At 37.4% G+C, this 72,089-nt stretch overlaps 1 protein-coding gene across 1 annotated transcript; it reads left to right on the top strand.

The window, feature by feature from the left end:
- The first annotated feature begins 20,295 nt into the window (after positions 1-20,295).
- On the top strand, positions 20,296-61,783 carry LOC133635430 (cAMP-dependent protein kinase catalytic subunit beta-like). The gene is made up of 10 exons (XM_062028628.1): positions 20,296-20,485; positions 29,283-29,344; positions 34,629-34,757; positions 40,208-40,306; positions 40,371-40,453; positions 43,276-43,402; positions 49,678-49,773; positions 55,498-55,620; positions 55,689-55,853; positions 58,008-61,783. Exons 1-10 carry the CDS (start codon positions 20,353-20,355, stop codon positions 58,131-58,133), a joined length of 1,143 nt encoding a protein of 380 aa, XP_061884612.1. The 5' UTR covers positions 20,296-20,352; the 3' UTR covers positions 58,134-61,783.
- Positions 61,784-72,089: the final 10,306 nt, after the last annotated feature.

The raw sequence follows: 72,089 nt of genomic DNA, 5'->3' as shown, positions 1-72,089 counted from the left end.
ATATATATATATATATATATATATATATATATATATATATATATATATATATACTGTATGTATCCCTGTCAGTGACGCTTCGTGACAGGCAGAACAATTCAATGTTCATCCACTAGATGGCGGAAGAAGGCCATTCCAACAACAAAAGAAGTCAGGGCAGACTTGCAGGGATTTTTCTTCAGTGAAATAAATGTCTTGCCTAAATAAAGGTTGGGAAACGCTGACAATACTGACTCAAACTTGCATTGATTTGATGCATGCTGTGGACTAAAACTCATTCCTGGGGAAGAAATTGTTCAATAATTAATTGTTTTAAAATGTAAAATAACAAATGTAAAATATTTTCTATAATTTTAGATAAATAATGTTGAAAGAGTAAAGAACAAGTCATAATAGCAAGAGGAACAACAAATAATAAAGATGTCCAGTGGAAGGCTCTAGCACCCCTGCAACCCCGAACAGGACACAAGCGGTAGAAAATGGATCGATGGATGGAAAAACAAATGTGAAGTATTTTAAAAATAAATTAGCAAACATTTGTGCTCACGCTGTGCGCCATGTGGGAGAATAATGACCTCAAGGAAAATTAGCCATTATCTTATCAATGATGGAGCAGGAAAGGGCTAGGAAAAATATTTCATATGAAGCACCTTGTCATTCATTAATTTACATTTTACATGCGCTTCTTCACGCAGAACGGGGCTTCTACCGACTGTTGGACCCCATATCTGCATAACTCTTGATTAAGAGAAAAAATTGTAATCTTAGGAGGGAAAAAAAGTCATAATTTTACATGAATTAAGACAAATTATTTGGAGAATAAACACGTAATAATAAAGGAAAAAACTACACCTCGAGATATTTTTGGAAAACAAACAAAACAAAGCAAGTTAGGTTGGGAAAAAGTTATAGTATTAGGAAAATAAAGTCAAACTATATGTGAATAAAGTTATAATACAAAAGAGAAGAAATGAGAAGAAATTTGAAATATTCGTAAAATAAAAAATAAAAAAACAGGAAAAAAATGGGGGGAAATAAATATAGAATGAAGTCATTATATTAGGGAAAAAGGTGTTTCAACTTGGGCGAGAAGATTTAATTTTGATGTTAGGAATACATTCGTCATATCAAAAGAAGAAAAGTAATGTTAAATGCATAATTTCGAAATAGTAAAATAAATGTACGTCTTTTAACTCTTTTTAAGTAAAGATATCTAATGCAACTAAATACTTATTCATCCAACATTTGTTTACTGTTGTGATGAGAAGAAAAGAGCAGAAATTACTGACAAAAGTAAAGTTTTAACAGCTCTCATTGCCTATAATTGTTGCATATTCCACTTTTACAGTTATATGAACACATAAAACTGATTTAGATGGGAGATTTATTGTTTTCATCATATTTAATATGACTGTACGGCATGTTACTCAAATAAAATGAAAAAAAATCATATTGGAAGACATATTTTCGGTTTAATTGAGCAAAATTCAACAAATCAAACATCACAAAGTTGAGTCTGTTGGTAAATAATGCCGCATTCACAGTCCCTCGTTCGTTATTGAAACTATAAGTTATCATAAGGGAGGGTGTTTATGAACACAATAGTGGTGATATTTTTTTTACAAGATAAACGTTCCACCACTGACGCACAATAGATTTGGAAAAGCACCTGCTATTTTCGACCACACCTGAAAGTACCGCCGCCCGTCCGAGACACTCGCAGGCGGGCATTCCCACACGCCGTGAACGCAGCACGAGGCGACATCAAGCGGAGTGGAAAAAAGTCAGCATCATGTTTTTAAGGCACAATATTAAGAGGGGAGAAAAAAATCAAAGAGTAAAGATAATATACTTATTTATCCATCATTTGTTTACTGTTGTGATGAGAAGAAAAGAACAGAAATTACTGACAAAAGTAAAGTTGTAACAGCTCTCATTGCCTATAATTGTTGCATATTCCACTTTTACAGTTACATGAACATTGCACATAGAACTGATTTAGATGGAAGACTTATTGTTTTCATCATATTTAATATGACTGTACAGCATGTTAGTCAAATAAAATGAAAAAAACCCAACATATTTTCGGTTTAATTTAACATAATTCAACAAATCAAACATCACAAAGTTGAGTCTGTTGGTAAATAATGCCGCATTCACAGTCCCTCGTTCGTTATTGAAACTATAAGTTATCATAAGGGAGGGTGTTTATGAACACAATAGTGGTGATATTTTTTTACAAGATAAACATTCCACCATGTTTAACTCACTGACGCACAATAGATTTGGAAAAGCACCTGCTATTTTCGACCACTCCTGAAAGCACCGCCGCCCGTCCGAGAGGCTAGCAGGCGGGCATTCCCACACGCCGTGAACGCAGCACGGGGCGACATCAAGCCGAGGTGAAAAGTGTCCATCATGTTTCCGTTCCAGCGAAGGCGGACTTGACCTCATTTAAGTCCGAGAGCGGACACACACGCGCGGGTTCTGTTGACGACGAGGACGCGCCGATGGAGCCGCTGGATGCATTTTGTTAGCCAGCGAACCGAGGAGGAGCTGCTAGCTTAGCTCGGCTAGCTGGCTGGCTAAGCACAGCAGCATCATCGCTGCTAGCCAGCTGTGCATCGTCCCGTCCCACATCGTCCCGTCCCGCATCGCCCCGGTCCCGTCCTCCCACCATGGGGAACACAGCCACCGCCAAAAAAGGCAACGAGCAAGAAAGCGGTAAGCAATGTGCAGTTCAATATCGCGATGGTGAGGCTTCAGCAGTTGTTGTATGGCTAAAAACTGTATCGCGATATAAGTGTTTCATATCGCGGTCCTTGCTGGTAATTATTGATATTTTGTGTGACCTGTGGAAAATAAGGACCGGAGAAAAAATAAATGTGGGATGTAAACATTTGTATTCCTTGGAAAATAATCCCTTTAGCTGTCATGGCAGAAAGGAAGTGTGTAACATTATTTTGCCCTGTTATTCTTATTCAACTATGGAAAGGAATGTTTGTTGTGCAGTAAGTATTTTAATATTATTATTATACCGGTCGATATCGATAATTGTTGACATTTTGTATGACCTTCAACACTTAACAATAAGCTCTTAAAAACAAGGAGTATGTAAGAAATGCTTCATAAAGTGTAAGAAAATAGTGCAAAGTGTGAAAATGTAAACATAGAGAAACCTGAGAAGAACTATTTTCTGCAGGTTTAGTGGCAGGAAATAATGGCTGTGTAACATTATTTTGCCCTGTTGTTCGTATTTAACTATGGAAAGGAATGTTTGTTGTGCAGTAAGTATTTTAATATTATTATTATACCGGTCGATATCGATAATTGCTGACATTTTGTATAACTTTCAACACTTAACAATAAGCTCGTAAAAGTAAGGAATATGTAAGAAATGCTTCATAAAGTGTAATAAAATAGTGTGAAAATGTAAACAGAGAGAAACCTGAGAAGAACTGTTTTCTGCAGGTTTAGCGGCAGGAAATAACGGCTGTGTAACATTATTTTGCCCTGTTATTCTTATTTAACTATGGAAAAGAATGTTTGTTGTGCAGTAAGTATTTTAATATTATTATTATACCGGTCGATATCGATAATTGTTGACATTTTGTATGACCTTCAACACTTAACAATAAGCTCTTAAAAATAATGAATATGTCAGAAATGCTTCATAAAGTGTAAGAAAATAGTGCAAAGTGTGAAAATGTAAACATGTAGAAACCTGACAATAACTATTTTCTGCAAGTTTAGTGGCAGGAAATAACGGCTGTGTAACATTATTTTGCCCTGTTATTCTTATTTAACTATGGAAAGGAATGTTTGTTGTGCAGTAAGTATTTTAATATTATTATTATACCGGTCGATATCGATAATTGTTGACATTTTGTATAACTTTCAACACTTAACGATAAGCTCGTAAAAGTAAGGAATATGTAAGAAATGCTTCATAAAGTGTAATAAAATAGTGTGAAAATGTAAACAGAGAGAAACCTGAGAAGAACTATTTTCTGCAGGTTTAGTGGCAGGAAATAACGGCTGTGTAACATTATTTTGCCCTGTTATTCGTATTTAACTATGAAAAGGAATGTTTGTTGTGCATTAAGTATTTTAATATTATTATTATACCGGTCGATATCGATAATTGTTGACATTTTGTATGACCTTCAACACTTAACAATAAGCTCTTAAAAATAAGGAATATGTAAGAAATGCTTCATAAAGTGTAAGAAAATAGTGCAAAGTGTGAAAATGTAAACATAGAGAAACCTGAGAATAACTATTTTCTGCAGGTTTAGTGACAGGAAATAATGGCCGTGTAACATTATTTTGCCCTGTTATTCTTATTTAACTATGAAAATGAATGTTTGTTGTGCAGTAATTATTTCAACATTATTATTATACCGGTCGATATCGATAACTGTTGAAATTTTGTATGACCTATATGAGGCAAAAGAATAATATATTTTATTTTAAATGTAACTTCCTGTGATTATAATCCCTCAGTTATCAAGGCAGAAAGGAAATGTCAACACAAGCATGAAAACACTCCAACAATGTCAACAAAATAGTCAAATCACATTGAACACTGAACTATAAGATCTTTAAAATAAGGAATATGTAAGAAATGCTTCATAAAGTGTAAGAAAATGGTGCAAAGTGTGAACATGTAAACATAGGCTGTGTAACATTATTTTGCCCTGTTATTCTTATTTAACTATGGAAAGGAATTGTTGTTATGCAATAATTATTTAAGTATTATTATCATATTCCGGTCGATATCGATAATTGTTGACATTTTTTATGACCTGTGGATAATATGGAGCAGGAGAATAATATATTTTATTGTAAATGTAACTTCAATCAATCAATCAATCAATGTTTATTTATATAGCCCTAAATCACAAGTGTCTCAAAGGGCTTTACAAGCACAACTTCCTGTGATTATAATCCCTCAGCTATCAAGGTAGAAAGGAAATGCCAACACAAGCATGAAAACACTCCAACAATGTCAACAAAATCGTCAAATCACACTGAACACTAAACTAAAAGATCTTAAAAATAAGGAATATGTAAGAAATGCTTCATAAAGTGTAAGAAAATGGTGCAAAGTGTGAACATTTAAACATAGAGAAACCTGAGAAGAACTATTTTCTGCAGGTTTATTGCCAGGAATTAACGACTGTGTAACATTGTTTTGCCCTTTTATTCTTATTTAACAGTGGTAATTAATTTTTGTTATCCGGTAAATATACAAATATTATTAGTATATCGATATTTGATTGTAAATGTAACCTTCCTCTGATTATAATGCCCTCGCCTATCCAGGCAGAAAGGAAACGTCAACACAAGCATGGAAATATGTCAGAAATGCTCAATAAAGTGTAATAAAATAGTGCAAAGTGTGAAAATGTAAACATAGAGAAACTTGAGAATGACTATTTTCTGCAGGTTTAGTGGCAGGAAGTTACAGCTGTGCATTGGGTGAGCATTGCAAAGAGTCAACTAGACGGCACAACCAAACTTGATAGTTAATACTGTCACCTGATTAGCTGTTAGCGTGTCACTCCCACTGACCATGTAAACAACAGACATTAACGTCTTTCTCCATTACGAAACGTCATTCCCCAATCTAAACTTGTACAGACACATTGTACTGTATACTGTATATAGACTTACAGTGGTGGTCAAAAGTGTACATACACTTGTAAAGAACATCATGTCATGGCTGTCTTGACTTTACAATCATTTCTTATTTTTTTGTGATGTAGTGATTGGAGCACATACTTGTTGCTCACAAAAAACATTCATGAAGTTTGCTTCTTTGATGAATTTATTATGGCTCTACTGAAAATGTGAGGGTGAAAAGTATACATACAGCAATGTTAATATTTGCTTCCTTGGCAAGTTGACCTGCAATAAGGCGCTTTTGGTAGCCATCCACAAGCTTCTGCTTGACCACTTGACCACTAAATTGCTGCAGTTCAGCTAAATGTGTTGCTTTTCTGACATGGACTTGTTTCTTCAGCATTGTCCACACTTTGGGAAGGCCATTCTAAAACCTTCATTCTAGCCTGATTTAGCCATTCCTTTACCACTTTTGAGGTGTGTTTGGGGTCATTGTCCTGTTGGAACACCCAATAAGACCCAACCGGGCTGATGATTTTAGCTTGTCCTGAACAATTTGGAGGTAATCCTCCTTTTTCATTGTCCTATTTAAAGCAGCAGTTCCATTGGCAGCAAAACAGGCCCAGAGCATAATACTACCACCACCATGCTTGACGGTAGGAATGGTGTTCCTGGGATTACAGGCCTCACCTTTTCTCCTCCAAACATATTGCTGGGTATTGTGGCCATACAGCTCCATTTTTGTTTCATCTGACCACAGAACTTTCCTCCAGAAGGTCTTATCTTTGTCCATGTGATGTCAGGTGAAACACCTATTTCACATTTTCAGTAGACCCATAATAAATTCATAAAAGAAGCAAACTTCATGAATGTTTTTTGTGAGCAACAAGTATGTGCTCCAATCACTACATCACAAAAAAATAAGAGTTGTAGAAATGATTGGAAACTCAAGACAGCCATGACATGATGTTCTTTACAAGTGTATGTACACTTTTCACCACCACTGTATATATATATATTTATTTGTTATTATTTTTTTAATTTTATAAATTTTTTAATATCGTTTTTTAACTTTTCGGGCTCCCCATCAAGTTTGGTCCCAGGGACCCGGTCATAAAAATGTTTAGAAATAAGAAACAAGTTATCTATTATTTTCTTTATTATTAATATTATTCAATGTTAAATCTCTAGATCAACTTCAGGTTTGTTGTTATATAGTAAAACATTTTTTTGGTTTCAAGCCCTTTTTGTCAAACAAAACCCTGTTTTCATGGCAAAAACACAAAATATGCAATATTTCCCCCCCAAAAATAATGAATATGTTTGACGGGAAGTAATTGTAGCCTTGGCAGCTTTGTGTTATTTGAGTCAATGTGGCAAGTTTTTCTCGTTATATTTCACCTGTTTGCTCTTTTATCCCACTTTTTTTTTTTTTTTTTGTATATATATTTTAAAAGTGTTTTTAGAATGTGCTGCGGGCCACAAATGGCCCCTGGGCAGCACTTTGGACACCCCTGCTACGAGCAGGCTATTGCATTCACTATGCACTTTACAATAAATGATGCTGTAATAAAACACAACTTTGCCCCAATGCCACTAATAGATTGCAGACGTTTTATTTCATACCATTGTTGCTAATTGCAAAATAACTCAAGCAAAATAACAAAGAACAACACAACATAGACGGGAAGTGAAAGATATGGCTCACATCATGATCCGATACTGCTACTACCCTCAGGGGAACTGCACTATTTTACAAAGTTGCCTATTATTCACAATCCTTATGAGAGACAAAACACATATGGGTTTTCATTTTTTTTGCATCCTAATTCGTAATAATCGACTTGTTCTATGTGGCTAGCAATGGTGCTAGAGGGAGTAATCCATTTGGCCTTTAAATCACTCGGAAAAAAACCCATCCAAAAACCATCAACAATATTCCATTTATATCTCGTATTAGCAATATTGTTATTCGAAGCGCTTACGTAGACAAACAATTTATAGCTGATCACAGAGAGCTACTGTAATTAGCTTATGCCGCTATATTGACATACTGAGCTGCTGCGTCACCTCTGAGTTGGTGAAAGTTAATTCTAGATGATAAATCATGGTTGTGGACATCAATCAACTTTAATATCCAAGTTATACCCGGATATGGCGATTTTTTAAAATTTTTATTCCTTCATGAGGATTATAAATAATTCTTCCGAGCGAGAGCAGACATTGTACTGTAAGTGGGTTGTTTTTTTTATGTTCGTTAGTGATGTGCGGATTGATACTAAAATATGAATACTGACGAAACCAGATTTTTATGCACTAATATCGATTCTCAAGTTAAAAAAAGGATACTTTTGATACTTTATTTATTTGTTACAAGGTATATCATTAAAAGGAATACATTGTAAAGTAGCCCAATCATTAAGCTCTTGTCAAAATGAAACCATTGGTGGGTTAGGTAAGTACGTAATGCTCAAGCGCTGTTCTCAGTCATTCTGTTTGTCATTTGTTTATTTAGGAAAATGACTGGCAATTAAAATGTGTCGCTCATTATTATAAAACAGCAAGTTTGTGTGTGTAGGTTATTTGAAAACACTATATACAGAATAATACAACATTCAGTGCAGGATAACGCCATCAATGTTGTGGACTGTGACTTTTATCGTTGGAAGTTGATTCCCCAAGAGTAGCAACACTTGAAATACACTACTTTTGAAGTTTGACCAGACACCTTAGGGAAATGCATTCATTCATTTTCCTTTATTAAACCAGGTAAACCAAATATGTGTTATATGTGTTTATGTTGCACCAAGAAAAATTCCTAGTTTGTGAACCCGTTCTCAAACAATGGCAATAAAACTATTCTGATTCTGATTCTGATAAAAACTCATTAAGAATCTCTTTTGCAAGAGTGACTTAGCCAGGGGCCAGGTTGAATAAATACATAAAACAACAACAAAAAACAGTCACACACTATAGTTAAAAGAACAAATGATTTAAAACCTAAACATAAAAACAGGCAAAAACAGTGCCCGATAGAAACAGCTTCTCGATCCTTTAAAATGTCTTGAAATTCCCCCAAAGCGATCAGTTCAGGTGGCCCCAGATCCTTTTGTAATTCATTCCATGACCATGGAAATCTGACAGCGTTTTTACAGAGACCTGTGTTGGCTCCAGGAACGTCCTGTGACCGCAAAGTATCTGTATCAGATCGGTATCTCTCGATACCGACCTGAATTTGACTCTGTATCGCATCGGAAAAAGCATCAGCGGTATCGCACATCTCTAATGTCTCTCATGAAGTCTGCTATGATCAGTAGTAGTTTTGGAAGGAAATAATGAACCTTGTGATGCTAGTGTCTATGAAATACATCGCTGTATGCTTAACATGAGCAACATTTGTAAATTACATGTTATTATGAATGTTACTAGATACTACATATATACTTACAGCATGTATATAAAACCTTGATGGAGGCTTTTGGATGTTTTTAGAGCACTTTATAGGCGGAATAGATACTATCCCCCATTGATTCCATTGTTAGCTGACTTTTATTTACATTTATCTGTATGTGTGCTTGTCTCACATACGAATTGTGAAAGCAAAATCCCCCCCCCAAAAAAACACAAAAAAAAACCAAGTGCAGTTCCCCTTTGATATCGCTACTAGCAATATTTGGACCCATCCGCCCACCTTATATCTGATGTATTTTCTAAGATAAACTCCCCATACTCGACCACGCCTGTGCTCTATGGTACACACACACACACACACACACACACACACACACACACACACACACACATACATTCTTGTGATTGTTACCTTCTTGAGACCTGAGAAAAATGCCTCCCTCTTTAGGACCAGCCTTTCTAGATATATAAAGATTTGTATTTACAACATTAATAATATATACAAACTATGCAAATATAAAAAAGCTTGTTGTGAAAAATTAGTTGGAATTTCACACGAAAAACTTAGAATTTTGGCAGTATTATATAATAAAAGTCGTAATTTTACTCAACGCAAGTCTTTTACAAGAACAACTGAACATTTGTGCACTATTATAATAACGTTTGGAATTTTACTCAATAACAGTTGCAGTTTTACAAGAAAAACTAAAAATGTTGCCAATTTTATGAAAAGAGTCGTAATTTTACTCGACAAAAGTCACAATTTTATAAGAAAACTTAAAAATGTTGGCAATATTACAATAATAATCAGAACTTTACTATGCAAAATTATGACAAAAGTCATACTTTTACTCAAAAAATTACACTTTTTTACAAGGACAACAACAAAAAAAAGCAAAATTGTGATAAAAGTCAGAATGTTAAATGACAAATGTCACCATTTTGCATTAAAAAGTAATCATTTTACATAAAAAAGTAATAATTTTACGATAAAATATTGCAATATTACAGAAACAGAAAGAATATGAGAAATGATTCCAAATGTTATAAGAAAAAAGTCGACACATGAGAAAAAGACTGCTTTTTTTTTTTTTTTTGTAATTGGTTTTTAATCTTCATTTTTTACTTCAAGTTATTACAGTATGTCTGTATACATATATTGTATTTGTTTTGTATTTATTTTAGCCAAAGGAGGCGCATTTCAATTTCTTACACACACTTGTTATTTCATATGTTGGCCAGAGGGGGAGCACTTTTAAAAGCAACACAGTCAATGTGAAAAATCCCTCCTTTTTGGGACCACCCTCATTTTGACCAGCAGGGGTGCAAATGAGACATTGTCTATTAGATGGAAATTGTGATGTATCATGTTGTATGCTTGCATGTTCGAAATAAACTCAAACTCAAACTCAATGTTATTGATTTATGTCATCACTTGTTCACACCTCCTCATATGGAAGATAATTTTCCTTCTTCATGTCTCAAGAAGGGTAGGAATACAAGAACACACACATACACACAGTACTTATCTTGACCTCCTTTCTAACTGGCAGTTCTCCACGCGGCCTTAAAGGTGGTCTTATTGAGAACCAGTAGTTCCTGTCCAGCAGCAAGGAATGTAGTGTTGACAGTCTGCATGGTACTGTAATGCAAACAGCAAAGCCCATAAGAAGCATGTTTACATTTAGATTCAGGCCAACAGGGCAGGAGACTTGACACTCTATACCAGGGGTCGGCAACCTTTACCACTCAAAGAGCCATTTTGGCAAGTTTCACAAATTAAAGAAAATAATGGGAGCCACAAAAAAAAATAAAAAAATTTAAATGAAAATCATCGCATACAAAGCTTAAATTGCTTTGTGCTATGTTAACCAGGGGTCTCAGACACACGCACCGGCACGCACCTTAATATGGAAATTTGATGTTAGCGCGGCCCGCCAGTTTTGAATGAATGGCGCTTGATAGCGTCATACTTGCCGGGAGACTCCCGAAATTCAGGGCGTGATGGCACTGCTTTTGGCGCCCTCTACAGTCTGCCCAAACAGTGTACCTGCTCAACCACATGTAGAATGCAGCTTGTGCTTGCTCACGTAAGTGACAGCAAGGCGTACTACTTCAACAGCCACACAGCTTACACTGACGGTAGCCGTACAAAAACAACTTTAACACTGTTACGTTACAAATATGCGCCACACTTTGAACCCACACCAAAAAAGAATGACAAACACATTTCTGGAGAACATCTGCACTGTAACACAACATAAACACAACACAACAAATACCCAGAATCCCATGCAGCCCTAACTCTTCCGCTCAACCGACGCACGGAGGGGGGGAGGGTTGATGTGTGGGGGGGTTTGGTGGTAGCGGGGGTGTATAATCTAGACCGGAAGAGTTAGGGCTGCATGGGATTCTGGGTATTGGTTGTGTTGTGTTACACTACCGTCAGTGTAAGCTGTGTGGCTGATGAGTAAGTATGCTTTGCTGTCTCCTACGCGTTCAAGTAGAAGCTACATACAACATGTGGCCGGGCTGGCACGCTGTTTTAAATGCTATAGAGGACAATTACTGTAGTGCATTTACAGCACGCCCTTTATTTAGTAATTAGAGTGAAAATATGATTATAATTGCCCTTGGAGTTTTCATAGAGAAGCACTGAGATCCACAAGTCTCCTGGGAAAATCGGGGGGTCGGCAAGTATGCAGCTGAGCCGCATCAGAGTGGTCAAAGAGCCGCATGCGGCTCCGGAGCCGCGGGTTGCCGACCCCTGCTCTATACGCATTAATAAAGTGTCGTGTTACAAATTTGCATGAAAATAAAGTTCAACAGTTTTTCTTAGAGTGTGGTTTAGCATCCAACAAGTGCATCATGCGCTTGTACCGTCAGAGAATATGGTAACGTGTAGATAGTTTATCTCTGCATACCGGTGGGTGTTATAAAACTGTTTTTGACATAATCTTAGCCTCTTATCGGGCAAGGGACCATATTTGGTAGCTTAAGTGGGTGTTGTCAACAGTCCTGTGTGCTTCACTGTAGACCCACAAGCTTTATCGGACCAAAAATATGAAAAAGTAATCTGTCTGGAGCCGTGAAAAAATTAAAAGCCTTAAGTGTTATAATGAAGGCAACACATGATGTAAGTGTCTATATTAGCCTACTATCAAAATGACTTTAAAAGTCTTATATAAATGTTATGATAAAGGCAACACATAATGTCAGTGTCTATATTAGCCTACTATCAAAATGACTTTAAAAGTCTTATATAAGTGTTATTATAATGAAGACAACACATGATGTAAGTGTCTATATTAGCCTACTATCAAAATGACTTAAAGTCTTATATAAATGTTATGATAAAGGCAACACATAATGTCAGTGTCTATATTAGCCTACTATCAAAATGACTTTAAAAGTCTTATTTAAGTGTTATAATGAAGGCAACACATGATGTAAGTGTCTATATTAGCTATATTAGCCTACTATCAAAATGACTTTAAAAGTCTTATATAAGTGTTATAATGAAGACAACACATGATGTAAGTGTCTATATTAGCTATGTTAGCCTACTATCAAAATGACTTTAAAAGTATTTTATAAGTGTTATAATAAAGACAACACACTATGTAAGTGTCTATATTAGCTATATTAGCCTACTATCAAAATAACTTTAAACATCTTATATAAGTGTTGTAATGAAGACAACACTTGATGTAAGTGTCTATATTAGCTATATTAGCCTACTATCAAAATGACTTTAAAAGTATTTTATAAGTGTTATAATAAAGACAACACACTATGTAAGTGTCTATATTAGCTATGTTAGCCTACTATCAAAATGACTTTAAAAGTATTTTATAAGTGTTATAATAAAGACAACACACTATGTAAGTGTCTATATTAGCTATATTAGCCTACTATCAAAATAACTTTAAACATCTAATATAAGTGTTGTAATGAAGACAACACTTGATGTAAGTGTCTATATTAGCCTACTATCAAAATTACTTTAAAAGTCTTATTTAAGTGTTATAATGAAGGCAACACATGATGTAAGTGTCTATATTAGCTATATTGGCCTACTATCAAAATGACTTTAAAAGTCTTATATAAGTGTTATAATGAAGACAACACATGATGTAAGTGTCTATATTAGCCTACTATCAAAATGACTTTAAAAGTCTTATATAAGTGTTATAATGAAGACAACACATGATGTAAGTGTCTATATTAGCTATGTTAGCCTACTATCAAAATGACTTTAAAAGTATTTTATAAGTGTTATAATAAAGACAACACACTATGTAAGTGTCTATATTAGCTATATTAGCCTACTATCAAAATAACTTTAAACATCTTATATAAGTGTTGTAATGAAGACAACACTTGATGTAAGTGTCTATACTAGCCTACTATCAAAATGACTTTAAAAGTCTTATATAAGTGTTATAATGAAGACAACACATGCTGTAAGTGTTTATATTATTTATATTAGCCTACTATCAAAATAACTTTAAACGTCTTATATAAGTGTTATAATGAAGGCAACACATGATGTAAGTGTATACATCAGTTATATTAGCCTACTATTAAAATGACTTTACAAGTTTTATATACGTGTTATAATGAAGACAACACATGATGTAAGTGTCCATATTAGCTATATTAGTTTATAACGTTTGCTGTGGTCTGGAACAAAATGATAACGTTTGCTGTGGTCTGGAACAACATGGCACACAAACAACTATGATAAATGCAGCCAATATTACATACAGACAATATGTCATGAGACATGCAAATATAAATGAAATAACCAGAGAACATAAGTCAAGGAAGTTCATTAAGCTCAAATATACCTACAAACAAGGCATAGTGATGCAATATGTACATACAGCATGTTAGCATCGATTAGCCTGCAGCCACGCACTGACCAAATATGCCTGATTAGTACGTCACACAATAACATCAACAAAGTTCACCTTTGTGCATTCACCTACAGTATAAAACATTTGGTGGACAAAATGAGACAAAGAAGGAGTGGCATAGAACACGTCTTTCTCGGTCTGGTCGGAGAAAGTTGTATGTGTAAACAAACTACGGTGAGTTCAAGGACCACCAAAATTAGTAGCTCAAAACGGCGCTGGCCAAAGTGAAGCATAAACACAAACATTAAACAGCGGGCTTTCTAACAATTAGGGAGGTTTGTGTCATGTTTGTATTGTTTCACTTTCACAAATTCCTCAGTAAATTCACCAAAACGTCACCGGGGAGTTTTCGAGTCTGTTTAGCTGATTGGAGAGCAAGTTTCTGCAGCTAGTGGGTCCTTGACCATGACTTCTGTTTTGTTTGATCAGCCGTTTTACTGCCGTGTTACAGACACCGTTTGGAAACAATTATAAATAAACATTTACAGAATATTTATGTGTAAATAACTAATTTTACAACGTATATATCTGCGGAATATGGTCCAGTGCGGCTATTTTATTGGAAACCATTTTTTTTTCCCAAAAATTTTGTGGGTGTGGCTTATACACCAGTGCACTGTATAGAACGGAAAATACGCTAATTGTGAAAATCATATATCGGCAATAATTTGTGGGACACAATATTTATGGGTCCAGGCCTAGGTTTATGAACAGTAAAAATAGTAACTGGTCTGTGTTTATTTAGGGCTTTACTATACCTGCTTTGCATTCTACGTCACATTCACCCACTCACAGACACATTTAGCATGCAGTCATGACTAGAGTGTGTTGAAAGACAAGACTTTCAGAAAAAAGTATAGGTGAACCTGAAATATCAGTTGCATGTGGACACTTTTTGACTTTTGGGGACAAAAAAATAGCTTTTTATCTTTTAAAAAAGCCCAACCACCTCTCAAGCCTCTCCTCGCAATGGTTCAGTGACAGCTTCATTTGTACTTTTGATAAGATTTTTTTCTGCCATTTAGCCCAAAAAAAGTCCCGGAATTTTAAGGGGTGGTTAAAGGCCTACTGAAATTATTTTTTTTTATTTAAACGGGAATAGCAGATCCATTCTATGTGTCATACTTGATCCTTTCGCGATATTGCCATATTTTTGCTGAAAGGATTTAATAGAGAAAATCGACGATAAAGTTGGCAACTTTTGCTCGCTGATAAAAAAAAGCCTTGCCTGTAGCGGAAGTAGCGTGACGTCACAGGAGCTAGTATTCCTCACAATTCCCCGTTGTTTACAATGGAGCGAGAGAGATTCGGACCGAGAAAGTGATGATTACCCCATTAATTTGAGCCAGGATGAAAGATTCGTAGATGAGGAACGTTACAGTGAAGGACTTGAGAGGCAGTGCAGGACGTATCTTTTTTCGCTTTGACCGTAACTTAGGTACAAGCTGGCTCATTGGATTCCACACTCTCTCCTTTTTCTATTGTGGATCACAGATTTGTATTTTAAACCACCTGGGATACTATATCCTCTTGAAAATGAGAGTCGAGAACGCCAAATGGACATTCAGTGCCTTTTATCTCCACGACAATACATCGGCGAAATGCTTAAGCTACGAGCTAACGTGATAGCATCGTGCTTTAACTGCATATAGAAACAAAAAAATAAACCCCTGACTGGAAGGATAGATAGAAAATCAACAATACTATTAAACCGTGGACATGTAAATACACGGTTAATGCTTTCCAGGCTGGCGAAGGTTAACAATGCTGTGCTAACGACGCCATTGAAGCTAACTTAGCAACTTAGCAACGGGACCTCACAGAGCTATGCTAAAAACATTAGCTCTCCACCTACGCCAGCCAGCCCTCATCTACTCATCAACACCCGTGCTCACCTGCGTTCCAGCGATCGGCAGAAGGACGAAGGACTTCACCCGATGCGTTTGGCGGCCCGGAGACGTAGGAAGTCAAGGTGAGGTCGGCGGCTAGCGCGGCTAGCGCGGCTAGCGCTCCAACAAAGTCCTCCTGGTTGTGTTGCTGTAGTCCGCTGCTAATACACCGATCCCACCTACAACTGTCTTCTTTGCAGCCTTCATTGTTCATTAAACAAATTGCAAAAGATGTCCAGAATACTGTGGAATTATGAAATGAAAACAGAGCTTTTTGTATAGGATTCTACGGGTACCATAACTTCCGTTACTCGGACTTCGTCACGCGCATACGTCATCATACCGCGACGTTTCAGCCGGATATTTCCCGGGAAGTTTTAAAAGTCACTTTATAAGTTAGCCCGGCTGTATTGGCATGTGTTGCAATGTTAAGATTTCATCATTGATGTATAAACTATCAGACTGCGTGGTCGGTAGTAGTGGCTTTCAGTAGGCCTTTAAGCTGACAGCTGACTTCGCGACGCTTATCCTGTACTTTTTTTCCGTTTCTGTTATTAATGTTCACTTATTGTCACTTTAAACCAGCGTCTTCAATTTGGCCCGCAAGACGTCATGAGTTTAAAAGGTATCCGGCCGCAGGGAGATTCAAATTCATTTTATATGCTGCCATTCACTTGCAAGCAACCTTTCCTAGTCATGGTGCAAAAAAAATAATCGAATCAACACTAAATGCCAACAGACATGGTCTCACATAACAAATTGTTTTGTGGACATTAAATAAAACATGCACCATAAAAAATCAGAATTACACCCACTTAAATCAATTACAACACATGATGGGAAAAATGCTAAACATTCTCCACACTTTTCCATGTTTAGAGCATTTAGCTGCTTGATATTTCTGATTAATGACAAAACTTTAAGGAGGTCGTCATGGAAGTAAACAAGGTAGGAGTCCAACTTTCACATACTCTTAATATCCAGTTACATTAATTATTAATTAGTAGGGGTGTAACAGTATGTGTATTTGTATTGAACCGTTTCGGTACGGGGGTTCTGGTTCGGTTCGGAGGTGTACCGAACGAGTTTCCACACGGACATATTAAGTAGCGTAACGCACGTTGTGTAAACAATGCACACCGAGGCACAACACATGGCATGCTAACAGCTAACGGGCTAGGATAGACTGACCATACGTCCTCTTTTCACCGGACATGTCCTCTTTTGAGGAGCTGTCAGGGCGGAGTTTCTTAAATGCCTCAAATGTCCGGCATTTTGAGTTAGGGTTGCGTGTATTTTCAATGTACGTTCAGGGTTAAGAAGGGGTTAAAAACAAAACAAACAGCAGCATTGGTGAGGGAGGGGCAGAAAGAGAGAGAGTTATGATAAACGCGCATGCGTCGCCAGGTTCTGCTTTTTATCCATAGATTTATCGCATTTAATTTTTTATTATCTATAGCAGGGGTGTCAAAAGTATGCCCCGGAGGCCATTTGCGGCCCACAGCTAATGTTTTAAAGGCCCACGGCACATTCTAAAAATACTATTAAAATAAACAAAAGCATAACAAAAGTGAAATAAAAAAGCTTAAAGGTTAAATGTAATTTAGGAAAATTTGCAATGTTGACTAATAAAACAAAGCTGTTTTTTTTTTCTTTCAAACTGTCATTGCTCAAAACATAATATTGAATCAAAATCAATGTTATTATGAATTATTGACCTATCCAAGGTTCCCATTACTTCACATCAAATATTACACTAAGAAAAATATTTTTGGTGGAAGATTTTGCAAATTTGGTAAATAAATAACCCCAAAATGTATATTTTGTTGTTTTCTTACTGTACCGAAAATGAACCGAACCGTGACCTCTAAACCGAGGTACGTACCGAACCCAAATTTGTGTGTACCGTTACACCCCTATTAATTATATATCCATATATATTAAAGTTAAAGCACCAATGATTGTCACACACACACTAGGTGTGGCGAAATTATTCTCTGCATTTGACCCATCAACCTTGATCACCCCCTGGGAGGTGAGGGGAGCAGTGGGCAGCAGCGGTGGCCAAGCAGCGAGATAATGGCTCCCATTTTATATATACTGTATATATATTAGGGCTGCAACAACTAATCGATTAAACCGATTAAAATCGATTATAAAAATATTTGCCGATTAATTTAGTCATCGATTCGTTGGATCTATGCTATGCGCATGCGCAGAGGCTTTTAAAAAAAATATTTTTTATTTTTTATTTTTTTTAAATAAACTTTTATTTATTTATTTTTATTTATAAACTGCAACATGTACAAACAGCTGAGAAACAATAATCAAAATAAGTATGGTGCCAGTATGCTGTTTTTTTTCAATAAAATACTGGAAAAGATAGAAATGTAGTTTGTCTCTTTTATCCGATTATTAATTGATTAATCGAAGTAATAATCGACAGATTAATCGATTATCAAATTAATCGTTAGTTGCAGCCCTAATATATATATATATATATATATATATATATATATATATATATATATATATATATATATATATATATATATATATAGATATATGTCTATATATATGTCTTAATTAGATTATCCAAAAAATAGTGCTCGATACCGTGGTAGAGCGTAATATGTATGTGTGGGAAAAAAATCACAAGACTATTTCATCTCCTGAGAGATGAAATAGTCTTGTGATTTTTTTCCCACACATACATATATGTCTATATATATATATATATATATATATATATATATATATATATATATAGATAGATATATATATATATATATATATATATATATATATATAGATATATATATATATCTATATATATATATCTATATATATATATATATCTATATATATATAGACATATTTATATATATATACATATCTAGTTTCGTTGTACTTGTGCAATGACAATAAAGTTTTATCCTATCCTATCCTATATACTGTACATATATACACACATATATATACTATATACATTTACATTAGGGGTGTAATAGTACACACAAATTTTGGTTCGGTACGTACCTCGGTTTAGAGGTCACGGTTCGGTTCAATATACATTTTGGGGTTATTTATTTACCAAATTTGCAAAATCTTCCACCAAAAATATTTTTCTTAGTGTAATATTTGATGTGAAGTAATGGGAACCTTGGATAGGTTAATAATTCATAATAACATTGATTTTGATTTAATATTATGTTTTGAGCAATGACAGTTTGAAAGAAAATAAAACAGCTTTGTTTTATTAGTCAACATTGCAACTTTTTCTAATTCACATTTAACCTTTAAGCTTTTTTATTTCACTTTTATTATGTTTTTGTTTATTTTAATAGTATTTTTAGAATGTGCCGTGGGCCTTTAAAACATTAGCTGTGGGCCGCAAATGGCCTCTGGGGCACACTTTTGACACCCCTGCTATAGATAATAAAACATTAAATGTGATAAATCTATGGATAAAAAGCAGAGCCTGGCGACGCATGCGCGTTTATCATAACTCTCTCTCTCTCTCTCTGTCTCTGTCCCTCCCTCACCAATGCTGCTGTTTGTTTTGTTTTGAACCCCTTCTTAACCCTGAACGTACATTGAAAACACACGCAACCCTAACTCAAAATGCCGGACATTTGAGGCATTTAAGAAACTCCGCCCTGACAGCTCCGCAAAAGAGGACATGCCCGGTGAAAAGAAGACGTATGGTCAGTCTATCGTAGCCCGTTAGCTGCTAGCATGCCGTGTGTTGTGCCTCGGTGTGCATTGTTTACACAACGTGCGTTACGCTACTTAATATGTCCGTGTGGAAACTCGTTCGGTACACCTCCGAACCGAACCGGAACCCCCGTACCGAAACAGTTCAATACAAATACACGTACCGTTACACCCCTAATTTACATACATACGTATATATGTATGTATATATATATGTATATGTGTATATATAAGAATATGTTACTTTACATGCAGTCAGCTTTCGGCCCTCTACCACATTTTTGTAGCCTATTGCGGCCCCCAGGGCAAAAAAAGTTTGGAGACCCCCTGCTTAAACCATTGATGTCATCACCACATTTTTCTCTTCGCCCTTATTGGTACCTCTCTGTGGTAGCATCACAAAAAAAACACAGCACGTTATTTTGCTTACTGAACTGCAGTTTTTTGATTTTTTAAAATGTTTCCCCAAATGTTGGTCCTCACCTAAATTGCACAGCCTCAGGACATTTCTACAACAAATGCCTTCACATGGTGTGATCATTTTACAATGCAAGGTGTGTTCTATCACAACATGCAAGTGCAGAGGAGGCGTGCAGAAGGACAAAACATGGCCACTGAGACTGAAGTGCTCGGAACAGGAAGCTTAAGTTGCTGTGGTTAGCCGAGCGTTGCAGAGCACTTGACAGGCGAACAGGAAACTGCTCTTTCTCACCGCGTCTGGGAACTGTGACTTTGCTCGCCGGCCTTTTCTCTGTAAAACATTGGGGAAACGATCAAAGCTGGGAATGGCCCAGGGAAGAGATCAGTCATTCGCCAGCCGCCTTTTCCACAGGTGTCGTAAAACTAGCCAGGAGCTGAGAGGACAGGAGAACGAGGCGCCTCGCGTCTCGGACTTCACCGTGGCGTGGGATCGGCTCAGTAAGTCAGCGCTTTTCAACCTTTTTAGAGCCGAGGCACATTTTTTGCGTTGAAAAAATGCGGAGGCACACCATTAGCAGAAATCATTAAAAAACGAAACTCAGTTGTCAGTAAAAAGTCGTTGTCGCAATTGTTGGATTTGACTTTAAAGCATAAGCAAGCGTGCATCACTATAGCTCTTGTCTCAAAGTAGGTGTACTGTCACCACCTGTCACATCACACCCTGACTTATTTGGACTTGTTTCCTGTGTGTAGTGTTTTACTTCTTGTCTTGTGCTCTTATTTTGGTGGCTTTTTCTCTTTTTTTGGTATTTTCCTGTAGCAGTTTTCATGTCTTCCTTTGAGCGATATTTCCCGCATCTACTTTGTTTTAGCAATCAAGAATATTTCAGTTGATTTTATTCTTCTTTGTGTGGATGTTGTTGATTGTCATGTCATGTTCGGATGTACTTTATGGACGCCGTCTTTGCTCCACAGTAAGTCTTTGCTGTCGTCCAGCATTCTGTTTTAGTTTACTTTGTAGCCAGTTCAGTTTTAGTTTCATTCTGCATAGCCTTCCCTTAGCTTCAATGCCTTTTCTTAGGGGCACTCACCTTTTGTTTATTTTTGGTTTGAGCATTCGATACCTTTTTACCTGCACACTGCCTCCCGCTGTTTCAGACATCTACAAAGCTATTAGCTACCTGCTGCCACCTACTGATATGGAAGAGTATTACACGGTTACTCTGCCGAGCTCTAGACAGCACTTAAATCAAGCACTTAGGCATGGAGACTGTTTCTACAAACATTTGTGAAAGAATGGGCCGCTCTCAGTGATTTCCAGCGTGGAACTGTCACAGGATGCCACCTGTGCAACAAATCCAGTCGTGAAATTTCCTCGCTCCTAAATATTCCAAAGTCAACTTTATTATAAGAAAAGTGAAGAGTTTGGGAACAACAGCAACTCAGCCACCAAGTGGTAGGCCAGGTAAACTGACAGAGAGGTCAGCATAGTGCAAAGACTTTCTGCACAGTCAGTTGCTACAGAGCTCCAAACTTCATGTAACCTTCCAATTAGCCCACATACAGTACGCAGAGAGCTTCATGGAATGGGTTTCCATGGCCGAGCACCAGCATCTAAGCCATACATCACCAAGTCCAATGCAAAGCGTGGGATGCAGTGGTGTAACGCACGTCACCACTGGACTCTAGAGCAGTGGAGACGCCTTCTCTGGACTGATGAATCACACTTGTCCATCTGATGGACCAGTCTGGGTTTGGAGGTTGCCAGGACAACGCTACATTTCAGACTGCATTGTGCCGAGTGTGAAATTTGGTGGAGGAGGAATTATGGTGTGGGGTTGTTTTTCAGGGGTTGGGCTTGGCCCCTTAGTTCCAGTGAAAGGAACTTTGAATGCTCCAGGATACCAAAACATTTTGGACAATTCCATGCTCCCAACCTTGTGGGAACAGTTTGGAGCAGGCCCCTTCCTCTTCCAACATGACTGTGCACCAGTGCACAAAGCAAGGGGATGAACTTGACTGGCCTGCACAGAGTCCTGGCCTGAACCCGATAGAACACCTTTGGGATGAATTAGAACGGAGACTGAGAGCCAGGCCTTCTCCACCAACATCAGTGTGTGACCTCACCAATGCGCTTTTGGAAGAATGGTGGAAAATTGCTATAAACACACTCCGCAACCTTGTGGACAGCCTTCCCAGAAGAGTTGAAGCTGTAATAGCTGCAAAAGGTCATATTGAACCCTGTGTGTTAGGAATGGGATGGCACTTCAAGGTCATATGTGAGTCAAGGCGGGTGGCCAAATACTTTTGGCAATATAGTGTATATTATGCTGTATTTTTAATTGTACAATGTACTTTCTTGAGACTTTTAGTGACTTTTTCTTTATTAAAAACGACTAGCAACACATCTAGCATCTTTTTCTGGTGTTATTATAAAACATACTCGTTTTTAGGGACTCTACTTCTCGATGTACCCGACGAAACGCGAGCATGACGTCACACTTGCTTGCCACTGCTGCTCCAGTTGGACTTTCTCCCCTTAAAAGCCGCCACTGTCATTTTGAATATTTGCACATTTTGTAGACGGCTGTCCGCGGGTATATCTGGGATATAATTAAAAGTTACGTCCACATCACAGACATGCTGACAACGCTACCAGACAACCCCGTGGGTCTTGTTTACTCCATCACAGCATCCGTTTTCGGTGGTCAGTTTTTTTTGCATGACTAGTAGGGGTGTAACGGTACGTGTATTTGTATTTGTACCGTTTCGGTACGGGGGTTTCGGTTCGGTTCAATAAAAAGATTCCAATGATCATTAAATAGTAATTAAAATCAATCAGTTCTATCAAGTACAAACCTAATACTTATGTTTTGAATAAAATAACTGCTGTAAATAAAAATGTAGTATTGTACATGCAAATAAATCAAGTAAAAAATTGAGATGACTACATAGTTTTACTAAGTGGATAAACGCAGGCTTTTCCCTGAAGTATCCTGGCCACTCCATGTTAGCGTGTACTAAAGTCATTGCACATGTAATATATTCATAACTTGATGATTAAATGCGGTAAATTGCACAAGTGTTTTTTAGCTTACGAGCTGTTTGGATGTGGAGAGTGACTGCTTTTGTGATGGCTGTGTGCATTGTTCTCCTTGTATCACCATACTGTAGATCAGGGGTCACCAACGTGGTGCCCGCGGGCACCAGGTAGCCCGTAAAAACCAGATGAGTAGCCCGCAGGCCTGTTCTAAAAATAGCTCAAATAGCAGCAATTACCAGTGAGCTGCCTCTATTTTTTAAATTGTATTTATTTACTAGCAAGCTGGTCTCGCTTTGCCTGACATTTTTAAATCTAAGAGAGACAAAACTCAAATAGAATTTGAAAATCCAAGAAAATATTTTAAAGACTTGGTCTTCACTTGTTTAAATAAATTCATACATTTTTTTACTTTGCTTGTTATAACTTTTAGAAAGACAATTTTAGAGGAAAAATGCAACCTTAAAAATGATTTTAGGATTTTTAAACACATATACCTTTTTACCTTTTAAATTCCTTCCTCTTCTTTCCTGACAATTTAAATCAATGTTCAAGTAATTAATTTTTTTTTATTGTAAAGAATAATAAATCAATTTTAATTTAATTCTTCATTTTAGCTTCTGTTTTTTCGACGAAGAATATTTGTGAAATATTATACATAAAAATTTCTGGCAAATCTAGAAAATCTGTAGAATTAAATTTGAATCTTATTTCAAAGTCTTTTGAATTTCTTTTAAAATTTTTGTTCTGGAAAATCTAGAAGAAATAATGATTTGTCTTGGTTAGAAATATAGCTTGGTCCAATTTGTTATATATTCTATAAAGTGTAGATTGGATTTTAACCTATTTAAAACATGTCATCAAAATTCTAAAATTAATCTTAATCAGGAAAAATTACTAAGGATGTTCCATAAATTATTTTTTTTAATTTTTTCCAAAAGATTCAAATTAGCTAGTTCTCTTCTTTTTTTCGGTTGAATTTTGAATTTTAAAGAGTCGAAATTGATGATAAACTATGTTTCAAAATTTAATTGTCATTTTTTTTCATGTTTTCTCCTCTTTTAAACCGTTCAATTAAGTGTAAATATCATTAATTATTAATAATAACATAGAGTTAAAGGTAAATTGAGCAAATTGGCTATTTCCGGCAATTTATTGAAGTGTGTATCAAACTGGTAGCCCTTCGCATTAATCACTACCCAAGAAGTAGCTCTTGCTTTCAAAAAGGTTGGTGACCCCTGCTGTAGATGCTACCTTGTGCAAACCATTTCGCCACAGGACGCTACCTCTCAGGCGGAGTTTGTTGTTGCGTTCTTGTTCGCCTCGCAAAGACTTGCATTTCCCCCCCACTCGCCTCAGTGCTGTTTCACATGCTGGAGTAAAGTCGTTGTGATGCTGCCTTTTTGAAAGAAACTTTGCAGCGAGCAGTCACTTGTTCCACACCTGGGGCCCCAATTTTAAAGCACTGACAAGACTTTTTTTTTTTTTTTTTGGAACAAACGTCTCGTTATCATGAGCATTAGCCCTGTTTTGCTAGGATTGTGGAACTCCGCGAGGGAAGTAAGGGACGGGCGAGGGCTACGGAAGCTCATGAGGGCAAAAATATTCCAGGGCAAGAGGAGAAAAACATAGTTTATTTATTTTTATTTATTGATACAATCAATATATCGCTCAGGCCTACTACACATATGTGTGTATATATATATATATATATATATATATATATATATATATATATATATATATATATATATATATATATATATATATATATATATATATACACATACATATATACAGTCGTGGTCAACAGTGTACATATACTTGTGGCCAATATATTATGGCCAATAAGCTCAATTTTTGTTTCATCTGACCACAGAAATTTCCTCCAGAAGGTCTTATCTTTGTCCATGTGATGTCAGATGAAATCCCAAGAACACCATGCCTACCGTCAAGCATGGTGGTGGTAGTATTATGCTCTGGGCCTGTTTTGCTGCCAATGGAACTGCTGCTTTAAATGGGACAATGAAAAAGGAGGATTAGCTCCAAATTCTTCAGGACAAGCTAAAACCATCAGCCCGGAGGTTGGGTCTTGTTAGGTGTTCCAACAGGACAATGACCCCAAACACACCTCAAAAGTGGTAAAGGAATGGCTAAATCAGGCTAGAATGAAGGTTTTAGAATGGCCTTCCCAAAGTCCTGACTTAAAGGTGTGGACAATGCTGAAGAAACAAGTCCATGTCAGAAAAGCAACACATTTAGCTGAACTGCAGCAATTTAGTGGTCAAGTGGTCAAGCAGAAGCTTGTGGATGGCTACCAAAAGCGCCTTATTGCAGGTCAACTTGCCAAGGAAGCAAATATTAACATTGCTGTATGTATACTTTTCACCCTCACATTTTCAGTAGACCCGTAATAAATTCATTAAAGAAGCAAACTTCATAAATGTTTTTTGTGACCAACAAGTATGTGCTCCAATCACTACATCACAAAAAAATAAGAAATGATTGTAAAGTCAAGACAGCCATGACATCATGTTCTTTACACGTGTATGTACACTTTTGACCACCACTGTATAAGTGTTTTATGTGTGTCTTTTCCCTGCTGTTGTTTGTAAGTTTCTTTCTGGTACAAGCGGATCAGAACCTGACCTAATCCAAGCGAACTATTAAGTCCGTCTGGGCGGACAAATTCACCTGAAACAATAAAGCTTTTATTGTTCTCACGTAATACTAAACACTTTTGACTGTTTTTAGAGTTCCCAGAGGCTTTGGAGGAAAATAGTCCTCCATGGTCAGGCGGTAGGGAGTGTATCATGTGTGTGCGTGTGTGTGTGTGTGTGTGTGTGTGTGTGTGTGTTACGTTGAATCCACTTCCATCACAAAGTGTAACATCTCATAAATGTCTTCTGCTCTTCTTTTCTTCCTCATCACTTCCACCCATCTGGCTCAATGTTCCTGAAAACCCTTGGCGATCTTGTAGAGACTTTTGGTACGCTCACTTTTCTCTGAGACATCTTCAGTCACAGAAGGGAACAATCTTTAGATGGGATCTATTGTGTCCTACTCTACGTACTACCGTACTACAGTACTGTATATGGTCCTGGGTACCTCTGTGACTCTGGACTTCTCATGTCTGCTGTGACCTTCCACAATTTGTTCCATCCAATGCTTGCACTTTGATCCCTGCTACGTTCTGCACTTTGCCCTGCTTGCCTATGTAGCTTGAACGTGTGACGTGGAAACGCTTTGCATTGTGGGTCTCGCTGGACTCGGAATAGCTTATTTACTCGGTTGAATGCAAGATTCTATGCTTAAGTTTTTTTTGTCTTCAAACAAGTTGAAAACATGGCTCGAACGTGCAGCACCATGGACTGCCACAGTCATGGTCATTATCGCTTCACGGAAAAAAGCATTTGGTAAGATTTTTCTCATTTCCAGCGTGAAAGCAAAGCCAAGGAAGTGGTGCTATTAAGCTAATAAAGAAACGGCGAATAGCAGCCGTGAGACCATCAAACATGACTTTTAACGTCATCACCTGGTACATGTTGGTGTGTTCACTGCATTTTCGCACCGATGAGTTTGAATCAAAGCATGTTTTGTAGCATTTATTGATAGCCAAGGTAGCTGCGAGTTACGAACAACGTACAGAGTTTGGGGAAAAAAGCAATACCCATGTTCATAGATCAATAACTGAGGAAACTAGATATTTCCCACATGAATACAGAGTGTATTTCAGACTTTAAATATATTAAGTTTGAAACAAATTTGTCCAGGAGACACAGTCCTGTTGACTTGCCTGAAAGGACGACGGTCTTCTCTTTCTGATGTTAAATTCCGAGGTCTTGCACACACCCAAAGTCGGTTTGTCCGTCAGCCTTTCCCAACTTGGCATCCTTAAATGTTTGACCTGTATAAAAACTGACTCTGACAGGATTCGTCCGGCAGCTTTCTTCAATCTCGTCTATTGGACGTGCTCTTTTGGATCAATTCCAACAATTTTAAATTGTACTTGTGTTTTAAGGTGGCTAGCTTCGGAACAGGGTCCAGTTTGTTTCGGTACAGTTTTTTCTTTCATACCATTCATTTTATCATCTCCGGGTTGGGGAGGAGACCCTGCCCCAAGTGGAGGAGTTCAAGTACCTCGGAGTCTTGTTCACGAGTGAGGGAAGAGTGGATGTGAGATCGACTTCGGATCGGTGCGGCGTCTTCAGTAATGCGGACGCTGTATCGATTCGTTGTGGTGAAGAAGGAGCTGAGCCGAAAGACAAAGCTCTCAATTTACCGGTCGATCTACGTTCCCATCCTCACCTATGGTCATGAGCTTTGGGTTATGACCGAAAGGACAAGATCACGGGTACAAGCGGCCCAAATGAGTTTCCTTCGCCGGGTGGCGGGTCTCTCCCTTAGAGACTTGCTACCATTTTTTCATCATTCCATATATAAACTGTCCTGTGGACCCCCTGTCAAAAGCTTCTTTTAGCTTATTTGGGGGACCCTTTCACTTACCAATATCTTTAAATGATATTCACTACTATTGCAATTGTTGTATGGTATTGTGAATAAACTTGAAACTTGAAACTTGAAGATAGGGTGAGAAGCTCTGTCATCCGGGGGGAGCTCAAAGTAAAACCACTGCTCCTCCACATGGAGAGGAGCCAGATGAGGTGGTTCGGGCATCTGGTCGGGATGCCACCCGACCGGTAGGAGGCCACGGGGAAGACCCAGGACACGTTGGGAAGACTATGTCTCCCGGCTGGCCTGGGAACGCCTCGGGATCCTCCGGGAAGAGCTGAACCAAGTGGCTAAGGAGAGGGAAGTCTGGGCTTCCCTGCTTAGGCTGCTGCCCCCGTGACCCGACCTCGGATAAGCGGAAGAAGATGGATGGATGGATGGCATTCATTTTAATCCAGTTTGTTGCTCTCTCTCATAATACCGCTGGTTGAGTACAGCCTTGTAAACAAATACCTTGTCCAACAACAATGGCTAGCTAGCCCCCACAATGCATTGCAAAATCACTTGCCCTTTCGATTCCTAGTGTGGGGCTACGATAGCCATTTTTGTTGGCCAAAGCTTGAGTTCATATGGCTCTACCGTACCAACGGTAATGTGAGAGAGAGCGACAAAATGGGTCGTACAAAATTCAAACGCCAAGGGACCGTAACCGAGAAAAGCTTGCTCCCTGCAAAAATAAGAAAAATTTAAAGACTTGATTTATATGAGCATGTCCAATAGGCAAGAGATTTGAGGAAGCTGCTGCCTTTGTCCAAGCCAAACTTGTCTATATTTCGTCAACGCAGTCAGTTTTTATACCGGTGAAGAATTTCAGAATGCAAAGTCTGGTAAGGCTCATTGTCCTCCGTTCAAATTGATTGCGATCTACGGCTTTTTGTTCCATACGTGTCTGAGATGGAGTGAGTATGTTAACACAAACCGTTATTCATTTTAAATACTTTGATCATTGCGCTACTTCTCCGAACAATGCTTATTTATTTTTGTGCGTACACATGACTCAAAGTAAATAGATAGCATGATTTTTTTTCCAAAATACTGTACGTTGTTTGTAGCCTGCAGCTAACGCTAACAGCCTACTAAATGCTATGTGTGAAACTGAATAAAACATGCTTTGGTTCAAACTTACCACTTTGAAAATGCCGTGGACATAAAAATATGACCCAGGTGATGACGTTAAAAGTCATGGTTGATGGTCTCGCAGCTGCTATCCAGGCTATTCTCTTTATCAGCTCACTAACCCGACTTCTTTGGCTTTGCTTACTCGCTGAAAATGAGAAAAATTTTCCCAAATCCTTTTTTGCCCACCGAATCAATCATTGTGGCAGTTAATGATGTCACAATCGTTTCCAACTTTTGGAAGAAAAGCACATAATATTGCTTTCAGCTACAGAAATAAGCTATTCAGAGGCCTGCAAGGACCCACAATGCATTGCGTTTACTACATCACACTTTCAAGCCCTATTATTACAGTATGATGACCATGTGTCAGGATTTCCTCACCCCACACTCCTAGTAGTTCTTTTAAACAGTTTCGCAGTTTTGTAAAGCCTCCCAAAAAATGCATCACTTTATCAACAATTTCCCATTAATGAATTTGCTGTTCCTGTTTAGGTGTGTGTTGTTGTTTTTTGTGCTCTTTTTCCTTCCTTACTCAGTCCTTGAAATGTGCCTGACCCTGAAAATAACAGAAATAACATTTTGGGTGTCTCACACATGTCTTGTTTTTTTGTTTTTGTTTTGTAGTGAAAGAGTTCTTAGCTAAAGCCAAAGAAGATTTTTTAAGAAAATGGGAGTGTCCACCACAGGTAACGTTAATTTAAACTATACCATTTTTTTGTTAGCTTGTAGATACTTTGCAGCTAGCTACTTCCTGTTCAGCAAATGTCACCGTTGAATAAATGAATGTGGGTCGATAGCTAGTACAAGCTTGTGTCCTATGTGAGCTAAGAAGACTAAGCTAAAGTTCCACAGAATAGGAGCATTTCATCACATGCACCACACTTCCACTGACAAAATTCTTGCAAATGTCCCGTTGAATAAATGAATGTGAGTCTATTGCATGTACAGTAAAAGCATGTGTCCTATGTGAGTTAAGACTAAGCTAAAGTTCCACAGAATAGGAGCATTTCATCAAATGCACCACACTTCCACTGACAAAATTCTTGCAAATGTCCCATTGAATAAATGAATGTGAGTCTATAGCAGACCTGGGCAAATGAAGGCCCGGGGGCCACATGCGGCCCGTTGAGCTTTTCAATCTGGCCCGCCGGACATTCCCAAAAAATGTTATTAGATCTTTACGATCGAAACTGTAGCTGCCATTATGATGTGCAGTGATGTTTTCAAATGACCGTAAGTCTTGAACTATACAAAATATTTCAATGGTTGGAATCTGTGCTTTTGCATGATATACTAGTTATTATGGTAATCCAAGTCACAGCAGCTCAGACGAGGTACCAAGCACCGTGTGTGGGGAGTGTTTCCACAGAGTGTTTCCAGAGCGGCCAGCCTGACATGCGGGTGTCAGAGAATCAGAATCAGACTAGTCTTTATTAGGGATGTCCGGATACAACTTTTTCGCTTCCGATACGATACCGATATTGTAGCCTTGAGTATTGGCCGACACCGATATCAATACGATACAATATAGGCACGAATCATACATATATTTATTCCTTATTTTGTTGTGTGGAATGTTAGAAAAGGCTTGAAAAAGTGATGTTACTGTTACTGATGTTGTAGTGTTAAAACTGAAAACAATAGTCAGCAAGAGTAGGTATAGGAAAACTGACCCATTTATTATTAACCAATTGGTTACATAAATTTTAACCTTCAACATAAGAGTATTACCTCAAAAAATCCAATAAAAACAAAATGTTATATTTAAAGTGCAAAATAACCACTAATACCAACATAATTATACAATTGAATACAATCAATTAAAAATAAATTAGAAGACCCTGAAAAATAACCTAAATAAATCCAATTTAAAAAAAAAAAAAAAAAAACGATTTAAAGTGCAAACAATTCAAGTTCACTTCAGTTCTTTTTTTTACTGTCAGCATATGTTGTGTTGTGTGCGGCAATACACTTTTTAACCTCTTCGTGCATCTGGGGTTGTAGTTTTGTCTACAACAGGGGTCACCAACCTTTTTGAAAGCAAGAGCTACTTCTTGGGTAGTGATTCATGCGAAGGGCTACCAGTTTGATACACACTTCAATAAATTGCCAAAAATAGCCAATTTGCTCAATTTACCTTTAACTCTATGTTATTATTAATAATTAATGATATTTACATTTAATTGAACGGTTTAAAAGAGGAGAAAACACGAAAAAAATGACAATTAAATTTTGAAACATAGTTTATCTTCAATTTCGACTCTTTAAAATTCAAAATTCAAACGAAAAAAAGAAGACAAAAACTAGCTGATTTGAATCTTTTTGAAAAAATAAAAAAATAATTTATGGAACATCATTAGTAATTTTTCCTGATTAAGATTAATTTTAGAATTTTGATGACATGTTTTAAATAGGTTAAAATCTAATCTGCACTTATAACAAATTGGACCAAGCTATATTTCTAACAAAGACAAATCATTATTTCTTCTAGATTTTCCAGAACAACATTTTTAAAAGAAATTCAAAATACTTTGAAATAAGATTTAAATTAGATTCTACAGATTTTCTAGATTTGCCAGAATATTTTTTTTGAATTTTAATCATAATAAGTTTGAAAAAAATATTTTACAAATATTCTTCGTCGAAAAAACAGAAGCTAAAATGAAGAATTAAATTAAAATGTATTTATTATTCTTTACAATAAAAATAAAAAAATTACTTGAACATTGATTTAAATTGTCAGGAAAGAAGAGGAAGGAATTTGAAAGGTAAAAAGGTATATGTGTTTAAAAATCCTAAAATCATTTTTAAGGTTGTATTTTATCTCTAAAATTGTCTTTATGAAAGTTATAAGAAGCAAAGTAAAAAAATTAATGAATTTATTTAAACAAGTGGTCCAATTTGTTATCCAAGTCTTTAAAATATTTTCTTGGATTTTCAAATTCTATTTGAGTTTTGTCTCTCTTAGAATTAAAAAAGTCGGGCAAAGCGAGACCAGCTTGCTAGTAAATAAAAAAAATAAAAAAAATAGAGGCAGCTCACAGGTAAGTGCTGCTATTTGAGCTATTTTTAGAACAGGCCAGCGGGCTACTCATCTGGTCCTTACGGGCTACCTGGTGCCCGCGGGCACCGCGTTGGTGACCCCTGGTCTACAATGTAGTGGCGGCTAGGAATAATGTAGCGAGGTTGGAGGTGCTCCATTAAGTGTTTAAACCCGACATTACTCACCACCGACAGGGGCTGGTCATCAAGCACAATAAACTGGGCTATATTTTCTGTTATGGCCATTGCCTTTTTGCTGTCCCGTGGTAGTTTGTCACGTCTTGCAAAGCTTTCGGCCAGCGTGGCTTGCTGAAGCGAGCCAGAGGTTTGTTGCTTCGCCTTGCTGCTCTCGCCAAAATCCTCATGTTCTTTTTTGTGGTGTTCTTTCACTTGCGCCTGACAAATGTTGCATTTAGCGGCAACGTCTTTGTCCGAGTTTACGTTCAAATACTTCCACACAGCCGACATCGCTACACTTTGCTGCAAGCACACGCGTCGTCGTTGTTGTGATGACGCGGGCTCAGGCTGTGCATGCTGGATCAGAGACGCTCTTCTTCCGCGGCCGGCACCGACGTTAATTAAGGGGCATTGCCGCCACCTACTGTGTTGGAGTGTGATCAAACCAGAGTCACCTATTATAGACGTGCTGCAGCGGTAAATGGACAGCTTATATCGGAGCGCTTATATCGAAGTTTTTAGATTCAGTCCGATAAAATCCGATATTCACTTTTTTGGCTAATATGGGACTCATTTCCGATATCAATATCGGATCGGGACATCCCTAGTTTTTATTGCTATTGTTTGAGAACGGGTTCACAAACTAGGAATTTTTCTTGGTGCAACATAAAACACATATAACACGGAGTAGGTAATAAAAAAGAGCTGTAACAAGGGACAGATGCGGAAGGAGATTTTTACAACAAAGTTCTAAAGCTTAGTGATGTATCAGATATATCAGATTGTAGGTGGGGGTTTTTTTTTTTACCCTTTGCGTTCATATTTCACTGTGTTTGTTGCGTTTCGCTTGATGGTAAAATATGTCGATGGAGAGGGGGTGTGACATTCATATGTTGTCTATATTCAGTGTTTTATTGGTCGTAGTTAATATTGTAAATCCCACATTCTTTATTTTCATTTACATTCTGGGTGTCTCATTCAGTAACATTTTTTTAAATTCTATTACGTTTTTTAAATGCCTACTGAAATGAATTTGTTTTATTTAAACGGGGATAGCAGATCTATTCTATGTGTCATACTTGATCATTTCGCGATATTGCCATATTTTTGCTGAAAGGATTTAGTATAGAACAACGACGATAAAGATCGCAACTTTTGGTATCTGATAAAAAAAGGCTTGCCCCTACCGGAAGTAGCGTGACGTAGTCAGTTGAACATATACGCAAAGTTCCCTATTGTTTACAATGATGGCCGCATGAAGTGAGAGAGATTCGGACCGAGAAAGCGACAATTTCCCCATTAATTGGAGCGAGGATGAAATATTTTTAAATGAGGAAAGTGCAAGTGAAGGACTAGTGGGGAGTGGAAGATGTTGTGAGAGCCGGGGGTGACCTGATATTCAGCTGGGAATGACTACAACAGTAAATAAACACAAGACATATATATACTCTATTAGCCACAACACAACCAGGCTTATATTTAATATGCCACAAATTAATCCCGCACAAAAACACCTAGGTGTTTGTTATGCTAGCTCCTAGCTCCTAGCTACTAGCTACTAGCTTGAGCTAGTTATAGCTCGAGCGGGTAATATGGACAGGATCCCGTATATATAACCCGCCAATACAATTCAAACACCTGCATAACACACACACTCACTCAGCCCAAAGAACCGTTCACCTAACCCAAGGTTCATAAAGCTTATATATTTAATCAAAGTTACGTACATGACACGCACGTACGGGCAAGCAATCAAATGTTTGGAAGCGCGCGGGTGGGACCTGATATTCAGCTGGGAATGACTACAACAATAAATAAACACAAGACATATATATACTCTATTAGCCACAACACAACCAGGCTTATATTTAATTTGCCACAAATTAATCCTAATGCTAGCTCCTAGCTCCTAGCTACTAGCTCGAGCTAGTTATAGCAAGCGATCAAATGTTTGGAAGCGCAGCTGTGTACTCACGTTATCGCAACTGTGTATCCAAATCAAAGTCCTCCTGGTAAGAGTCTCTGTTGTCCGAGTTCTTCCATCTTGACTGCATCTTTCGGGAATGTAAACAAAGAAGCGCCGGCTGTGTACTGTTGTTGCTGACTTCCCTCGCAAAATAGACACTTCGCACCGACAACTTTCTTCTTTGCTTGCTCAGCTTCTTTCTCCATAATGCAATGAACAAATTGCAACAGATTCACCAACACAGATGTCCAGAATACTGTGGAATAATGAGATGAAAACAGAGCTATTTCGTATTGACTTCAATGGTGTCCGAATACTTCCGTTTCAATGATTGACGTCACGCGCATACGTCAACCCTCAGAGGCGTTTCGAACCGGAAGTTTAGCGGGAAATCTAAAATTGCACTTTATAAGTTAACCCAGCCGTATTGGCATGTGTTGCAATGTTAAGATTTCATCATTGATTTATAAACTATCAGACTGCGTGGTCGCTAGTAGTGGCTTTCAGTAGGCCTTTAAGGCGGTCTGTCATAACGTTTTTAGCATTCAATCAGACATTATTGTGAGGTTTTGTATTAGTGTTCCTAAAAATCAGATATACCGGCCCCCAGACACATTTTTTCTCTAAATTTGGCCCCCCGAGTCAAAATAATTGCCCAGGCCTGGTCTATAGCATGTAAAAGCTTGTGTCCTATGTGAGCTAAGAAGACTAAGCCAAAGTTCCACAGAATAGGAGCATTTCATCCCATGCACCACACTTCCATTGACAACATGCTTGCTTCTTAGAGCACGACGTGCCTGGACGACTTCGACAGGTTCAAGACTCTGGGGACCGGCTCATTTGGCCGAGTGTTGCTGGTCAAGCATAAAGGAACAAACCAGTTCCACGCCATGAAAGTCTTGGACAAACAAAAAGTAAGTGGAAAGATCTTTGAAATAAATGTTGGCTGTGTGCGTCCCATGAAAGGAAATAGAATCCTTCCTGTCATGCAGGAGAGGTGCTCAACATTGTGATCTTAGAGGAGTCACGTACAAACTGTCCGTCTTGAAATGTTTGCCTTATAATAATTATAGCACTCAAGTTATGGTTTCTTACCAGTGCATTTTTTCTTACCAGTGCATTTTTTCCGAGTCAAAACTATCATTTTTAAACAGCCTGTGGACATTTTCAACAGTTTTAACAAATTCATTTCTGAGCACAATTTAAAGGAATAAAGCATAATTACAATGAAAAGTAAATTAAATGCACTAAAAATCTAATTAGACTTCATGTGAAGTACAAACCCCGTTTCCATATGAGTTGGGAAATGGTGTTAGATGTAAATATAAACGGAATACAATGATTTGCAAATCCTTTTCAAGCCATATTCAGTTGAATATGCTACAAAGACAACATATTTCATGTTCAAACTCATAAACTTTATTTTTTTTTGCAAATAATAATTAACTTAGAATTTCATGGCTGCAACACGTGACAAAGTAGTTGGGAAAGGGCATGTTCACCACTGTGTTACATGGCCTTTCCTTTTAACAACACTCAGTTTTGGTTTGGGAAGTGAGGAGACACATTTTTGAAGTGGAATTCTTTCCCATTCTTGCTTGATGTACAGCTTAAGTTGTTCAACAGTCCGGGGGTCTCCCTTCTGCTATTTTAGGTGCCACACATTTTCAATGTCTGGACTACAGGCAGGCCAGTCTAGTACCCGCACTCTTTTACTATGAAGCCACGTTGATGTAACACGTGGCTTGGCATTGTCTTGCTGAAATAAGCAGGGGCATCCATGGTAACGTTGCTTGGATGGCAACATATGTTGCTCCAAAAGCTGTATGTACCTTTCAGCATTAATGGTGCCTTCACAGATGTGTAAGTTACCCATGTCTTGACCACTAATACACCCCCATACCATCACACATGCTGCCTTTTACACTTTGCGCCTAGAACAATCCGGATGGTTCTTTTCCTCTTTGGTCCGGAGGACACGACGTCCACAGTTTCCAAAAACAATTTGAAATGTGGACTCGTCAGACCACAGAACACTTTTCCACTTTGTATCAGTCCATCTTAGATGAGCTCAGGCCCAGCCAAGCCGACGGCGTTTCTGGGTGTTGTTGATAAACGCTTTTCGCCTTGCATAGGAGAGTTTTAACTTGCACTTACAGATGTAGCGACCAACTGTAGTTACTGACAGTGGCTTTCTGAAGTGTTCCATGTGGTGATATCCTTTACACACTGATGTGGCTTGTTGATGCAGTACAGCCTGAGGGATGGAAGGTCACGGGCTTAGCTGCTTACCTGCAGTGATTTCTCCACATTCTCTGAACCCTTTGATGATATTACGGAGCGTAGATGGTGAAATCCCTCAATTCCTTGCAATAGCTGCTTGAGAAAGGTTGTTCTTAAACTGTTCAACAATTTGCTCAGGCATTTGTTGACAAAGTGGTGACCCTCGCCCCATCCTTGTTTGTGAATGACTGAGCATTTCATGGAATCTACTTTTATCGCCAATCATGGCACCCACCTGTTCCCAATTAGCCTGTTCACCTGTGGGATGTTCCAAATAAGTGTTTGATGAGCATTCTTCAACTTTATCAGTATTTATTGCCACCTTTCACAACTTCTTTGTCACGTGTTGCTGCCATCAAATTATAAAGTTAATGATTATTTGCAAAAAAAAAAATGTTTATGAGTTTGAACATGAAATATGTTGTCTTTGTAGCATATTCAACTGAATATGGCTTGGAAAGGATTTGCAAATCATTGTATTCTGTTTATATTTACATCTAACACCATTTCCCAACTCATATGGAAACGGGGTTTGTACAAAAAAACACACAAGTCGTCAGCTTTTTATTAATTATTGTAATGTAGTTTTCTGCAAGCTTTTGCAACCTACCATGAATGGGTTAGTGGTTGGGGTTCAACGATTTGTCGACGAATATCGACAATAACATTTGTCGCCAACAAATGAATTTGTCGACAATAGTCATGGCGTCAACACTGTGGTTTTCCGGAGGTCAGCGCGCCCGCTCGAACAACATCAGGGGGGAAAATAGGGCTGGGCGACATGGCTGAAAAGTGTAACACGATATTACAGTTTTATGTCAATGACTATTGATATTTTTTATGACCTATGAAAAATAAGGCGCAGAAGAAAAATATATTAAAAAATGTTATTTCCACTGATTATAATCATTTCAGCTATCCCTGCAGAATGGAAAGGAAATGTCGACACAAGCTTAGTTATACACATGTGCACACATCAAATCTAAACTTGATGTATATCGCACTTGTCCTGCACAGGCAAGTGGCAAACACAAAGTGCTGTAGAAAACAAAACAAAACAACAATAGAAGAAGTGACATGGCGTGGCACTGGAGAATAACTAAAAGTTACGCCATTTTATATATATATATATATGTCTTGATTAGACTATCCAAAAAATAGTGCTCAATACCGTGGTAGAGCGCAATATATGGATGTGTGGATAAAAAAATCACAAGACTACTTAATCTCTACAGGCCTGTTTCATGAGGGGGTTCCCTCAATCATCAGGAGATGATTGATGAAATCTCCTGATGATTGAGGGAACCACCTCATGAAACAGGCCTGTAGAGATGAAGTAGTCTTGTGATTTTTTCCCCACACATACATATATATATATATATATATATATATATATATATATATATATATATATATATATATATATATCCATCCATCCATTTTCTACCGCTTAATCCCTTCGGGGTCGCGGGGGGCGCTGGAGCCTATCTCAGCTACAATCGGGCGGAAGGCGGGGTACACCCTGGACAAGTCGCCACCTCATCGCAGGGCCAACACAGATAGACAGACAACATTCACACTCACATTCACACACTAGGGCAAATTTAGTGTTGCCAATCAACCTATCTCCAGGTGCATGTCTTTGGAGGTGGGAGGAAGCCGGAGTACCCGGAGGGAACCCACGCAGTCACGGGGAGAACATGCAAACTCCACACAGAAAGATCCCGAGCCCGGGATTGAACCCCAGACTACTCAGCACCTTCGTATTGTGAGGCAGACGCACTAACCCCTCTGCCACCGTGATGCCATATATGTATATATATATATATATATATATATATATATATATATATATATATATATATATATATATATATATATATATATATATATATATATATATATATATATATATATATGTGTATATATATATATATATATATATATATATATATATATATATATATATATATATGTGTATATATATATATATATATATATATATATATATATATATATATATATGTGTATATATATATATATATATATATATATATATATATATATATATATATATATATATATATATATATATATATATATATATATGTGTATATATATATATATATATATATATGTGTATATATATATATATATATATATATATATATATATATATATATATATATATATATATATATATATATATATATATACACACACTGTATTTTTCGGAATATATACACACCGTATTTTTCGGAGTATAAGTCCCTCCGAAGTATAAGTTGCACCGGCCGAAAATGCATAATAAAGAAGGAAAAAAAACATATATAAGTCACACTGGAGTATAAGTCGCATTTTTTGGGGAAATGTATTTGATAAAAGCCAACACCAAGAATAGACATTTGAAAGGCAATTTAAAATGTCTAAAGAATAGTGAACAACAAGCTGAATAAGTGTACGTTATATGAGGCATAAATAACCAACTGAGAATGTGCCTGGTATGTTAACATAACATATTATGGTAAGAGTCATTCAAATAACTATAACATATATTAGGATTTCTGTCCTGTATATATATATATATATATATATATATATATATATATATATATATATATATATATATATATATATATATATATATATATATATATATATATATATATATATATATATATGATTGATACCTAATCGCTAAATCCCATGAAATCGTATACGTCTAGTCTCTTACGTGAATGAGATAAATAATATTATTTGATATTTTACGGTAATGTGTTATTCATTTCACACATAAGTCGCTCCTGAGTATAAGTCGCACCCCCGGCCAAACTATGAAAAAAACTGCGACTTATAGTCCGAAAAATACGGTGTATATATATATATATATATATATATATATATATATATATATATATATATATATATATATATATATATATATATATATATATATATATATATATATATATATATATATATATATATGTATATACACATATATATATATATATATATATATATATATATATATACCGTAATTTCTGGACTATAAGCCGCACCTGACTATAAGCCGCACCAGCTAAATTTAGGGGAAAATACAGATTGCTCCATATATAAGCCGCACCCGACTATAAGCCGCAGGGTTTTGATGTGTAATTAGCGTAGCATATAGGGGTTCCTGCTACCACGGAGGGGATTGTTGGGACAGAAATGACTGTTTGGACGCGAAGCGTCCCATTTATTAACAATAAATCTTTCAATCATTCAATCAAACTTCCACATCTTTGACATGGCGAACAGCATTCGTGCAGAGTAGAAATAATACAACGGTGCAAAGTCATACAAAGTGCTCGCCTGTACGTTATCAAAATAACCGGTATATGAAAAGTCAGTCTTTAATCATTGTGTCATCGTCTTCCTCCTGTGTACTAAAACCACCGAAATCCTCTTCGTCGGTGTCGGAGAAGAACAGGCCGTATATAAGCCGCACCCTTGTATAAGCCGCAGGGACCAGAACGAGGGGAAAAAGTAGCGGCTTATAGTCCGGAAATTACGGTATATATATATATATATATATATATATATATATATATATATATATACACATACATATATTGCGCTCTACCACGGTATCGAGCACTATTTTTTTGGATAATCTAATTAAGACATATATATATATATATATATATATATATATATATATATATATATATATATATATATATATATATATATATATATATATATATATATATATATATATATATATATATACATGTACATATACATATACACACACATACAGTATATATACAGTATATATATATATATATATATATATATACATATACACACAAATTATTTTAACCCAATGTGGTGGCCCCCGAGTCTAAAAGTTTGGGGACCCCTGCACTCTGCCATGGAGTGGTGGGAAGGTGCCTAACTTGGACTTTTGCTGGCAAAGTAAAAGGTGACAATTAGAGGATAGACCGCTAGTATGGCAAAAAGACGTAAGCGAGGACGGTGGTTGACTTGCTGAAAGTGTGTGATCAATGAAGAGATGATGACACTTCCACAGGTGGTGAAGTTGAAGCAGATCGAACACACGCTGAATGAAAAGAGAATACTGCAGGCCGTCTCCTTCCCCTTCCTGGTCAGGTTGGAGTACTCCTTCAAGGTGAGTTACTTCCTGGGCCTGCACAGCTGAGCGCCCACACTTGAACAGCACCTTCCTTGCACAGGACAACTCCAACCTCTACATGGTCATGGAGTACGTGCCTGGCGGAGAGATGTTCTCGCACCTCAGACGCATTGGAAGGTTCAGGTACGCACGCCGTAACATTGGAGGGACACTCTGACCTTTTTTCAGGGCCCATACCGATTACCAGTAGTCAAGGATGCCGATGACCTTTATTTGAAGTCAATATTCATTTGCTTTAAAAGTCATTGAAACACGAGGAACCCTGAAATATCCTCCACGTTTAAATCAACACAATCCTTTTCCTTTTTTACCTAGATTATAGTTTTTCATTTCATCCTGGATGTTACAGAATGTATGAGAATGTGTGAGCTGCTGCCTGCGCTCCTTGACTTATACACTATATTGCCAAAAGTATTTGGCCACCTTCCTCGACTCACATATGAACTTGAAGTGCCATCCCATTCCTATATGACCTTTTGCAGCTATTACAGCTTCAACTCTTCTGGGAAGGCTGTCCACAAGGTTGCGGAGTGTGTTTATAGCCATTTTCCACCATTCTTCCAAAAGCGCATTGGTGAGGTCACACACTGATGTTGGTGGAGAAGGCCTGGCTCTCAGTCTCCGTTCTAATTCATCCCAAAGGTGTTCTATCGCAGTGGTCCCCAACCACCGGGCCGCACAAGAAATAAAAAAAATATACAAAAAATTGTATTTATTTTTTTATTTTTATTAAATCAATATAAAAAACACAATATATACATTGTATATCAATATAAATCAATAAAGTCATCAGGAATACGGGATACAGTCCGTAAGCACACATGATTGTATTTCTTTATGACAAATATGGGACAAATTTTCAAGCGTTGACCGGTCCGAAGCTACAAAAAGGTTGGGGACCACTGTTCTATCGGGTTCCGGTCAGGACTCTGTGCAGGCCAGTCAAGTTCATCCACACCAGACTCTGTCATCCATGTCTTTATGGACCTTGCTTTGTGCACTGGTGCACAGTCATGTTGGTAGAGTAAGAGGCCCGCTCCAAACTGATCTGTGGCCTAGTGGTTAGCGTATCCGCCCTGAGATCGGTAGGTTGTGAGTTCGAACCCCGGCCAAGTCATACCAAAGACTATAAAAATGGGACCCACTACCTCCCTGCTTGGCACTCAGCAACAAAGGTTGGAATTGGGGGTTAAATCACCAAAAATGATTCCTGGGCGTGGCCACCGCTGCTGCTCACTGCCTGCTCCCCTCACCTCCCAGGGGGTGAACAAGGGGCTGGGTCAAATGCAGAGGACAAATTTCACCACATCTACTGTGTGTGTGACAATCATTGGTACTTTAACATTAACTTAACTTTAAACCCACAAGGTTGGGAGTGAGGAATTGTCCAAAATGTTTTGGTATCCTGGAGCATTCAAAGTTCCTTTCACTGGAACTAAGAGGCCGAGCCCAACTCCTGGAGCGGGCCCCTTCCTCTTCCAACATGACTGTGCACCAGTGCACAAAGCAAGGTCCATAAAGACATGGATGACAGAGTCTGGTGTGGATGAACTTGACTGGCCTGCACAGAGTCCTGACCTGAACCCGATAGAACACTTTTGGGATGAATTTGAACGGAGACTGAGAGCCAGGCCTTCTCCACCAACATCAGTGTGTGACCTCACCAATGCACTTTCGGAAGAATGGTCCAACAATTGCTATAAACACTCCACAACCTTGTGGACAGCCTTCCCAGAAGAGTTGAAGCTGTAATAGCTGCAAAAGGTCATATTGAACCCTATGGATTAGGAATGGGATGGCACTTCAACTTCATATGTGAGTCAAGGCAGGTGGCCAAATACTTTTGGCATAATAGTGTATAATAATCTCATATTTGTCAGTACTTCACACAAAGTTTGGATATTTAGCAGAGATAGTGGAACTTTTCTCAAGCAGGGCAAACAGGCTGGTGCTTGAGCAGTGTTTAGAACTATTTGACTCATGATTTTTTTTTTTAAATAGGAAATACTGGTGTCTTATGTGTATATATTGAATTTGCTGATTTAGTTCTGACCGAAAACGATATACAGTACAGGCCAAAAGTTTGGACACACCTTCTCATTCAATGCATTTTCTTTATCTCCATGACTATTTACATTGTAGTTTCTTAGACTTAGACTTCCTTTTATTGTCATTCAAATTTGAATGACAATAAACAACAAGGAATACAATTTGAAAACATCATTATACAACTAGACATGCTGAGGAGTATGCAAAATACCAGGGAGATGAGAGAGTGAACCAGGTTGCAAATTTTAAAACCAGTCTACTGAGGCAACAAGATTTCTTCAAGACAGCAAGCGAAAAGTGCGATGCAGCAGTCAAAGCTAGCTAAATGGTGAGTGAGATGGTTGCTAGGGCGAGAAAGCTATTCAAAGAAGGTGAATTTGTTAAAAAGTGCATGTTAGATTTTTTTTTAAGAAATCTTTTCTTGCGGCCCAGCCTCACCCAGTTTCTGCATCTAGTGGCCCCCAGGTAAATTGAGTTTGAGACCCTTGATCTACAATGTAAAATAGTCATGAAAATAAAGAAAACCCATTGAATGAGAAGGTGTGTCCAAACTTTTGGCCTGTTACTTTACGTCAAACTGCCAAATACCTGCGCCGCTATTCGGTTGATCTGTACTCCAGGATCCAAAACGTTTCTTTTTGCGGCCATTGAAGACCTCTGAATTTGTAAGAATAACTCAGTGGAAAGAAAAGAACAAATCCTGCAGATGGTCACTGAGTCCAAGTCTTGCATGGTTCCACCTGGAGAGGCTCTGTTCAGTTTGTTTTCTGCACTTGTGTCTTCACATTCTGGCGCAGTTGGAAAATGTTCAAAGGAGAACAGTTCAAGCAGAAATCCGTGTCAACAATGAAGTTGAATACGTCATTTCCACCCTCTCCCCCCCTTCCTTCTTTCAGCGAACACCACGCACGATTTTATGCAGCTCAGATCGTGCTCACCTTCGAGTACCTCCACTCTTTGGACCTCATCTACAGAGACCTGAAGCCTGAAAACCTGCTCATAGACCAGCGTGGCTACATTCAGGTACAGCTCCTGCATTCATGAAGATAAACAGCCAACAGGATACAGTAGCTGTCCGCTATACGCGAGGATTAGGTACAGTAGCAAGAACAAAGAAGTCATTGAGACCAGGGACAATCAAGTACTTTTCACGTGAAATCCAACGGTGCCATGTTACGGTACTTGGGTTGAGCATGACATCATGTCCAGTTCTAGACTCTAACTAGAGATGTAACGATCAATGTTAATATTGAAAACCGCGGTAAAACGGCCGACAGTTAGTATTAACTTTTTCAAACTGAAATGAAGGAAAAACCAAGATCGCGAACTGAACGTTAAAAAACTCATGGACGTGTCTTCGTTTTTTCAACTTTGTTGTTAGTTTTGAAGGCAAAATACCTCCGTGCTGCGCTTCAAACGGCCTTGTTGTGACCATTTTTGGCCTTCTTCCTCTCAACTCTGCTCCTGCTTGTATGCGCCGTGTGTGCGCATGTTGACCTACTAAACACGCGCCTCGGCTCTGCTCGTCACCGCCGCTAATGTCATGGCTGTCTTGAGTTTCCAATCATTTCTACAACTCTTATTTGTTTGTGATGTAGTGATTGGATCACATACTTGTTGCTCATAAAAAACATTCATGAAGTTTGCTTCTTTTGTGAATTTATTATGAGTCTACTGAAAATGTGAGCAAATGTGCTGGGTCAAAAGTATACATACAGCAACATACATGATCAATGTTGGTGAGGTAGAAAAGATACAATCAAATCAAATGAGCTTCTTGGCCTCTTAACTTCATGTGAGTGTTTATGATTGTTGACTTCTCTGAGCACATTTAAATAGGGCTCATGTGATGCAGTCATTAGACTCGCTTACAAACGCCATAATGGGAAAGTCAAATTAACTCAACACAGATCTGAAAAAAGGAATCATTGACTTGAACAAGTCAGGAAAGTCACTTGGAGCCATTTCAAAGCAGCTTAAAGGCCTACTGAAATGACTTTTTTTAAATTTAAAGGGGAATAGCAGATCCATTCTATGTGTCATACTTGATCATTTCGCGATATTGCCATATTTTTGCTGAAAGGATTTAGTAGAGAAAATCGACGATAAAGTTCGCAACTTTTGCTCGCTAATAAAAAAAAGCCTTGCCTGTAGCGGAAGTAGCGTGACGTCACAGGAGCTAGTATTCCTCACAATTCCCCGTTGTTTACAATGGAGCGAGAGAGATTCGGACCGAGAAAGTGATGATTACCCCATTAATTTGAGCGAGGATGGAAGATTCGTAGATGAGGAACGTTACAGTGAAGGACTTGAGAGACAGTGATGGACGTATCTTTTTTCGCTCTGACCGTAACTTAGGTACAAGCTGGCTCATTGGATTCCACACTCTCCTTTTTCTATTGTAGATCACAGATTTGTATTTTAAACCACCTGGGATACTATATCCTCTTGAAAATGAGAGTCGAGAACGCAAAATGGACATTCAGTGCCTTTTATCTCCACGACAATACATCGGCGAAATGCTTTAGCTACGAGCTAACGTGATAGCATCTTGCTTTAACTGCATATAGAAACAAAAGAAATAAACCCCTGACGGGAAGTATAGATAGAAAATCTACAATACTATTAAACCGTGGACATGTAAATACACGGTTAATGCTTTCCAGGCTGGCGAAGGTTAACAATGCTGTGCTAACGACGCCATTGAAGCTAACTTAGCAACCGGACTGCACAGAGCTATGCTAAAAACATTAGCTCTCCACCTACGCCAGCCAGCCCTCATTTGCTCATCAACACCCGTGCTCACCTGCGTTCCAGCGATCGGCAGAAGGACGAAGGACTTCACCCGATGCGTTTGGCGGCCCGGAGACGTAGGAAGTCAAGGTGAAGTCGGCGGCTAGCGCGGCTAGCGCGGCTAGCGCGGCTAGCGCGGCTAGCGCTCCAACAAAGTCCTCCTGGTTGTGTTGCTGTAGTCCGCTGCTAATACACTGATCCCACCTACAACTGTCTTCTTTGCAGCCTTCGTTGTTCATTAAAAAAATTGCAAAAGATGTCCAGAATACTGTGGAATTATGAAATGAAAACAGAGCTTTTTGTATAGGATTCTACGGGGTACCATAACTTCAGTTACTCGGACTTAGTCACGCGCATACGTCATCATACCGCGATGTTTCAGCCGGATATTTATTTTATTATTATAATGTCACTTTATAAGTTAACCCGGCCGTATTGGCATGTGTTGCAATGTTAAGATTTCATCATTGATATATAAACTATCAGACTGCGTGGTCGCTAGTAGTGGCTTTCAGTAGGCCTTTAAGGTCCCAAGAGCAACTGTGCAGACAATTGTTCGTAAGTGTAAAGTGCATGGCACAGTTTTGTCACTGCCACAATCAGGAAAAAAACGCAAGCTATCATCTGCTGCTGAGAAAAAATTGAGAGTCAACCGAGAACCACCAAAAAGCAGGTCTGCAATGAATTGGAAGCTGCTGGAACACTGATTGATTGATTGAAACTTTTATTAGTAGATTGCACAGTTCAGTACATATTCCGCACAATTGACCACTAAATGGTAACACCCTAATCCGTTTTTCAACTTGTTTAAGTCGGGATCCACGTAATCAATTCATGGTAGGTGTCAGTGTCCACAGTCAAGCATGTTTTGCATCGCCATGGACTGAGAGGCTACCATGCAAGAAGGAAGCCCTTGCTCCAGAAGCCACACCTTAAGGCTCATCGAAAGTTTGCTGCTGATCACATGGACAAAGATAAGACCTTCTGGAGGAAAGTTCTGTGGTCAGATGAAACAAAAATGGAGCTGTTTGGCCACAATACCCAGCAATACCGTCAAGCATGGTGGTGGTAGTATTATGCTCTGGGCCTGTTTTGCTGCCAATGGAACTGCTGCTTTAAATGGGACAATGAAAAAGGAGGATTAGCTCCAAATTCTTCAGGACAAGCTAAAACCATCAGCCCGGAGGTTGGGTCTTGTTGGGTGTTCCAACAGGACAATGACCCCAAACACATGTGAAAAGTGGTAAAGGAATGGCTAAATCAGGCTAGAATGAAGATTTTAGAATGACCTTCCTAAAGTGTGGACAATGCTGAAGAAACAAGTCCATGTCAGAAAAGCAACACATTTAGCTGAACTGCAGCAATTTAGTGGTCAAGTGGTCAAGCAGAAGCTTGTGGATGGCTACCAAAAGTGCCTTATTGCAGGTCAACTTGCCAAGGAAGCAAATATTAACATTGCTGTATGTATACTTTTCACCCTCACATTTTCAGTAGAGCCATAATAAATTAATCAAAGAAGCAAACTTAATGAATGTTTTTTGTGAGCAACAAGTATGTGCTCCAATCACTACATCACTAACAAATAAGAGTTGTAGAAATGATTGGAAACTCAAGACAGCCATGACATCATGTTCTTTACAAGTGTATGTACACTTTTGACCACCACTGTATATATATATATATATTTAATAATATAATTGGATATTAAAACGTTGAACCTGGACCTTTTTTTATAATCACAAAGTTGAGTGAGCAAGTTGTGTTATTTGTGGCCACGTGTGTTGACATTTTGTGTTGGTTGCATCTTGTTTTCGCATCATGACTAGTGGAGGTTGTTTGGATTGGGTCATATAAGTAATTGCTCTGCTGTGTTGCCTTCACATAAAGTTCATGGTATTTGACCTGATTTACTGACGTTGTCCACAAGATGGTGCCAGATTTGCAGCAATCAGATTGTCAGACATTTGGACCCCCCCGGCTTACCACTTTGAAACCTTCCAATGGAAAATGTTATACAATTTTTTTTTTTTCAAAACAATGAACTATGATCATCAACATTATAACAAATGAAGACTGGAAATATTTAACTTTGTATGCAGTGAGGTAATAATACATATTACTTTCACATTTGAAGTTGAATTGCTGACCTGATTGGACTTTTATACCATGATCAAATGTTTCCACTTTCACCTTTTTAGCCTATTATTTGTGCACTGTTGACGAGCGATTAACCCAAGATTTGGCCACCGGAAAAAGACTGATCAGCGTATATATTGGAGATATAGCCGCAGACAGTCATCTACAAAAAGTGCAAATATTAAGAGGATAATGGCGGCTTTTAAGGAGACAAAGTCCAACTGGACAAGTCCGCTATTCGTTGCGGACATGGAGCGGCAGAAGTCAAGAGTCTCTAACACCAATACTGTCTATAATAACACCAGAAAAAATAGATTTGTTGCTAGTCGTTTTTAAAAAAGAAAAGGTCACTAATAGGATTGAAAACGTTTCTAGAAACTTCAGAAATTCTGAAGAAAGTACAACAAGACCCACTTTTATTCTCTGGCTTTTAACACGACGTGAGTTGTGTGGTCCTCTGTGTTTTTTAAAGTTGGCTTTCTATTTATTGTTTTAATTGGTTTTACCCTTTAAAGGCCTACTGAAAGCCACTACTAGCGACCACGCAGTCTGATAGTTTATATATCAATGATGAAATCTTAACATTGCAACACATGCCAATACGGCCGGGTTAACTTATAAAGTGACATTTTTAATTTCCCGGGAAACTTCCGCTTGAAAACGTCTATGTATGATGACGTATGCGCGTGACGTCAATGGTTGAAACGGAAGTATTCTGACCCATTGGATCCAATACAAAAAGCTCTGTTTTCATCTCAAAATTCCACAGTATTCTGGACATCTGTGTTGGTGAATCTTTTGCAATTTGTTTAATGAACAATGAAGACTGCAAAGAAGAAAGCTGTAGGTGGGATCGGTGTATTAGCGGCTGGCTGCAGCAACACAACCAGAAGGACTTTGATTTGGATAGCAGACGTGCTATCCGACGCTAGCCGCCGACCGCATCGGTGATCGAGTGAAGTCCTTCGTCGCACCGCCGATCGCTGGAACGCAGGTGAGCACGGGTGTTGATGAGCAGATGAGGGCTGGCGAAGGTGGATAGCTAATGTTTTTAGCATAGCTCTGTGAGGTCATTGTTAAGCTTCGCCAGGCTGGAAAGCATTAACCGTGTTGTTACAGGTCCATGGTTTAATAGTATTGTTGATTTTCTGTCTATCCTTCCAGTCAGGGGCTTATTTCTTTTGTTTCTATATGCAGTTAAGCCCGATGCTATCACGTTAGCTCAGTAGCTAAAGTGTTTCGCCGATGTATTGTCGTGGAGATAAAAGGCACTGAATGTCCATTTGGCGTTCTCGACTCTCATTTTCAAGAGGATATAGTATCCCAGGTGGTTTAAAATACAAATCCGTGATCCACAATAGAAAAAGGAGAAAGTGTGGAATCCAATGAGCCAGCTTGTACCTAAGTTACGGTCAGAGCGAAAAAAGATACGTCCTGCACTGCATTCTAGTCCTTCACTCTAACGTTCCTCATCCACAAATCTTTCATCCTCGCTCAAATTAATGGGGTAATCGTCGCTTTCTTGGTCCGAATCGCTCTCGCTGCTGGTGTAAACAATGGGGAAATGTGAGGAGCCTTTCAACCCGTGACGTCACGCTACTTCCGCTACAGGCAAGGCTTTTTTTTATCAGCGACCAAAAGTTGCGAACTTTATCGTCGATGTTCTCTACTAAATCCTTTCAGCAAAAATATGGCAATATCGCGAAATGATCAAGTATGACACATAGAATGGATCTGCTATCCCCGTTTAAATAAAAAAAATTCATTTCAGTAGGCCTTTAAAATCGTTTTTAATCATATTTATTTTTATTTTGGTTTTATATTTATTTTATTTGTTTTGTTTTTTGTTTTTATTCAGTCATAGGATAATATTTGAATATTTTTATTAATATTGTTGTGCAGCACTTTGGAAACGTTGTTGTTTAAATATGCTATACAAATAAAGTGGATTGGATTGGATTGAACAAGCAGCAACAATTGAAAAATAGAGAAAAACGAAAAAATATATGTTAATACTCATGAACAATAACAGATTTGTTTTAAATGTGTATTTTATTTAGCCTGTTTAAAGATTATAGATGCATCATCAGAGAATATGCAAACGGTATGATGTCATAATGACCGTGCCACGCCCCCACCGCCACAGGTATGTTGGCAATCTGGGGGAAACCTTAAAATGATTACCAATTTAAGGTGACTTTCTGCGGAAAAAACGCTTACTTTTTTGGAAAGAACAAGCAAGAAAAGGTGTGTTTTCCCCCCAAAATGATACATTTTGGACCAAAGATGTGCTTATAGTGTAAATGCTGACTTGTGCATATGAATATGAAGTCCCCAACTGTGGTTCATTAGCATCATGCATGTCACAGGTCACAGACTTCGGCTTTGCTAAAAGGGTAAAAGGCAGGACCTGGACATTGTGTGGGACTCCTGAGTACCTGGCTCCAGAGATCATCCTCAGCAAGGTACGTCCTACTCACTCTGTATACCAGCTCCACTGCAGCCGACGCTCCAAAATGTTAGCATTTACCTGAAAATGAAACTGAAACTACGGCCGGTGTAATGAAAAATGATCCTTGGTTGAAAACATGACCAGAGTTTTCCCTTTTTGTTCACAAAATATAAACGTAGGTGTACCTGTGAGTAGATTTAAGGTTTGAAGAAGAGGATTTGTGTGATTCATCAGGCTTTATAGTGCAAAATATTCCAGGACACTGAGCATAAACAGCCTTCACAGTAAACAACTTTGGGCCTTGTTTACCAAAGGTTTGCGCATCCTAACACAGGTGCAACCAAGCTGATCTACTAAACTTGTGAGCAGAGGATTGCATCTGTTAAGAGAGCAGAATAAGGTGTGCAAACCAATTTGCGTCTGTCTTCATTAGTATGCAAAATATATGCAGTTCATCAAAAGGGCCACAATACTGGGAGGAGAAGATGCGAATATAATTATGTAGCACGCGCAATGTGATTTATCAACACTCATCAGCGTGTTGCGAGCACCATTGAGCGTTTTATTTTGCACGTGCAAACTGGCAGTTCCACACGCGGCTGCAGACGACAATCCTCCGTTCTACGCGTGTCAGGTTCAAACACTGATGACATCTAATAATCAGACAAGAAGCAAGGAATCATGCAGAGACAGAGCTCGAGGAGACACGTGTTTTGGGCTGTATTCTAGTTACAGAACCAAACTACGTTCTAAAAGTCAAGCCCGCGCGCCTCCTCTATTTATTTGGAAGGGCCCTATTACATCACTGAAGCTGTCGCTGAGGGTAGGGTGTAATCTCGACAACTCCAGTTAGACACAGTGTATGATTATAGAATAAATAAAAATTAGTTGACGCTGGTCATATCGCCTTGTCTCTGCTCTGTCTGCGTCACGGCGGTGTTAGGCCTTGGCAGCCAGCAGGCCAAGTCTGGACACAACACTGATAAAGTCGGCTGGCAATCTTTTGGACTGCCAGCTTTGCACGGATACAACAATACCACTTCAGCACAATTGACAATAATTTATAGCAATGGCCCTTAAGCATAAAGTTAGTGTGATAATACAAACCCCGTTTCCATATGAGTTGGGAAATGGTGTTAGATGTAAATATAAACGGAATACAATGATTTGCAAATCCTTTTCAAGCCATATTCAGTTGAATATGCTACAAAGACAACATATTTCATGTTCAAACTCATAAACTTTATTTTTTTTTTGCAAATAATAATTAACTTAGAATTTCATGGCTGCAACACGTGCCAAAGTAGTTGGGAAAGGGCATGTTCACCACTGTGTTACATGGCCTTTCCTTTTAACAACACTCAGTAAACGTTTGGGAACTTAGGAAACTAATTTTTGAAGTGGAATTCTTTCCCATTCTTGCTTGATGTACAGCTTAAGTTGTTCAACAGTCCGGGGGTCTCCCTTCTCATATTTTAGGCTTCATAATGCGCCACACATTTTCAATGGGAGACAGGTCTGGACTACAGGCAGGCCTGTCTAGTACCCGCACTCTTTTACTATGAAGCCACGTTGATGTAACACGTGGCTTGGCATTGTCTTGCTGAAATAAGCAGGGGCGTCCATGGTAACGTTGCTTGGATGGCAACATATGTTGCTCCAAATGCTGTATGTACCTTTCAGCATTAATGGCGCCTTCACAGATGTGTAAGTTACCCATGTCTTGGCCACTAATACACCCCCATACCATCACACATGCTGCCTTTTACACTTTGCGCCTAGAACAATCCGGATGGTTCTTTTCCTCTTTGGTCCGGAAGACACAATGTCCACAGTTTCCAAAAGCAATTTGAAATGTGGACTCGTCAGACCACAGAACACTTTTCCACTTTGTATCAGTCCATCTTAGATGAGCTCAGGCCTAGCGAAGCCGACGGCGTTTCTGGGTGTTGTTGATAAACGGTTTTCGCCTTGCATAGGAGAGTTTTAACTTGCACTTACAGATGTAGCGACCAACTGTAGTTACTCACAGTGGCTTTCTGAAGTGTTCCTGAGCCCATGTGGTGATATCCTTTACACACTGATGTGGCTTGTTGATGCAGTACAGCCTGAGGGATGGAAGGTCACGGGCTTAGCTGCTTACCTGCAGTGATTTCTCCACATTCTCTGAACCCTTTGATGATATTATGGAGTGTAGATGGTGAAATCCCTAAATTCCTTGCAATAGCTGCTTGAGAAAGGTTTTTCTTAAACTGTTCAACAATTTGCTCAGGCATTTGTTGACAAAGTGGTGACCCTCGCCCCATCCTTGTTTGTGAATGACTGAGCATTTCATGGAATCTACTTTTATAGCCAATCATGGCACCCACCTGTTCCCAATTAGCCTGTTCACCTGTGGGATGTTCCAAATAAGTGTTTGATGAGAAGTCCTCAACTTTATCAGTATTTATTGCCACCTTTCCCAACTTCTTTGTCACGTGTTGCTGCCATCAAATTATAAAGTTAATGATTATTTGCACAAAAAACTAAAGTTTATCAGTTTGAACATGAAATATGTTGTCTTTGTAGCATATTCAACTGAATATGGCTTGAAAAAGATTTGCAAATCATTGTATTCCGTTTATATTTACATCTAACACCATTTCCCAACTCATATGGAAACGGGGTTTGTACATACATAATTATTCTAACAACGTGTGCGTGTGTCAACATTTTGGATGCTCAGAAATAAAAAAATATTATACATATCATCTATTCAGCAATTTCCTTTTATATTTTTATAGCTGCTGGTTGACTTACTGGGGCTGATTAAAATGAATTCACTGCTGATGTTTTTTTTTAAATGTTTTTTTTAATTTTATTTTTGTAATAAAATGTCTTAGTATAATACATCTCCTTCATTAGGCCTATTTAACTGACGGCCCGCGGGCCACATCCAGCCCGCCAAAGCTTTTCATTTGGCCCGCCGAGCATCGGCTTGATGTAACCATTATAACTAGGTTTGCATTACTCCCGCCACCCCACGGGGGGCAACAGCGAGGTATATGTAACACAACGACGCAGCAGTGGGGTGGGTAGAAGAAGTAAAAAAATCTTAAATAAATTGCAAAAATCTGACTTTTAATAAGGACTGGACAACAAAGTATGAATGTTCTGCCCCGAGCAAGTGCTCCAGTCATTGTTTCCTGGCGGACCCTTTAAGTGACGGACACATTGTTCCAGTTTAGCAGCAGTAATGATCCAAATCCACACGTGTAAGCATCATCACGAAACTGGGTCAAATCGTTTGTAAGTAAATATTGTGCATAACAATATTTAGTTAGTTTTGTATTGAAACTGCTGACTTTGTGATGTCTTTTGTATCCCTGGTCATGTTAGCCATCAAAGCTTCTTTAATACATTTGACCAGTAGAGGGCGATAACGCTACACCGTCGGTTTAATCGTGATAAGTCACATTCATTGTGTGCAATGTTTGATGTGTGTAATGTACATTTGTAGTTTATTGTGTGAATGTATTAACACTAAACATTCTATTTATGTTGATGTAAAATACACAATGGACGTTTTACTTTTGTAATGTTTAACACATGTTTGTATTTTCAGTCTTAAATGAAGGAAGATGTGTAAAGAAATAAAACAGGAAGGAAAGGAATTCAAAACATCACTCCTCAACAAAAGTTCCATGAGCTTCTGTTTCTTCATGCTGTTAACTATCTGTCTCGCTGCACACGCTGGAAATGAGTAGCGAGGGCAGAATAATACATTTACTGACAGTGCAGAGTGAGTTTTTGCAATGAAGTAAACGCAGTGTCAAAAAAACATAACCTGCGGAGGCACTTTTTGACAAAACATCTACATCTTGATGTCCGGCCCCGGAGCCATTGGGCTCTTGAAACCGCGGCCCTCTTCATGACGTAGTTAAATAGCCCTGTCCTACACGAAAAGACATCTTTCATTCTGCATTTTCCTGCGTTTGAGTCACGAATGTGCTGGTGATCACGCCTCGGTAGGTTGTGAGTTCAAACCCCGGCCGAGTCATACCAAAGACTATAAAAATGGGAGCCATTACCTCCCTGCTTGGCACTCAGCATCAAGGGTTGGAATGGGGGGTTAAATCACCAAAAATGATTCCCGGGCGCAGCCACCGCTGCTGCCCACTGCCCACTGCTCCCCTCACCTCCCAGGGGGTGATCAAGGGTGATGGGTCAAATGCAGAGAATAATTTCGCCACACCTAGTGTGTGTGTGACAATCATTGGTACTTAAAAGTCGGAATTTTTTTCTGTCAAAAAATCGAGATTCTTTTCTGTCAACAAGTCAGGATTTTTTCTGTCAACAAATCAAGATTTTTTCTGTCAACAAGTGGGGATTTTTTTCTGTCAACAAATCGGGATTTTTTTCCGTCAACAAATCGGGATTTTTTTCTGTCAACAAGTAGGGATTTTTTCTGTCAAAAAATCGGGATTTTTTTCTGTCGAAAAAGTCTGGATTTTTTCCGTCAAAAAGTCGGGATTTTTTTCTGTCAACAAATCGGGATTTTTTTTCTGTGAAAAAGTCGGGATTTTTTCTGTCAACAAGTCAGGATTTTTTCTGTCAACAAGTCGGGATTTTTTCTGTCAACAAGTCAGGATTTTTTCTGTCAAAAAGTCGGGATTTTTTCTGTCAACAAATCGGGATTTTTTTCTGTCAACAAATCGGGATTTTTTTCTGTCAACAAATCGGGATTTTTTCTGTCAAAAAGTCAGGATTTTTTCTGTCAAAAAGTCAGGATTTTTTCTGTCAACAAGTCGGGATTTTTTCTGTCAACAAGTCGGGATTTTTTCTGTCAACAAGTCGGGATTTTTTCTGTCAACAAATCGGGATTTTTTCTGTCAACAAGTCTGGATTTTTTTGTCAACATATCGGGATTTTTTCTGTCAACAAGTTGGGATTTTTTTTGTCAACAAATCGGGATTTTTTTCTGTCAACAAATCGGGATTTTTTTCTGTCAACAAGTCGGGATTTTTTTCTGTCTACAAATCGGGATTTTTTCTGTCTACAAATCGGGATTTCTTCTGTCAGCAAATCGGGATTTTTTTCTGTCAACAAATCGGGATTTTTTTCTGTCAAAAAATCAGGATTTTTTCTGTCAAAAAATTGGGATTTAATCTGTCAAAAAAATCTGGATTTTTCCTGTTAAAGAAAATCGGGATTTTTCTGTCAAAAAATCGGGATTTTTCCTGTGATCAGCACGTTGATACTTCATGGGACCTTTGAATCCTAGTCTGGTCAGACGCTGCTGCTCACTGCTCCCCTCACCTCCCAGGGGGTGATCAAGGGTGATGGGTCAAATGCAGAGACTAATTTCGCCACACCTGGTGTGTGTGTGTGACAATCATTGGTACTTAACTTTAACTTAAAATAATTAAGCGTGTATTTGTCCGTGTTGTCTAGATTGCGATTCGGAAAAGTTGTGACAGCTTATAGGCGTCTCCTGCTTGTTTGAAAACGTAGCAAAACACCACAGGTAGGAGGATGATAACATGAATGTGCAGAAAATGAGTGTCGCCGTGGTACGCACGCAAAATCCTCATTTAAATAAGGCGGTCTGCACCACTTTACAATTGCACACGCAGTCTTAGTAGATCACACGCTGTTTTTATTTTTGCTCATGCTGTGTAGGGCGTGGTGTTTGGATCTTAGTAAATGAGGCCCCCCTATGTTTTGTGAGTACTCAGAGACTTGCTTCCTCTTCCAGGGCTACAACAAAGCTGTGGACTGGTGGGCACTCGGAGTCCTCATCTATGAGATGGCTGCTGGTTACCCTCCGTTCTTTGCTGATCAGCCCATACAGATCTACGAGAAGATCGTTTCTGGCAAGGTACCGCCGTGCTGACACTGAACTCCTTCGACCTTCCCGTGGAAAATGAGCTGGTGTTTTGTGTGTAGGTACGATTCCCCTCCCACTTCACCTCCGACCTGAAGGATCTGCTGAGAAACCTCCTACAGGTGGACTTGACCAAGAGGTTTGGGAATCTAAAAAATGGCGTAAACGACATCAAAAATCACAAGTGGTTCTCCACAACGGACTGGATAGCCATCTATGAGAGGAAGGTAAGACCGTCTTCTTGATATTTTCCGGACTATAGAGTGCACCGGTATATAAGCCGCACCCACTACATTTTGGGAAAACATTTTTTTTTTTACATATATTAGCCACATAAATCGCAGAGAAATACGTTGTGAAATTAGTTCTTTACACAGAACTATTCTGTAAACATTTATTTACTTAATTGTTTCCAAACGCTGTCTGTAACACGGCAGTAAAACGGTTGATCAAACAAAACAGAAGTCATGGAGTAATGGTGTCATTATCTAATGCTAATGACACTAGCTTGATTACATTACGATAACACGTATATTATATACAGAAAAAATCCCGACTTTTTGACAGAAAAAAATCCGGATTTGTTGACAGATTAAATCCCAATTTATTTTTATATTGTTTTTATATTTATTTATTTTGTTTTCATTCAGTCATTGGTGGAGCTAAGGATAGTATTTGAATCTTGTTTTTAATATTTTTGTGCAGCACTTTGGAAACATTTTTGTTGTTTAAATGTGCCATATAAAAAAGTTGTTTGCAAGATCACCGTTCAGTTACAAATCGTTTTGCCCTGTACACGTCTAACCAGACTAGAATTCAAAGGTCCCATGAAGTATCAATGTGCTGATCACAGAAAAAATCTCAACTTTTTGACAGAAAAAATCCTGATTTTTTTGACAGAAAAAATCCTGATTTTTTTGACAGAAAAAATCCTGATTTTTTGACAGAAAAAAATCCCGATTTTTTGACAGAATAAAATCCAGATTTGTTAACAGAAAAAAATCCCGATTTGTAGACAGAAAAAAATCCAGATTTGTTGACAGAAAAAAACAAAACAAAAAAAACAAAATTTTTTTGGACATAAAAAATCCCGATTTTTTTGATAGAAAAAATCCCGATTTTTTTTGACAGATTAAATCCCAATTTTTTGACCGAAAAAATCCAGATTTTTTGACAGAAAAAATCCCAATTTTTTGACAGAAAAAATCCCAATTTTTTGACAGAAAAAAAATCCAGATTTGTTGACAGAAAAAAATCCTGATTTGTAGACAGAAAAAATCCAGATTTATTGACAGAAAAAAATCCAGATTTGTTGACAGAAAAAATCCAGACTTTTTGACAGAAAAAATCCCGACTTTTTGACAGAAAAAAAGCCCGATTTTTTGACAGAAAAAAAATCCCAATTTTTTGACAGAAAAAATCCTGATTTTTTGACAGAAAAAATCCTGATTTGTTGACAGAAAAAATCCAGATTTGTTGACAGAAAAAAATCCAGATTTGTTGACAGAAAAAAAAAAAAAAAAAAAAAAAAAAAATGTTTTTGGACATAAAAAATCCAGATTTTTTTGATAGAAAAATCCAGATTTTTTTTTGACAGATTAAATCCCAATTTTTTGACCGAAAAAATCCAGATTTTTTGACAGAAAAAATCCCAATTTTTTGACAGAAAAAAAATCCAGATTTGTTGACAGAAAAAAATCCCGATTTGTAGACAAAAAAAATCCAGATTTATTGACAGAAAAAAATCGATTTGTTGACAGAAAATATCCCGACTTTTTGACAGGAAAAATCCCGACTTTTTGACAGAAAAAAAGCCCGATTTTTTGACAGAAAAAAAAATCCCGATTTTTTTGACAGAAAAAATCCTGATTTTTTGACAGAAAAAATCCTGATTTTTTGACAGAAAAAATCCTGATTTGTTGACAGAAAAAATCCAGACGGATTAAATCCCAATTTATTTTTATATTGTTTTTATATTTATTTATTTTGTTTTCATTCAGTCATTGGTGGAGCAAAGGATATTATTTGAATCTTGTTTTTAATATTTTTGTGCAGCACTTTGAAAACATTTTTGTTGTTTAAATGTGCTATATAAATAAAGTGGATTGGATTGGATTGGAAAAGCTTGAAACAACAGGAAACACTTTTGACATTAACCCGGCAACACCTGCAGTGAGAACTCGTCCACAAGATGGCTCCAAAGCAAACAATACCACACCAATTCAGGGTTTTGCATGTGTTTCATAAAAACTATGCTGGCATTACGGTCCGTCAGGGAAGAAAAATCCATAAAGTTGCCGCCCCGTTTTACGAAACGCAGGGTTCAAAGCGCAGGGAAAAATGGAAAGGAATTGACAGTCATTTTTAAACTGTACTCTTAGGTTGAAGCCCCCTTCTTACCCAAGTGCAGAGGACCGGGAGACACAAGCAACTTTGACGACTACGAAGAGGAGGACATTCGTGTCTCGCAGACAGAAAAGTGTGCGAAGGAGTTTGCTGACTTCTAGCGAGTTCCAGCAGGGCCTCTCCTGGGAGTGAAGGTGGAACTGTCATGTGTCCAAAACAAATGCTCTGTTCTTTTGTTGCACAAGTGAAGGAGCTCCTTAGCCGGCCCACACACACCACCAACTTATCCTCTTCCCTCCCCTATTTTCTCCACCTGTTTTTTAAATAACATTCGCGTTCCAACCGAGGCCCGTCCTTGAAGATAGTAGCATTGCACTTCCGTCTTGTTTTCTCCGCTCCGTCAATCAACGTCCTGGTGGTTTGTCCAAAACAGTTGTGGCTAGCAGCGTGGTTTGTCCATTCAATTTGAAAATGTTGAACCTGTGTTTGGATTCCGGGTGGTCAGAGATACTCAGCACCACCACGTCATTGTTGTCCGCACTCAGTCGTATCCTTCACTAAATGACGCATCATTACATATAAACATAGGCCTGAAGTACACTGGAGTCACCTTTTGCTCAAAGTCACCTCAGCAGTGCCTGCTGGTGCAAAATACACTATATTGCCAAAAGTATTTGACCACCTGCCTTGACTCACATATGAACTTGAAGTGCCATCCCATTCAATATGACCTTTTGCAGCTATTACAGCTTCAACTCTTCTGGGAAGGCTGTCCACAAGGTTGCGGGGTGTCTTTATAGCAATTTTCCACCATTCTTCCAAAAGCGCATTGGTGAGGTCACACACTGATGTTGGTGGAGAAGGCCTGGCTCTCAGTCTCCGTTCTAATTCATCCCAAAGGTGTTCTATCGGGTTCAGGTCAGGACTCTGTGCAGGCCAGTCAAGTTCATCCCCTTGCTTTGTGCACAGTCATGTTGGAAGAGGAAGGGGCCCGCTCCAAACTGTTCCCACAAGGTTGGGAGAATGAAATTGTCCAAAATGTTTTGGTATCCTGGAGCATTCAAAGTTCCTTTCACTGGAACTAAGGGGCCAAGCCCAACTCCTGAAAAACAACCCCGCACCATAATTCCTCCTCCACCTGTGGCCGGGCCAAGTGATTAGAACACCTGATTCTGATCATTTGGATGGGTGGCCAAATACTTCTGGCAATATAGTGTATGTCTAGTCAGTGATGGAGATTCTAAAGCCCCATGACTTATTTACAAACTTCATTGGTTCCTGGACAGGGTTCATAAATGGAAAAGTTCCCAGAGTGAAGTAAATCTCTCTGTAAGAAACAATGTAAACATGAATAATGTCTTGACAAAAGTGGGTTGTTTAGTGGAGATTAGTACTTTCAAACAGTGCTCTACTGTATATCAAACAAACATAAGCGGGTGATGGATTCACTTTCTATTTATCAACAAGCTACAACAACGACAAGCTGAACTGTTCTGTATGCGCCCTTTAGTGCCCTCACAAAAGACCAGAAATCACAGAAACCTTGAACTTTAACAACCATTTTGCTGCAATAGTAAACATTTGGAAAAAGTCAAATCCACTCTCATGAGCTGCTCCTCACGAGAGGACACCGAGGGAGAGAATGAGTCATGTTTCCATTGATTCTTATGGGGAACTCTGCTTCACTGTCTGCAAACCACGTTGAAGAACCAAATTGGGTCCGTAGATGGAGGTTCCTCTGTACGTATTTGGTTTTGGTGCGGCAAGAAGCCATCATTTTTTTACAATCCCAAAGTCCTTTGCTGTCCCTCACCTTCATTGAAATTGGTGAGAATTCCAGCCTTGTATCAAGAAGACTAACTGGGATACCTTGAGGCTAGCTCGGGAGTGGGATTTTTTAAGTGACACCAGGAAATGAGTGGCAGCTTGAAGTAAGAGCTAAAGATCCGGGTGCTGCTGTGCTCAGTAATGCCCGTTTCAAACTGTGGCTCTTCTCCAAACCAGTGAGGCCACCAAGCTGTCCGTGGACTTGGACTGTGAATGCAGTGTGCTTCCCTTATCGTTTGTGCCTTGATCTGTGCCCACCATTCTAAGAAAGTGACAAACGCAACTATGACATTCACAAATTCTCATTTCAGAGTTCGGGGGGAAATTGTTTGCAAGATCACCGTTCAGTCACTTCTCCTTTTGCCCTGTACACGTCTGACCAGACAAGGATTCAAATGTCTCATGAAGTATCAACGTGCTGATCACAGAAAAAATCCAGACTTTTTGACAGAAAAAATCCCGATTTTTTTGACAGAAAAAATCCAGATTTTTTTGACAGAAAAAATCCAGATTTTTTTGACAGAAAAAATCCAGATTTTTTTGACAGAAAAAATCCAGATTTTTTTTGACAGAAAAAATCCAGATTTTTTTTGACAGAAAAAATCCCAATGTTTTTTTACGGAAAAATACAGATTTTGTGACAGAAAAAATCCCAATTTTTTTGACAGAAAATATCCTGATTTTTGATGGGAAAAAATCCCGATTTGTTGACAGAAAAAATCCAGACTTGTTGACAGAAAAAATCCCAATTTGTTGACAGAAAAAAAATCCTGAGTTTTTGACAGAAAAAAATCCAGACTTTGTGACAAAAAATAAATAAAAATTTTACAGAAAAAATAGACGTTTTGACAGAAAAAATCCCAATGTTTGACAGAAAAAAATCCTGATTTTTTGATGGGAAAAAAATCCCGATTTGTTGACAGAAAAAATCCAGACTTGTTGACAGAAAAAAATCCCAATTTGTTGACAGAAAAAAATCTACTTTGTGACAAAAAATAAATAAAAATTTGACAGAAAAAATAGACGTTTTGACAGAAAAAATCCTGATTTTTTGATGGAAAAAAATCCCGATTTGTTGATAGAAAAAATCCAGACTTGTTGACAGAAAAAAATCCCAATTTGTTGACAGAAAAAAATCCTGAGTTTTTGACAGAAAAAAATCCAGACTTTGTGACAAAAAAGAAATAAAAATTTGACAGAAAAAATAGACGTTTTGACAGAAAAAAACCCCAATGTTTTTTACGGAAAAATACAGATTTTGTGACAGAAAAAATCCCAATTTTTTTGACAGAAAAAATCCTGATTTTTTGACGGAAAAAAATCCAGATTTGTTGACAGAAAAAATCCAGACTTGTTGACAGAAAAAATCCCAATTTGTTGACAGAAAAAATTCTTGAGTTTTTGACAGAAAAAAATCCAGACTTTGTGACAAAAATAAATAACAATTTGACAGAAAAAATAGACGTTTTGACAGAAAAAATCCCGATTTTTTTGATAGAAAAAAATAGACGTTTTGAGAGACAAAATCCAGATTTGTTGACAGAAAAAATCCGATTTATTGACAGAAAAATTCCCGATTTCTCAACAGAAAAAATCCAGATTTTTTAACAGAAAAAATTAAGACTTTGTGACAGAAAAAATCCCGATTTTGTGACAGAAAAAATCCAGACTTTGTAACAAAAAAATAAATAATTTTGACAGAAAAAATCCTGATTTTGTGACAGAAAAAATCCAGACATTGTGACAGAAAAAATCCCAATTTGCTGACAGAAAAAAATCCAGATTTGTTGACAGAAAAAAATCCCGATTTGTTGACAGAAAAAAATCCAGATTTGTTGACAGAATAAAATCCCGATTTGTTGACAAAAAAATCCCGATTTGTTGACAGAAAAAATCCAGATTTCTTGACAGAAAAAATCCCGATTTGTTGACAGAAAAATCCCGACAGAAAAAAATCCCGATTTGTTGAAAGAAAAAATCCTGATTGTTTGACAGAAAAAATCCCAATTTTGTGACAGAAAAAATCCTGATTTGTTGACAGAAAAAAATCCCGACTCGTTGACAGAAAAAAATCCCGACTCGTTGACAGAAAAAAATCCCTACTCGTTGACAGAAAAAATCCCGAGTCGTTGACAGAAAAAATCCAGACTCGTTGACAGAAAAAATCCAGACTCGTTGACAGAAAAAAATCCCGATTTTTTGACAGAAAAAAATCCTGATTTGTTGACAGAAAAAAATCCCGATTTGTTGACAGAAAATTCCCGATTTCTTGACAGAAAAAAATCCCGATTTCTTGACAGAAAAAATCCCGATTTGTTGACAGAAAAATCCCGACTTGTTGACAGAAAAAAATCCTGATTTGTTGACAGAAAAAATCCTGACTTTTTGACAGAAAAAATCCCAATTTTGTGACAGAAAAAATCCTGATTTGTTGAAAGGAAAAAATCCCGACTCGTTGACAGAAAAAAATCCCGACTCGTTGACAGAAAAAATCCCTACTCGTTGACAGAAAAAATCCCGACTCGTTGACAGAAAAAATCCAGACTCGTTGACAGAAAAAAATCCCGATTTTTTGACAGAAAAAAATCCAGATTTGTTGACAGAAAAAATCCAGACTTTGTGACAGAAAAAATCCCGATTTGTTGACAGAAAAAAATCCAGACTTTTTGACAGAGAAAAATCCAGATTTGTTGACAGAAAAAAATCATGACTTGTTAACAGAAAAAAATCATGATTTGTTGACAGAAAAAAATCCTAATTTGTTGACAGAAAAAATTCCGACTTTGACAGAAAAAATCCCGACTTGCTGACAAAAAAAATTCCGATTTGTTGACAGAAAAAATACCGAATTTTTGACAGAAATAAATCTCGATTTTTTTGGACAGAAAAAAATCCTGATTTTTTTTTACAAGAAAAATCCTGACTTTTTCACAGAAACAATCCCGATTTTTTGACAGAAAAAATCCAGACTTTTTGACAGAAAAAAATCCAGATTTGTTGACAGAAGAAAATCCAGATTTTTTGACAGAAAAAAATCCAGATTTTTTAACAAAAAAAATCCAGACTTTTTGACAGAAAAAATCCTGACATTTTGACAGAAATCTTTCCTGACCTTTAAACCGTGCATGTGAAACACAATCTCCGTATTGTCATTTAGGATGTTTTGAATGTTCACATCCTCGTCCTTGGATTCTTAGCTCAATGAATGGATCGCAGGTGGACTGTTCACACCAGCAGGCCTCATCAGTTCCTGCTCACAGACGTAGATAGGACAGCTTTAGCCTGAGAGCCTGGTGCAGGATCCAAAGTAGTTATCCCCCAACCACCCTTGTCTGGGCATGTCCCCTCCTCTACAGCAGGGGTTCTTAACCTTTTTGACTTCGGGGCCCAACTTTTCTACTACAGAGGGGCCCAAATATTAACACTGAATTAGTAACCTTACTCTTCATTTTAATCAAGGCTAGGTAATGAAGGTTTATCAGACTCCAGTGTAAAGGCGCACTGGCCCCACACTTCCATCAAGTGAAAACAGGAAGTTGACCACGAGGAAGTCGCTACTACTACAAAATAAAATAAAAGTTGCAGCACCTTAAAAATGTGTTTTTTTTGGTAAAGTAATATTATATGTGAATGTATGTATATAGAGTAATATATTCGGGAGGGTTGTAATCTTTTAATGGCTGTTAAGTAGAGGAGACACGGACATCAGCGTGGATCTATGGGAGCTTTATGTAATAATGTGGTCAGAAATGGTACTGCAAACTTCTGTAGTCCCCTCCCCCTCTCCCTGACTGAGGTTGCCAGATACGCAGTGGAATCCAGCTGGATGGACTGGACTACTCCAAGGAACTTCAAACTTCCACTGCCTCTGACTAGGCCATCATATGGTTATTGTCAGTACTATCAGAAAACCAAGACTAAAAGCAACTACAACCAACGCAAGCAATGGTTCAAGTTCAAGTTCAAGTAGCAATGAGAGTCACACACACACACTAGGTGTGGCAAAATTATTCTCTGCATTTGACCCATCACCCTTGATCCCCTCCTGGGAGGTGAGGGGAGCAATATCCTGGTTTTGTTCCCGGCTTTGTCATGAATAAGTTGAGAATGGTAACTTTTAGATGTACTAAGGTTTGACATGTTTAGTAACTTTACCAGTGGCAGTAGCCAGACCAAGATGGCAACCAGGATGTGACACGCTCACAGACTTTCTAATTGGTCAAACTGTGGAGGGCGGGGCATCGAAATGAAAACAATAACAATATTTCGGGGCTGTAAATCTAATTTTGAAATGAGCATATGAACTACTGTTATCAGTTATAAAGGTATTGGAAAGGAAGATGATTTATTAATAGTTGATAGAAAAAATCCCGATTTGTTGACAGAAAAAATCTCGAATTGTTGACGAAAAAAATCCCGACTTGTTGACAGAAAAAATCCTGACTCGTTGAAGAAAAAAATCCCTACTCGTTGACAGAAAAAATCCAGACTCGTTGACAGAAAAAAATCCCAACTCGTTGACAGAAAAAATCCAGACTTTTTGACAGAAAAAATCCAGATTGGTTGGCAGAAAAAATCCTGTTTTGTTGACAGAAAAAATCCCGATTTGTTGACAGAAAAAAATCTCGACTTTTTGACAGGAAAAAAATCCCGATTTGTTGATAGAAAAAATGTCGACTTTTTGACAGAAAAAATCCCGATTTGTTGACAGAAAAAATCCCGACTTTTTGACAGAAAAAAATCCAGACTTGTTGACAGAAAAAAATACCGACTTGTTGACAGAAAAAAATCCCGACTTGTTGACAGAAAAAAATCCCGACTTTTTGACAGAAAAAATCCCGACTTTTTGACAGAAAAATCCAGATTTTTTGACAGAAAAAATCCCGATTTTTCGACAGAAAAAAATCCAAATTTTTTTGACAGCAAAAAATCCCAAATTTTTGACGGAAAAAAATCCAGATTTGTTGACCCAAAAAATCACGACTTGTTGACACAAAAAAATCCTGATTTTTTGACAGAAAAAGAATATAATTTTTTAATGACTTTTGACATTTAATTTAATGATGACTTGACATGAAATTATTACATATGACTCCTTTCATTTTCAACTCGCATCCATCCATCCATTTCCTACCGCTTGTCCCTTTCGAGGTCGCGGGGGTGCTGGAGCCTATCTGAGCTGCATCTCCTTCTGTTTGTTTGTCATTACTGCCACAAGTGGTGGAAAACTGCATTACAACATACGGACTGACCGCAGCTGGTTAAGAAAGACTGTTGTAGAGGATAAATACTTTGGGTCCTGCACCAGGCCCTCGGACTAGAGCTGTCCTATAGAAAGTGTGAACGCCAACCGATGAAGCCTGCCCAGAACCTGGGGTTCTAAACCTCTTTGACCTCGGGACCCAACTTTTCCACTCAAATATTAACTCTGATTTAGTCATCTTACTCTTGATTCTAGTCATATTCAATATTTATAGGGCTGCAAGGATCAATTTGATGAGAAAATTCATATTTTGTTGCTTCGATTAATCGTTCAATGTGTGTAACTGAGAAATGTGTACAATTTGGACTGCACGGAACTTAAACAATATGTTTCATAAATAACCTGTCAATAAAATGAAAGTTAAATAAAAATACAGCTTCGCCACTTTAGTCATAATTTTTGCACTTAAAGGGGATCTGCACTTTTTGGGGATTTTTGCCTATCGTTACTAATCATTATGAAAGACATGACAGGTGGATTTATGTTTTTTATGCATTCTAAATAATAATAATATACGTAAATAAAAATCCGCTTGGGAGTTCCAATATTCCACCCATAAAATCAAATAAATAACCATTCAAAAAACAACAGCAATACTCTTATTTACATTTGGTGACTTGATTATTGACAAGTATTAGTGATATTGTTATTATAAATATTAACAAGTATTAGTGATATTGTCATAAATATTAACAAGTGTTAGTGATGTTGTTATTATACATATTAACAAGTATTAGTGATATTGTTATTATAAATATTAACAAGTATTAGTGATATTGTCATAAATATTAACAAGTGTTAGTGATGTTGTTATTATACATATTAACAAGTATTAGTGATATTGTTATTATAAATATTAACAAGTATTAGTGATATTGTCATAAATATTAACAAGTGTTAGTGATATTGTTATTATAAATATTAACAAGTATTAGTGATACTGTTATTATAAATATTAACAAATATTAGTGATATTGTTATTATAAATATTACCAAGTATTAGTCATATTGTTATTATAAATATTAACAAGTATTAGTGATATTGTTATTATAAATATTAACAAGTATTAGTGATACTGTTATTATAAATATTAACAAATATTAGTGATGTTATTATAAATATTACCAAGTATTAGTCATATTTTTATTATAAATATTGACAAGTATTCGTGATATTGTTATTATAAATATGAACAAGTGTTAGTGATATTGTTATTATAAATATTAACAAGTATTAGTGATATTGTTATTATAAATATAAAGAAGTATTAGTGATATTGTTATTATAAATATTAACAAGTATTAGTGATATGGTTATTATAAATATTGACAAATAGTGATATTGTTATCATAAATATAAACAAGTATTAGTGATATTGTTATTATAAATATTAACAAGTATTAGTCATATTGTTATCATAAATATTGACAAACATTAGTGATATTGTTATTATAAATATTAACAAGTATTAGTGATATTATTATTATAAATATTAACAAGTATTAGTGATATGGTTATTATAAATATTAACAAGTATTAGTGATATTGTTATTATAAATATAAACAAGTATTAGTGATATTGTTATTATAAATATTAACAAGTATTAGTCATATTGTTATCATAAATATTGACAAATATTAGTGATATTGTTATTATAAATATTAACAAGTATTAGTGATATTATTATTATAAATATTAACAAGTATTAGTGATATGGTTATTATAAATATTAACAAGTATTAGTGATATTGTTATTATAAATATAAACAAGTATTAGTGATATTGTTATTATAAATATTAACAAGTATTAGTGATGCTATTATAAATATTAACAAATATTAGTGATATTGTTATTATAAATATTAACAAGTATTAGTCATATTGTTATTATAAATATTGACAAATATTAGTGATATTGTTATTATAAATATTAACAAATATTAGTGATATGGTTTTTATAAATATTAACAAGTATTAGTGATATGGTTATTATAAATATTGACAAATATTAGTGATATTGTTATTATGAATATTAACAATTATTAGTGATATTGTTATAAATGTCTTGGTGATATTGTTATTATAAGTATAAACAAATAGTGATATTGTTATTATAAATATTAACAAGTATTAGTGATATGGTTACTATAAATATTAACAAGTATTAGTGATATTGTTATTATAAATATTAACAAGTATTAGTGATATGGTTATTATAAATATTAACAAGTATTAGTGATATTGTTATAAATATTAACAAGTATTAGTGATATTGTTATAAATGTCTTGGTGATATTATTATTATAAATATAAACAAATAGTGATATTGTTATTATAAATATAAACAAGTATTAGTGATATTGTTATTATAAATATTAACAAGTATTAGTGATATTGTTATTATAAATATAAACAAGTATTAGTGGTATTATTATAAATATAAACAAGTATTAGTGATATTGTTATAATAAATGTAAACAAGTATTAGTGATATTGTTATTATAAATATTAACAAGTATTAGTGATATTGTTATTATAAATATTAACAAGTATTAGTGATATGGTTAGTATAAATATTAACAAGTATTAGTGATATTGTTATTATAAATATTAACAAGTATTAGTGATATTGTTATTATAAATATTAACAAATATTAGTGATATTGTTATTATAAATATAAACAAGTGTTAGTGGTATTGTTATTATAAATATAAACAAGTATTAGTGATATTGTTATTATAAGTGCTAACGCAGACCAACCATTTTTAGCGGTGCCGTGATCACTTCCTGTGTGTCTATGTTTATGTCGCTTCCTTTGTTCCCTGGAAGTTTATGCTAGATCACAAATCATGCCTCTCACCTGGACAGAAGTAGTCTGAGTAGGTATTCCAACAACTTGGTACACTTTGACAGCCCATTTAGGATCTGGAACTGGCGAGGACGACACAAAAGGTGCTTGACTTTCTTCTTGAGGATTATGAGTCATTCTTCATCTAAATGGGAATATTTCAACATCCTGGCAGTCGGCATCCTAATGACAGCAGACCTTGTACAGTAAGTGACGTTTTATTATATTTGTTGGCTCTCATCAAGTGAGTAATAATCAGTGATGAAGGAAACAAAAATCAAATGTATATATTACATGTTATTATGAATGTTACTACATGACATATATACTTACATCATGTATATATTACATGTTATTATGAATGTTACTACATGACATATATACTTACATCGTGTATATATTACATGTTATTATGAATGTTACCACATGACATATATACTTACATCATGTATATATTACATGTTATTATGAATGTTACTAGATACTACATATATACTTACATCATGTACATATGACATGTTATTATGAATGTTACTACATGACATATATACTTACATCATGTATATATTACATGTTATTATGAATGTTACTACATGACATATATACTTACATCATGTATATATTACATGTTATTATGAATGTTACTACATGACATATATACTTACATCATGTATATATTACATGTTATTATGAATGTTACTGCATGACATATATACTTACATCATGTATATATTACATGTTATTATGAATGTTACTACATGACATATATACTTACATCATGTATATATTACATGTTATTATGAATGTTACTACATGACATATATACTTACATCATGTATATATTACATGTTATTATGAATGTTACTACATGACATATATACTTACATCATGTATATATTACATGTTATTATGAATGTTACTACATGACACATATACTTACATCATGTATATATTACATGTTATTATGAATGTTACTACATGACACATATATACTTACATCATGTATATAAAACCTCAATGGAGGTGTTCAGATGTTTTTTAAGGGCTTTGTAGGCGGAATTGTGCGGCTCCAATAAACTCCATTGTAAGCGGACTTTGGATGGTGTTCAGGGTGACTTGAGTTCTGGTTGATTTCTACATGAACCTGATTTGGTTCTGGGTGACTTGACTTCTACCTGAACCTGTTTAGGTTCTGGGTGACTTGTTGACTTCTACCTGAACCTGATTTGGTTCTGGGTGACTTGACTTCTACCTGAATCTGATTTGGTTCTGGGTGACTTCCTGAACCTGATTTGGTTCTGGCTTGACTTCTGGTTGACTTCTACCTGAACCTGATTTGGTTCTGGGTGACATACCTGAACCTGATTTGGTTCTGGGTGACTTACCTGAACCTGATTTGGTTCTGGGTGACTTCCTGAACCTGATTTGGTTCTGGCTGACTTCTGGTTGACTTCTACCTGAACCTGATTTGGTTCTGGGTGACTTACCTGAACCTGATTTGGTTCTGGGTGACTTACCTGAACCTGATTTGGTTCTGGGTGACTTCTACCTGAACCTGATTTGGTTCTGGGTGACTTGTTCTGGTTGACTTCTACCTGGACCTGATTTCTGGGTGACTTAGTTATGGTTGTCTACCTGAACCTGATTTGGTTCTGGGTGACTTGTTCTGGTTGACTTCTACCTGGACCTGATTTCTGGGTGACTTAGTTATGGTTGTCTACCTGAACCTGATTTGGTTCTGGGTGACTTAGTTATGGTTGTCTTCTACCTGAACCTGATTTGGTTCTGGGTGACTTAGTTATGGTTGTCTTCTACCTGAACCTGATTTGGTTCTGGGTGACTTGTTCTGGTTGACATCTACCTGGACGTGATTTGGTTCTGGGTGACTTGAGTTCTGTTTGACTTCTACCCGAACCTGATTTGGTTCTGGGTGACTTACCTGAACCTGATTTGGTTCTGGGTGACTTCTACCTGAACCTGATTTGGTTCTGGGTGACTTGTTCTGGTTGACTTCTACCTGGACCTGATTTCTGGATGACTTAGTTATGGTTGTCTACCTGAACCTGATTTGGTTCTGGGTGACTTGTTCTGTTTGACTTCTACCTGGACCTGATTTGGTTCTGGGTGACTTTTCTGGTTGACTTCTACCTGAACCTGATTTGGTTCTGGGTGACTTGTTCTGGTTGACTTCTACCTGGACCTGATTTCTGGGTGACTTGTTCTGGTTGACTTCTACCTGGACCTGATTTCTGGATGACTTAGTTATGGTTGTCTGCCTGAACCTGATTTGGTTCTGGGTGACTTGTTCTGTTTGATTTGCTTCTGGGTGACTTTTCTGGTTGACTTCTACCTGAACCTGATTTGGTTCTGTGTGACTTGTTCTGGTTGACTTCTACCTTGAACCTGATTTGGTTCTGGGTCACTTTAGTTTTGGTTGACTTCTACCTGGACCCTATTTACGTCTCTGAGGAGGCTTGATGTCACACAATGACTGAGTGCAGCTTCTTAGTCAATATTGTGGTTTTCTAGTGAGAATCTTGCAGAAGAGTCAAAAAGTCGTTCATTTGGGTGCAGATCTGGATAGACAGTAAATATCCAGGATCTGGATTTTGTCGTTTTTTATTTTTTGGTACTAACATCAGATACATTTTCTACATTGTCCTTCCAAGTGAAGAATGGTGACATCTTGTAAGCACAACATAGTATCTAATAACCACACTTTGTCGTATTCATACCAAAGATTAGGAAAACTTTTTTACAACGGCATTAAAGTCTAAATTTGAAGGTCTGGAGGAACGTTTCACCAGAGTGGTGTGGAGAGATAGTAGCAAACATGGCGCCCTGTGGTCACGTGAGAGGCTTTTGACCACTCAGGAGATATGTTCCGTCTCCAAATCCCCTCACGCGATACTGGCGCCATGTTTGCTACCAAGTGAAAGCCACTTGGCCACACTCTCTACACCACTCGGTCACCATGTTGTTGACATTGTTTGCTAATTGACGTAAACTGTAAACTGCAGATTAGTATGATCACTTTTTGGAAGGAATGAAATAAATATAAAATGTTTTGCCACATTTGTGGCAGAACATTTCACACGGGCAAACTCATCCATTCCGGTTGAAACCAGCGAGGCACTGGGAGCGAGGCGGGTGAAGTGCCTTGCCCAAGGGCACAACATAGGATGAAATTTGGTGTTTTAGCATTATTTAGTCTTCCAATTTAGGAGCAACATAACGCAGACTTTGCTTGTTTAGGTCCAAATGTGAAAATAGAGGAATTAACGCAATTGGGAGGGAAAACGTTTGCTGATGAAACGTCAAGGTCAAGGTCGAGGTCGACGCCTGGGCTCACTCCAGCACCTGCACCAGCACACACACCACGGCGCACACCAGGAGCAGGGCCGAGGCGGTGGGAGGGCGGGGGCCGGCGCACTTGACAGGGAGCATGTTGCAGTTTTCGGCGCTGCAGCAGACCTTGGTCACCTCAGCAACACCAGAGCTGGAACCAGGCACAGGTTTGCAGAGCTCTGCGTCTGCGGCACTTGTGACATCCAAGCACTTCTGGGTGAAGTTTCCATTGGCCACTAGTAGCAAGAAAAAGGTTGGTATCAGTATCAAGATTGATATTAATGACATGATATTGTGTTGTGTTCATTCTGTTATTCTGGATTATAAACACAACTAAACCACTAAACTATACAATGAGAACAAAATATGCCAATCATGTAAAAATGACAAATGGGCAAATTAAGAGCAAGTGCTATTACCTATTTTCAAATGTTAAGTGATATTTACATATGTTAGCCTAGCACGATTGTCTAGCTAATCACCTTTGACGCTCACACCTGCAATCACCAAAATATTCCATACGAAATTCAGCACCACAGTTTGCTCACAATAAACAATAAACACTTAGCTATTTTTTGTACACGTGAACAACATAAATACAGTCTATTACACAGCATTATTCACATGTGAATAATATAAATACAGTCTATAGTACAGCATTATTCCCATGTGAATAACATAAATACAGTCTATTATACAGCATTATTCCCATGTGAATAACATAAATACAGTCTATTATACAGCATTATTCACATGTGAATAATATAAATACAGTCTATTATACAGCATTATTCACATGTGAATAACATAAATACAGTCTATTATACA

This window comes from Entelurus aequoreus, linkage group LG19 (assembly GCF_033978785.1).
Source record: "Entelurus aequoreus isolate RoL-2023_Sb linkage group LG19, RoL_Eaeq_v1.1, whole genome shotgun sequence".
Lineage (NCBI taxonomy): Eukaryota > Metazoa > Chordata > Actinopteri > Syngnathiformes > Syngnathidae > Entelurus > Entelurus aequoreus.
The sequence above is the reverse complement of the archived record's forward strand: the minus strand, read 5'-3'. Positions and strand labels throughout refer to the sequence as shown.

Coding starts and splice junctions, on each gene's coding strand:
- LOC133635430 (XM_062028628.1), top strand. CDS start 20,353: ATGGCCCAGGGAAGAGATCAGTCATTCGCCAGCCGCCTTTTCCACAGG. Junction 29,345..34,628: donor AATGGGAGTGTCCACCACAG/GTAACGTTAATT, acceptor CTTGCTTCTTAG/AGCACGACGTGCCTGGACGA. Junction 34,758..40,207: donor AAGTCTTGGACAAACAAAAA/GTAAGTGGAAAG, acceptor ACACTTCCACAG/GTGGTGAAGTTGAAGCAGAT.